Raw genomic sequence first — 72,089 nt, 5'->3', positions numbered from 1 at the left:
AGAACAAGAAAGGCATGAACTAAATGGGAAGAAGTGGGTGAAGTGAAGTGATAGGAGAACACTTATCAAATTGAAAAGTAAGAGCTAAGACTAATGCTTTTGCATAGCTCAAATGGTAGGTACCAAGGAAGAGAGAGGAGCAGATCTTGAATGCAGTGGAAATGAAAGTGTTAGATGGATGCTTGGAGTTGCAAGGATGAACCATGTTTGGAATGAACAAATTAGAGGAAGTGTGACAGAGTTACTGATGATAGAAAAGCTGAGGAAATCTAGGATTAGATGGTTTGGGAATGTGAAATAGAGACTGGAAGAATATATAGGAAACAGGGTGTTAAATTTAGAGGTAGCAGGTAAGAGAAGGACTGGAAGACCCAAAACTAAATGGACAGATGTTATACAAAAGGATTTTAGCTGTGGAGTTTGAGGAACTGCTTTGAGACCAACTGGAATGGAGAAGACTGACTTGAAGGGCTGATCCCATATAGTGGAACTAAGACTAGAAGTGACCATGTGGGAGCAGCCCTATGAGATGCTTAATTTTGAGACAATGGGATGGGTTCTCTATTCTGTTGTCCTTAATTTTACAAGAACACAATTTAAAATATTGTTTCACAAAGGTAGGCTGCCTCTTTTGAGCTCTTCTGTGCTTTACTCTAGTCTTTGTGTACTGGTCCTTTCTGTCCAGAGGCATAGTTTGCTCTATAATTCAAGCTGTCACAATCTTGTCTTGATAGGATGTTCTAATTCATTACCCTTTTCTTCCCTTTCCTTTGACATATTGGACCTGATTCCACTCCCCCTTTCACCAATTTTACACTATTGTATCTTCACCTCTGTTGAAGTTTTGCATGCTTTACATTGTAGTAACAGGGCAGGATCTGGCACATTATCTTCTACTATTTGACCACTGAAAATTGCCCTTCCATTTTATATTTTTGTTTCTACATAGCTTGGCCATTTAGCCTCCAGGGATTCAAGTTAGGTGGACACCCTTGAACATGCTGATGGAGCATCTGTATGGGGGGGAGGGGGGAGTTAGTATTTTAGGAGAGTAGTTTGACCTAAGAATCCAGAAAAGTAGTACAGGGGAGATAGGGAGCCTGCACTATTTGCATAAGCACCACATTTTCAGATAGGTGCTTTCCCTTTTTTTTTTTTTTTTTTTTTTTTTTCGGGTTGGGGGGGGGCTTTCACTGCAATCAGCCCACTGCAATCAGGTTCACTGATTGCCCAGAGGCTGAAATTTGTTTGTTCAATTAATGTTTTGGGCAATTCCGAATAGCAAGCAACCACCCCCAAACAGCAGTTTGTTCATGGGCAATTCACTGTCAAGATGAAGCACTTTATTTGTAGGATAAACTAGTCATCATTACCTGTTCAACCAGATGTAGAACTAAAACTTTATGAAGTCTCAGTTTCAGTTCTACCACCATGGCACAAGGCAACAGATACAGATGACATTTATATTCCTTATATGATACTCTGTACCTGTACTCTGCATCAACATTAAAGGTATGGACATAAGCATACTGATTCTTTACTTTTGAGTCTGACCTGAGCTGGGAGCATAGCAAAAAGAGTAATATAATAATTAAAATGGGTTGTTACAGGCACTAAATGGCATATCACCCTGAAAATGTTGATTTTTTCCATCTGAGCCAAATTCTCAAATTTGCCCCATTTGAACATAATTTTACACTTTACAGTTTCTTCCTGAACTTATTGAAGCAAATGTGAATGCTATAAACTCGAGTAGGTCTAAGATCATACCCTCAGAGCCAATAGTCGTTTACTGGAATAAATTTCAAAGTTTTGCCCAGGATCAGCTTTTCAGAAATAATTTTAATAGATGAATATTCAGTGCAAAGTGAGTGAGCAGGAGACGGAACTTCTGTGTGGACCAGTCCAGGACTGGAATGAATTCCGACCTGATAGAAGAACCACCACATACTTCACTAACACTTATGGCAAGTGCAAGGTGCGCTTCTTCAACCTTGTTTTTGCTAATATAAGCACACAGCTCACTGTACATCAAATGATAAATAAAACAACAATAAGCCCATAGAATTTCTCTTTGGAGAGAGGATGAGAGAAAGAACCACACCTGACAGATGCTACTCACATTGCTCACTGCACTTTTGGAAAATGCTCAGATACTACAATGAGGAGGATTATACGAGAACCTAAATAACAGAATGTGTGCCGCACCTACTTTGTTCTTCACTTTATGCAGTCATTTACATAAACACAAAGTGAGTGCAATGGAGAATCAGGCCAAAATATCCTTTAGGAAGGCAGGATATGAATATGAAAAGGCTGTTTCATCAACTTTCTGAAAAGACCAGCTCTCCGTGATTCCCAAGTACATGCATCAACTAAAATTTGTAAGAGTAAAATTCCTAGTAATTCCCATTGTTGATGTATTAGCATTAAGGAGATGCTAATCTGAACATTCATTAATGCTAAATTAGTTACAATGGAAAAATTATATCAACATAAATATCAGAGTTAATCATGAATAAGCATAATTTTACACTTACGATAAATATTTCTGCCTCCACATAAGCCATGTAACACATGCTTTTTATGTTAATTGATGCCAAATAACAATGAAATTCCCCTGGAAGTGAATATAACATTCAAATCACTTCCAAGTAAAAATAATTGTGTTGTGTGCTGTTAGCATGAGACCAAGTCTCTTCTTGTACTGCATCATACACAATATTTTTTTCCATTCATGCCAATTTTTCCAACAATGTAAGACTAATTGAAAACATCATAATAAAACTTCTCCAGTGTTTCATATTTACAGCCATAGGCAGGCGGGTTTTGTGCCATAGTAAGCAGGAAGAGAGCTATGGCCCCTTTGAATTGTTTCATGAGAAGAAGTGTATTTGTATATTGAGACAATCTTCTGGTCCAGGCATTGGATGGTTACACATGGGCTCCATTCATAGTTCTGTCACTATAACCCTGGTCAAAATAGGAATTAACCTCTGTACCTCAGTTCCCCTTGTATAAAATGGGGACCATACTCCCATGTCTGTCTTGTCTAGTCTGTAGTCTCCTTGAGACAAAAGCTCTGTTTATTTTTATAATACCCATCACAATGGACTTCCAATCTTGTTTGGGCCCTCAGGTTCTTACCATACACTGATAGTAAATAGCTATGTAAAATTGCACATGTACAAGGTCTAAAATTATGAAAGATTGATTTCATGTCAGTGAAGAATGGATATGCCATAAAACGTTTGTAAGTGTCTGATGTGTAGATGTTAATAAGCACTTTTTTGTTTTTGTTTTAAAAATGGTACGAATGACAAGCCATCTTGTTCTAGGCTACTTGGAATGGTGTTCAGCAAATGGAGATTCCTCGATTCCCTCACTATTCAGTTTCCTTCTTGTAGTAGAAACAGATGGAATTTGATTTTCTCAAAATTGCTATAAGCTCAAGGTTTGTTTGTTTTTTTTAAAGGCATCAAGGATCTGGAAAAGTCCAACTACAATAACAACAACAAAAACCATGCAAGCATTCTGCAACAGTCTGGATAATAGCTCATCTTAAGTGATCACTCTCCTTACAGTGTGTACGATAGCACCCATTTTTTCATGTTCTGTGTGTATATAAATCTCCTCACTGTATTTTCCACTGAATGCATCTGATGAAGTGAGCTGTAGCTCATGAAAGCTTATGCTCAAATAAATTGGTTAGTCTCTAAGGTGCCACTAGTACTCATTATCTTTTTGCGAATACAGACTAACACGGCTGCTACTCTGAAACCAGTCTGGATACTGAAATATAGAAATAATTTGCTAGGTAGAAGCGTCCAATTCTGTATATGAATTACTGCTGTTCAACAATGGATCCTGAAATGCTTTAGGTGTTAAAGGTGTGTCAGCCTTTGTAGAAAAGATACTCTTGAACACAAATCTTAGTTTTATAGCAGAATCTATCATTTCACCATCAAATTATATATGATTTTTATTTAAGCCCACATAGCTCGTTGCCATGATAGATATGACTGAAACAGTTCTTTCAATGATGAACAAGCATTTTCTATTCATCTTTCAGAGGAAGAAAAATGGAAAGTGCTAGAATACAGTTACTAAGGTTAGGATTTGTTGGAGACCCTGAGAGAGTCAGGCACCCAAATCCTATTGAAATTCAGTGGGCTCTGGTTCCTATCTCCTTAGGCTCCTTTGAAAATTCCATCTTAAACACCTAACTCAATGCCCTTTTATTTCAGTGTTCGTGGGCCCGGGCCTGAATAATGTCATTCCAGCTCAGATCAAAAGCAGTCCGACCCATTTTTGACAGAAGTCCAATTAACAGGACTTATCTAGATTTCTGGAGAGCATTAAGATTGTTTGAGAGAAATTTCATGTAAAAAAGAAAAATCCCTTGCTGAGTGTTAACAGAGAGTGTTGCACAGACTGCATTATACACACATGCACTCTTTTCCTTCAAAGTCAAGATGTCATATTTATTTTGACACTATACCTGCAATGATGGAGATCCAATCTCCCTGGGATTTTCAAGAATAAGCTGTTTAATGATTAAGTTCCCTGCTGTTTTGCTTGGGAGGAAGAATATAAAATGTCCAATGTGTGATATAAAAAGCAGTAGGAGATTAAATCTTATTCATCACAAATATGTAAAGTAAGACTGTGTCACTGCTCAATTATTTCAACCATTTGTTTGTATTCATCTTACTGAGCTGTTCCTACCCTGTATCTCATCTCACTTGGAAATAGGAAGAATAAGGGCTAAAAATAGCCTCATTAAAATAGGTCTTTCAAAAGTTGCATTGTACTGAGAATCCCCTCATTAGGAAGAGCTACATTTTTTTTTCCAGTCCATAACGAGAAGCTGTTTATCACACTTGTGTGTGACTGCAGTAAATTAACACATTATCATTTTTAGAATGAGCCTCATTGGAGGCTGCGTGCATCGGTGTATAGATGCTCTTAGTTTTGTACTGCTTTATATAATCACTCATTTAAAAATAATATTTTAATTATGCCAATTATCACTTTTCCTTCAACAGAATTCCTTACGCCCCATGATATTTTTTTTGGATTGTTTAGGCCATGGGGGATTATAAGAAATATAGTACGGGCTACATTGTCAAAGGGTTTGTGCCACTAAATTGGGCATGTGCCTCTGCATTAAGGGGCAGAAGTGGAACGTGCACCTGCTGAACATTTTGAAAGGAAAGCGCAACTAGGACACAAGCAGAGCCTGGTGTTTAATGTGACTATACAGGTATGTTAATTGCTGCATCAGTTCAGATTATTTTGAAATTGCTGCATAATTGTGCTCCTGAATCTAAGCTTTTGTTTAAAAACACCCCACTCCCCCCAGACAAACACCCAATCACTTACGGCCAGATTTAGATTTACCAGTCTGTTCCTGCTACTGGGCACCAGTCCAGAGATGCAAAACAGCCATAACCTGGGTTTAACTGGCTTCTTAAGGACAGGTTTATGATTGATTTGTGTCACTGAACCGTCATATGCCAGGAGCAGTGTATCTGGACTTTTAATGCTAAACCTTATCATGGTTTATTAAGGCTACATAGATACCTAAATGTGAAGGGAATGTGTTTACTACCTGAGGCTGTAGACAGCTTGGAACAGTAGTACTGCAAGGTGTAAACTGTCTTTCCTCTCAAGGGAGTGTTAACTCTGCAGGCTAATGATAGCAAGAATGTCAGCATTGTTAACTATTGCACTGATGATCATTTTACCAGAAACAGCAAGTGAATGTTCTATTTGCTCATTATTGGATGGCAGATATGTGGGTTGTTTGAGTCCAGCTAGTAAGGGGGTCACATGCCCAGGCCCTAAAGAGCCTGTGATTAGCCTCCAACCACTAGTCCCAGAGTGGGCCCAATATCTCCCTCTCCCTTCTTCATCAGGGGAGGAACAAAGGATGTTAATAATGGGACAAAAATAAAGTTCAGTGGTGTTATGTTAGGACCTCCACCCCTAGTCTGGAGCTTCAGCAGCCTCTGCCCCTCTTACCTTTGGCAGGGAAAGGTGATAGGGGTCCCAGGATCACCTTAGCCTCTGGTTCCCAGCCCAGAGACCTTTTGTGGGGAAGTTCAAGACAGGTCTCCTGTTTCCTCCCTGGCCTTCTCAGGCATCTTCTGTATGGTAACCTCCCTTAGATCCTTCTGCCAGGAAATTGATTTCTTTAGGTAGCTCCTCCCTGCCAGATGCTGTGGAGCTGCTCTACTGTGGCTCTCAGTCTCTCCAAGCATCCATCCTGCTCTATCTGTTGCACTTTTTCATCCCAGGCTGTTGCTAGCCACCCATTTAGTGATTACTTTCTTCATTAACTCTTTAGTGTCTGCTGCCAGTTGAGGGTCTATACAGCTCATCAGAACCCCCTTCTCAAAAGCAAAAGTCCCAATGTCCACCTGGATAATAAACCAACTGTCCCCAGCCCCTCACTGCCCACACACACATTGGTGGGTACAAAAATCCTTAACTGTTCCTTGCCCAGCTGCAACACCCATCTGCCCCTGACACCTTCTACAAGATTTCACTTAGAATATCAGGGTTGGAAAGGACCTCAGGAGGTCATCTAGTCTAACCCCCTGCTCAAAGCAGGGGCAATCCCCAATTTTTGCCCCAGATCCCTAAATGGCCCCCTCAAAGATTGAACTCACAACCCTAGATTTAGCAGGCTAATGCTCAAACCACTGACCTATCCCTCTCCCCTGAGCTATTCCTCCTAGTCAATACAAATGTCTGCAGAACATGAACCTTTTAAAGTTCAATGGCAGCATGGAATAAATTGGATTTACTATCAAAATAAACCATGTAAGAAATTCTGTATTTATTGGTCTAGGCTGGGGCAGCCAATCATGTGGTGGCTGGCAGTGATTCATAAATCCAGGCTCCAGGGCTCAAAATTGGAGTCTAATATGAGGAATGGGACATGAATCATCAAGGTGCACAATATAAGTTCTGTGACTCTTGTTCACTTCCTGGGATTCAAAAGGAATATATATAGGAAGATTGCCAATGCCCATCATGGTGTATATATTATAGAAGGGACCACTGTGGTCATCTAGTCTGACTTTGTGCATAGCGCAGCGAAGGGAAGTGCCTTGCCTGGGGTCACAGAGCAGGTCACTGCCAGAACTGGGGATAGAACTGAGGTTCCCTGACCCTGCTCTGGTGCTCAGCCCACTGGACCATACTGCCTCCCTGTTGCTTGCAGTGCGTGATCACTTAGATTTCCTTTCTTCTCTTCACAGGAGCACAAGCAACAGAACTGATACATGCAGATTCCAAAAGGAACTGCATAAGGGAACAGAACGTGTCAGCTGCACCCGCATTAAACAGGTTCTGTTGGTACCAGAGGACCCTCAACGGGTCACCTATGTCACGGACATCTGTCTAAGTAGTTCATATGAATACAGGCAACAGAAGCTGCAATAATGGCAAATGCAGCATCTGTGCTGCCATGGAAACTATGCCAATAGTCATGGCTTTGTGTTCCTGACGTGGTCTGTGAGGGAGGCCAGAAATCCACACACACAAATACATTTGTGTGTGTCATACCTAGGATAAATAGCTGGTTGCGTTCCAAATTCCATACACATTTTTTCAGGCACTGTTTAACACCAATGAGAAAGGGAAAGCAGATGGCCATGGCTCAGTTAAAATCACTTTCTCTCAATGTCTCTGAATGGCTATACCAGCCCCAGATGTTGGCCTGATTCTGTTCTAAGAATACTAAATCCTCATTTGCCTCTTTGTTCATTTGAGGAAACTGTTCAGGCCAACATGGGAAAGGTTCCCACTGTTTCCTCTCTGCCTTTTTTTGTCTCCCAGGAAAGGGGTATTGGGTGCAGGAGCACTTGGTGTTTGGGAGGGGGCCTGACTTTGTTCTGAACAAAGATTTCCAACTCCTCCTGATTTATACCCATTGCCCCACCAACACAAAATAGGTTTGCAATTCAGATAGCTTGATACTGGTTGGAGCTCCTTAGGGCTGTTGAGTCTGCTGTTACATTATAATACAGTTATGGAAGAAACCCTCTACATTTTCCCGAGACACCTTCAATAGGATAGAAATAATTCTATTGAAGGTGACGCCCAGTGTCGTCGTAAATTTTTCCTTCAGCGTACTCACAAAATTTTCAAACTCACTTAGTTTACAACTTGGGAAATGTATGATAACATTGCAAAATTCACCATTTTGACATAATTCTGAAATTTGATTTTATTTTTTTATTTTTTACAAGGTCATTGTTTCCAGTGGAAGAGATTTTCCATCCAGGAAAATTAAACGTAGGACATCCATAAAGGCATAAAAGTGAATTAGGCTTATTGACCCCTGTATGGATGCTGTAGCAATGTCCTGCATGGCAAGTTGGTGCATTGTAAATTTACATCCTGGCTGTCATGCACTAACTTTCCATGTAGATAAGCCATAAAGACATATCACACTTGAATGAAGCCCCACAGAATGGTTTAATGCACTTAAATCTTAAATGTGCACCTTCAGCTAATCTGGCTGAACTTTTTCTGAGTGTCACTGTGTAGCTATGCCCTCAGGGAGATGGGATTTCGTCTTTTATACAGATATCATGCTTTTGAAGACAGAAGAGATCATTGTGATAATCTGCTCTGACCTCCTGCATAACACAGGCCATACAATTTCACCTAATAATTCCAGCACTGAGTCCAAGTACTTCCCCCTTCACCAGTCATTAAATGGAAAGTCTCTCAGAGTTAAAGTCACCCATTTACATTAGCAGAGAATTTGGCATTCAAGGATCTACTTTATGTCTGATAACTTGCAATGTAGACATGGCCTAAATTCACTTTAGCTTAATTTATTTCAGTTTCCTGAGTGTTCCTGCGCACAAATGCTGTAGGGTGGGAGGTGGCAGGTAGGGAGCAGAGAGCAAAAAGAAATGGGGAAAGGACACTGAAACAATAAGAGAAGGGGGGGAAGGCTGAGTGGAGGGGTTAGAGACGTAAAATGAGATCAGTCCTAGGACAGCTGTCAGCCATAGAAACATAGATGAATATGTCTGGATTTTTTTTTTTACATAGATATAAAAAAATAGCTGTAGATACCTAAAATGGGACAAATGCCTTTTTAAATCTAAATCTATGGAATATCTATACAGACATGGGAGAGGGTGTGTTTTATGTAAGTATGGATTACTGTGGCCTCACTCCTTCCCCTGCGCCAAGTGGTGGTTCATGGCAGAGGGGCTGTCTCAGGGGTTGTGCGAAAGACAATCTTCACTCCAGGCACTCTCAATCTAGAGCAGCCACTGCAGCTCATGCACCTTTCCTGATCATGAGCCAATGTCCAGTATTGCTTATTCTATGCCCACCAGATCTGTATAGTGACAGTTCCATAACCAAGCTCCTCTCCAAAGCCTGCCCTTGCCTCACCGACCATAACCTGTTGTTTAATGAGCCCATGCAGCATACATTGGAAGCAGATTCCCTCTCCCAATTACCCAAATCATCTCTCATCTGTGCAATGGAACCATACCATTTCCACTGCACCTGTGACTGGAGCCTCGGGTCTACCAAAACATTTTCTGATTGCTCATTGAAATTGCTTTTTCAGCATGTGACTGTGCTCACTCACCACACTTGCGCCTTGGGGATTCGCTCCGCAATGTCAGTACGCCCTCTCCCAGTGGTGCCTCACCTGACATCACTTCTGCTCCCGGACCCACATCACCCCAAACACCGCAGTATCCTCTTCATGACACAGAGGGGTGTATCACAATCTGTGCTCCCCCATTCCAGGGACATGTGCAGCAGCCTAACTGTCCCAGTCACTTCCTCAGTGGCAATTGGGGGGGGAGGGGGAGGGAGAGATGTGTGAAAAGGGGACCTGGGCCCACCCACTACTCCAGGTTCCAGATCAGGGACCCTGTAGATGGCAGGCACGTGTTGCATTCCCTCCCACTCCTCAGTACTTTTCCACACAACCCAAATACCTTCTTCACACTTGCCTCTAGGCCTCAGCCTGCAATTCCCAGCAGCCAGGCACTCACTCTAGCTCCTCTAATCCCTGCTAATAGAACTACTCTGTCCAGAGAACTAACTCCCTTCTGCCTGCCAGGGAATAACTGACCCTGTTATGCCCTGCAACTCTTCTTATATGGGCCTGCCACGCCCTGATTGGCTGCTGCTCTCAGCCTCTCTCTAATTGGTTCCCTCCTGCGCAGCCTTCCTAGGGCTTTATTTACCCCTTAGAGGCCAGTGTGGGGCCAATGTCCCAACACAAAATAAAACAAAAGTTGCAAAAAAGTCAAAATATTTCATTTCAACATTTCAAAACAAATGTTTATTTTGAGTTTTACTTCAATTTTATTTTTTTAATTAAAAAGACTTTTTAAAACCCTCAAAAATTAAATGAAATATTTCATTTTGAAATTAACAAAAATATTAAATAATTAATAATAATAATAATATTTAAAAACCTGAAAAGATTTTTTTTGTTTAGTCATTTCTAAAAAATCCTTAATAACTCAGATTATGTGTGCAATAGATCCCTTCAATGTCTGTCACTGAATGGTACATATGAAATAAATATAGTATTGAGCTGAGTTACCTTTTCTAATTTAACCTTTGAACATTGTACTGTAGAATCTTAACATCTAGCAACAGCCATGTTAATTCTGTACCAAGTTGCTTTCAGAGCCACTGCTGTGAGGGAAGTAAAACTGCTCAATAGATGACTGATGCTACTTTATTTTCTTAGAAAGTGGAATGTTGCTAAATGCAGTTGCATTATCGGCAGCAGACAATTACATTTAACCTTGAAAGTGAAAATGATTATTTAAAATGGAAGTTGATGAGCAAGGTGTCTAAAATAAAGCTCACAAAAATTATGTTACTACAATATTTTGTAATGTTCCTATTATTGGTTACTGAAGAAAAATATTTTATTTCCCTGCCTCTGGAAAAACTGGAGAAAATTATTTGCAATTAGCAGACAGAGAGTGAGAGAGCACAAAAGAGATGTGAACAACCTTATTTTGCTCTAAGTGCTGCTCCCAAAGCAGAAAATTAATAACCTTCTTTGAATACTTGGACTATTTTATATACACAAGAACATCTTGAAGATGCACATCTCCAAGCAAAGAAAGCTTCAAAAGACAGATCAAGTCAGTTTTAAAACCTAGCATATATTATAACAAGACATCCTTAATTCATTTTACATACCCTATTCCACTTCTGTCGCTCAAGCTGGAACACTGCAAAACACATGAGTCACGCATATACCCTGGGAAATTAACAACCTAACTCCTGTTTTTATGCTTGGCAACAGTCACACTATTCTATATTCATGGCACGATGTTTTAGTACCAAACAGTTGATTTTAGCAGGTGGCCTAAATACGTGGAAGCCACTAATTGCTCCTATTGTTCAAGTCAAAAACCTCTAATCTGGGAAATGCATCATTGACTGGTGGCTGTGGGTATCATAAAGGAAACAGCTGCATTATTTTCTTGTTCTTCTGAATATGTCAGAAAATTCCTGAAAGAGCACCACCTGGCCATGGAAGCTGATCCTAAAGCCTTGATGCACATTTAAATTAATATAAAGGCACTTGGCTACCTATCTTGTTCTAGGACAAAGATGAAGCTTCTTCAGCCATTAATCCCAGAAAAGATTTTCCAGATAGGTGAAGATGAATCATTTCAATTCCTCCTCTCATTTAAGGAAAACTTTTTAATTCAGTTCCTTTCCCAGCTAATTTACAACTGGGAATTGAGTGTGGTGCTTTATACTTATTTTGGGAGGCCTATCCATGCCTCCCCCTTACTACTCTGCCCAGCTTAAGTCTGAGCAACGCTTTGGGTGAAATTTAGTCCTCTTTTAGAAAGCACTCTTTCATCTTTTCTACTCTGCGATGCACAAGTTCCATTGTTAATAATTGCCAAAGCAGTTTCAAAGATTAAAGGACTTTTTCTCCTATAAAGTAAAGCCTGCTATACCAGGCAAAGTAAAAGTGAGCAAAGGTGTTCAGATACCATGGCGAGGAAAGTGGTGGCAATAGCTAATAGCAAAACACATGGCAAAACTTGATGGTTGTCATTTTAGTATGATACATTTCTAGTTCTTAAAAAGGTTTAACACAGCAGTGACATTGGAGATGGATCCAACACATGAAGTTCAGATCTTATCCAAATTCCAACTTCCCCAAAGTTTGAGGGAGCTCAGATCCAGTGTTCTGATTTGGGCTCCTGATATACAGTGCTGATAAGCATTCAGTATCAAACTCTCATTTGAGTCAAAAAAGGCAAGGAAGCTCATTACCTCTTCAGTGTTAATCTACATTTTATGGTATTTGATATGGTGTGTGTCCCCTACTGAGAGGAGGGTTAGGCCATAGAAAAAGTCAGCAAGAATTAAATTTAATAGAAAAAAGAGAGATCTGGGTTAGGCATCACTGATTAAATTTAAATTAAACTTTTATGAACATTTACACGATGGAATGTTTTTGGTATGATTCCAAAATAAAAATTGTTACAACTTTTACAGCAGAAGAACTCAATTAACAAATTGGGGCTCCGTGAATCTTTGCCAAATTTCCCAAATACAGTATACAAGTAGAACTTAGTTTAATAAGTAAAGGTCGAACAGTAAAAATAGATATGCGGAAATAGAGAAAAGTGTTAGTCTTGTGACAAAAACGCTGATTATGGTTCCAACTCAGCAAAGCAGTTAAACACTTGCATAAGCGTAAGCATGGACTTCAGTTTATTTCTCTTCAGCAAACACTTAAGCATGTATTTAATTTCAAGCATGAGTTTAACTTCAATAGGATTTAAACATGTTAAATTCTTCCCTGAATTGGGGTCTGTAGCTGGTGATTAGTGGCAAATCCATCAGGCTCGCTGTGGTCAGCTGCTCAGGACAAATTATCCAGTGCTGTTTCTTTTATAAGCTTCTCTCCTGATGTCACTGTTTGATAAGCAAGGTTTGTTTGTTTTTTAATTATTATTAATTTGATTTTCCATGTAGTTTGCTGTAACCATATCTCATTTTGACCTTCTTAAAACCTTTAAAAGTAAAACTCAGCAGAAATCAATGAAAGAGCTGGGGTTAAAAGCACTTTCTGTAATAGCCAAAGCATCTACTGAGCACATATGGTCTTCATTGATCAAACTATATTCAGAGGTTACTAGTTTATAACCCACAATTACACACAAAAAAGCAAGAACACACACACACTTTTAGAAATACCAAACAATCTTGTACTATTGACATATGTATATTGAATCCTATCACTAACATTTGCCAGTATCAGAGAATGGAGAGGAAGGATAGTAAGGCATATAATTTAATAAGATTTAAAGAATGACATTACGTTTTTTTTAAAAAAACAGGCACCACTCTGAGACTAGACCATAACCCAGTGCCTTATGGGACAGATTTTCAAAACAGCTTAGCACCCAATGTGACCCCAGCAAGGCAAGCTCTTTTGATATTCTGGCCATAAATGTCACAACTGGAGCTGCTCAGTGCTTTTGAAAGTTGTCCCTTATTGTGGGTGCTGAATATTTGAAAATCTTGCCCCAGTGCCTGAACTCTACGGTGCTATCTAACTGTGCAACCAGGCCTTATATTTTTGCACAGTGCTGAACCCACAGACAGTACTCATGATATAGTTATATTAGCAATCATAAGAATAAAAGTAGCACCTGATATTACACTCACTAGTATACAAATTATACCAGCACTCAGTCTTCATGCATAAAGTGATCACCAGCTGGGATTGCAGAAGACATTGCTCCACAATTAGGTGCATTGTGTGAGGAGCTTGCATCTTCCTCTAAAGCATTTATGGTTGGTTATTGATCATGATAGGATGTCAGACTAGAATAACTTTTGATCTGTTCTCATGCCGTGTGGTTCCTATGAGTTGGAGACGGAGTCCTCCAGAGATGAAGTGGGAGTCACCCAGTAATTTGTAGACACCACACAACCTTTTACAATTTAGTAAATAGAATTTGTAATACAGTTTACATGATGTAAACAAAACTAAATTAAAATACAATATAACAAGCAGAGAAAGCTCATTTGGTAAACAAGATCCTTCAAAAGACTGCATTTGCAGTGCTTAAAAAGAGCATACCAATTTGAAGCAGATAAGTAAGGACTATTATCAAAGGGATAATAACCATCTCATATTTATGCATGCAGCATAATGAATGGAAAAGCACAATAAGGCAGATATGTTAGATTAGCATAATTTTATTCCACTATTCAAATGTGTAAGTTGGAAATGGATTTTGTTTCAATTACTGCTTTTCTCCATGGGTTTTAAACATTTTATTCAAAATCCAGGCTCTGTTTTATTTTGGTTTTAGTCATTATCTGCCATTACTGTTTACCTTGACTGCCTTTAACCAATGGATGCAGTTTTTTAATCTGCTCCAACATTCTTATAGACACTATTGACATTCCCTACAATTTCTCTTTCTGTATTTCTAGATGTATTTTTGCACTGAACATGTACCAAACACATACCTCTTGGTTAAATATTCAGATAGGCCTATCAGAAATACTATATCAACACTACCTAAAGCCTTTTTCAGGATATTTTATTCTTGCTGATATCCAGTATCCTTGAATATTTGACTGTAGTGGGAAAGATAATTAAAGTGAGTTTATAATATTCAGAGATTGGCAGAGTTTAAGGCCATTTAGTCATGAGATCATCCAGTCTGACCACTTGTATATCACAGGCCATGAAATTAACCCAGTTACCCCTGTTTTGAACTGAATAACTTGTGTTTGTCTAAAACATAACTTCCAGAAAGTCTTGATCTGACGACATCAAGGGATGGAGAATCCACCACTTCACGTGGTAGTTTGTTCTAATGGTTAATCACCCTCACTGTTAAAAAATTGTGCCTAATTTCTAATTTGAATTTGTTCAGCTTCAGATTAATGAGCCCTTTAGTACCCAGTATTTTCTCCCTGGGAAGGTACTTCTAGATTGTAATCAACTCACCTCTCATTTTTCTTTTTTGATTTAGCTATTTAAGTCTTTCATTGTAAGGCATTTTCTCCAGCCCTGAAATCATTTTTGTGGCTCTTCTCTGTTCCCTCTCTAATTTTTCCAATATCCTTTTTGAAATGTAGACACCTGAGCTGGACATAGTTTTCCATTACTGATCTCATCGAAGCCATATTCAGAGGTAAAGCACCTCCCTGCTCATTACTCCCTTGTTGATACATTCAGGGACGGCATTAGCCCTTTTTTGCCATAGCATTGCCCTGGGAGCTAATGTTCAGCACATCACATTCTTCATACTGAGTTAGGGTTGTATGTGCAGTACTACTTAGGTTTGGCAAACACAAAGGAGTTGCAGTATTTTCTTACAGTATTTTGCTACTTCCACTTCCAATTTTAGCTGATGAAACTGAATAGCGGTGACGTGTATACATTTTAAGCAAAGAAAAAAATTAAGAAAAGACAAATTTGGTTGAAGATTTGAGTGTGTTTGTGTTTTTGTTTCATCAGATTGGGTTTGCCTATCTCTAGTTAAGTGATGGGATGTCACCTGACATAACCTAATGCAAGTCGAGATGAAAATCGTGTGTTATCCAAGACTTCAGCATCAATGAAGAGGCAACTAAATTCCTGAATCATATAATCAATTGCTAATTGCCTGAATTATTCTTTCAACGGTCATTTCTAAAGATGAACCAACACCACAGTGTATGGATCCAAATTTGTCTGAAGTGAGGCGATGTTAGGATCTGGGAGCATTAGTTTAAATCCATTACTCCTTATTTCTACATTACACATTGAATTTTGACTCCAACATTGCATTTTTGGGTGTCTTATTTGTGGCATTTTCAAGGGCCTTGATTTTTTTTTAAGTGCTGAGCATCTGCCTCCTAAAATTAGGCCCCTTTAAAGGTGTCTCAAATTGAGTATTCAAAATTGGAGCACTCAGAATCGGTCATTCTGACAATACCAGCCCTTTCTACTGGCCAACTGTAAGAGTTGGCATTTATTCCACAAGATATACCACATAGATTTAGCCAGCATGGATGTCTGGGGAGAATGGGATATTGTGAAGCTGAAGAGGGTCAGAGGGGGGTCATTATGCATGGGCCACTTGGATGCAAATCAATATGTTGTCTTGTATATCAAGCTTGAATAGTTTTCGCTAACTTCTTTAAAAGGGAAGCCTCCTATTCTAGGAGGATATGGAAAAAATATACTGTAGTAGCAGCTGTCATCAGAGCAGCTACTGTTATGTTTCATCCAATGGGTGAAATTATGCTCTTGGTTACACTGGAGTGACTTCACTAAAACTGATGGAGTTCCTCCAGATTTGCAGTAGTTTAACCAAAAGCAGAACCTGGCCCCCATATCTTCATGTTTCACAGTAACTACCTGTCTTCTGAGTGTGCCTGTGTATCTCTATCAAGAGAGTCAGGCAGTCTGCCATGAGTCTGGAAAGTAGAAAACATTTTTATTGTGGTATATTAAAGCCATTCAACTAACTATTAAATTTAGTCTATTTGTGCTTCCATCTTCAAGATTACATTCATTCTCTCTCAAATTTCTTAGCCTGTAAAGGATTAACAAACAGCCAGTATGTCAAAGGATTGTCCCCTGCCTCCTTTAAAGAATTATACTTTTCCTTTATTCCTAGATTTTAAAAGTCTACTGGGATTTTTGGAAAAGGTCTGAAGTTTGTCTTCCAATCCCACTTTGTTAAGCTACTTTCCAAGTGGTAACAGATGGCTGCTGTTATCTGTCTCTCTCATCCACTGATTTTCACAGGCTAGTTGTTTTCACAAGCATTTGACATGAGTGGTGTAGTCTGACTTACTCCCAGTTCAGCAGGTCACAAATATTTTGATTCATTACATTCACGTGTATTATAAGTCTTCACAGAGTATGAATACTGATAAAAAAGGAGATGTGGTTATTCTTGGTCACAGTGATTGACTCTTAACATGCCAGTAGGAAACCTCACTTCTTGCTGTCTATATAGGCCCTCAATATATAGTATCTCAATGCCTCTCAACCATCTTTCTTTTTCTTCCTTGATTTGTTTATGTGTTTGCTCATTTATGTTTGCCAGTAAAAAAAAAAAAAATAGAGGGAAATCTAAATGGAAGAAGTGAGTTTTGCAATAACAAACAAAGGTAGTTCAAGGGAATAATTAATGTAAAATATTAAATAAGTCCCTGTTACCTTATAGCCAGAATACTGTCCATAAATAAGATGTTCAATCTGGCTAAACTAATTGTTTACTGAAGTAACTTACAATAATATAAAAATAACGAGGCAGCAAGGGAGTAATAAAACTATTAAAGCAATAAACCTAAAAGCAGATAAAACTATGATTATTCTGATCATACTCTTGCATATTTCCCTAGATTATCACATTACACTCCAGTCTAAATTAATGCCTTTCAAACAGCCACCTCCTAGGGTAGTAAGGGATAATCTCATCTGCACTATTTCCCAAGGCAGTCAACAAGATATGGTAATAAGAACAGAAATAGTAATGTATTTACATGCTAAATAAAATTTCCTGAGCCCAAGTTTTCCATTTCACAACAAGCAGTCACACAGCTTCTCTCATCAGGTTACTACTAGTGACTGGGAAGGCTTGATTTGGCACAGCTCGTACTCATGGCAATTTCTTATGAAAACAAAGTCATTCTTCATTGTACATATTTGCTTTTGCTCCATTTCATGACTTGATGTGCTGTCAGATGGCATTTGCTCTGTACTGTAAGTCAAGTTATTTTGTGTAACACTTACATTTTTTTTCCCTAAAAGAAAATCGGGTCCAAATATATTAGCAAATTGAAATGAAGAGAATGTATATTATTGTACAACATAGTCTCAGTTAGGCTCTCTCCAGCACTATTTGCTATAGATTTTCACTTGTCTAAAGATGCTCCTCTCTCATTGGTTAGCTTAAAAAAAGTCTGTCCAAAACTAAAATAATGTATGAAAAATAAAAGGCAATGATGACACAAATAATTCAATACAGAGGATATTAAAAGTTCAACTCATTCAAAAAACAATGAGTCTCAGAGCTACCTAGATAATAATATTAAAAGGAGAGAATGTCTGAGGTGTCAGCCAGGAAAAGGGACCCAGCAAACTCACTCTGTCTTTCTATGGTGTCACACTACAGTGTCTCAGGGATTGATCGTGAAAGGTGCGGCACTCCGATCAGATTCCATGAGAATCAAGGATGCTCAGCATTTCATAAAAACGCACCCTGAAAGTGTGAGGGAAAGGTCCTGATGATAAACGAGAGGAGGGAGCTATCTGAGGTCTCCTCACCAAAATCCCTGCTTTCCTGTAGGATGAGAAGGAGTTGCCTGGAGGGAGCAATACTTCTTTATGTAGAGCTATAGTATGACTTGACTGATATGTCTGTACAAGGGAATAATGTGAGTTAAGATATCCCCTTATATCTCTACATGGGCTACTTGGACTTTAGGTGGGTCTGAGTGCACAGCAGTAAGCAAGTGCTATGTGCTCAGTTATTCCCTCCTCAGAGCAAGTGGGCTGGATGTGGAATGGGTGGAGCCTTTGTTCTACCTCATCTACTCAAAGGTCAGAACAGCTGAGAGATTCAGGGTGGTCATGGGCTGATATAGTATTTGGAATTACTTTACATAATGTTGAATATTCCTGTATGAGTTTAGTTTATGGTTTCATTGTGATATTTCAACCCTTTGCCATTAAAATCTCACCCTTAATGTGACATTAGACAATTTGCTGAATTTAAAAAAGAAATATGCTAATATTGTACCGAGGAATGAAAGTCTTTTCCTTTTAGTAACACCAACATTCATTTTAAATCTAGTACTCATCAAAAATTGCAAAATAATAACTGTCTTAAAATTTAGCCTTTGATGTCTTTGCATGTTCTCTTGTAAAACTGATTTGTATTCGTTTTATTTAGTTTTTAAGGTCTCATACACAGCATATATTCACAACGTAATAATATGTTTACTTGCAGTATATTATTAAGTCACTAGATGTGCCTATGTACTGCATCAGAATTCCTGGCAGGCTATGATTTCTGGTAAAATCAAATATATCTGCAGAATTACTCATTCAAGTCCCAACTCAGCAAGGCACTAAAACACTTGATTAAGTTTACGCCCATGGTAATATAACCAACTGAATCAGGGCCTCAGCTGATATCTTAAGGGCCTGTTTTTTTCCAAAGTTCTGAGTGCACACAGCTCTGGTTGAAATTAATAGGAATTGTGGGTGCTCAACACCTCTGAAAACCAATCTCTTAATGCACAAGCCAAGGCTGATGTGTGTGTTTGGGAAAATACAATTTGTGGGGTTGGCTAAGGTTTACGTGTGAAAGAGACATGATTTAGAGACCTGATAGAAATCCCATTGAAGTCAATGGGAGTCAGTCTTTCCATAGAGTGAAGAAAACATTAATTGAGAGCTCATTTCTGCCACTCATACTAAGTAGTATATTGCTCTGCAAACAGTTCACTGGAAATCAATAGGACCGGTCCTGGTGTAATACATTACTGCATGTGAGAGTCAGGTCTTGAGAATACATATTCACAATGTGTCGCAAAATCAAAAATAAGATTCAACGAATATTATTTGAACAGTTCCAGGCGCTAAGTGCTTGATTCCTCTGGCTCTCTGGGGACAGTGAAAATGGGTATACAATTCACACAACACTTCTTTTGGCTATGCACATCCCTACTGTGAAGCCAATAATTGATACCAGAGGTTGTCATAGCAAAGTACAAAAATATATGTTGCCACAGAAGTAGTTATTAGGGACTTTAAGGAATTGGAGCTAGTACAAATGCCTCAACAAAGTCAGCAAAAAAAAAAATCAATTTTTTTGAGTTATTCAAGAATTTACAAATGTTTCATGAACGGGGGGAGGGATAGCTCAGTGGTTTGAGCACTGGCCTCCTAACCCCAGGGTTGTGAGTTCAATCCTTGACGGGGCCATTTAGGAATCTGGGGAAAAGAATTAGGGATTGGTCCTGCTTTGAGCAGGGGGTTGAACTACATGACCTCCTGAGGTCCCTTCCAACCCTGATATTCTATGATAAATAATAAGAACCCAGTTTCTCCAAAATTGTGCTTCCTTTCTGAAATACAAGTTTTTTCAGCTTTTTAAAATTTGTTCTTCCTTATCTAATTTTGATTTTTTTGAACACTTAGAGCTTTAGCTCTGTGGTATATTTGCCCTGTGTTGTTAAATCGGTCAAGTAATAAGATATGACAATATGAATCAGGTGGTTATGAAATAATCACTCTCAACAAAAGGGTTGAGAATGAAGTATAGCCAAGTGTCCTTCATGCTAATGAATGTAATTACTTTACAGTGACTATTCTGTTTGGAGCTTTACACCATTGTAATAAAGACCAAGTTGCATGAAAAATATATTGATATGTGTACTATCTGTAAAGACATAGGCCTATGCATAATGTGGGGGGGGGTGCGCGCACTCAGATGTCTGTGTTATAGCAGATCACCCTAGAAAGAATCGATCAGTATTTCATTATAAATCCATACGTTACGGGGTCTGTGATCAGCTGTTTAAATGTATTCCTGCAAGAACTTAAACACACAGACAGATCCTCAGCTGGTGTAAATCAACATACTTGACTTGGACAAGCTGAGGATCTGGATGACAAGATCTTAGGCCAAGAGTACTAAATTTATTTCTAGCTGGTGATGATTTAAAATGTTTATTTATCTCTCTATAACTCAAGCAGAAGTGTGATTAAAATAATGAAATGATCTAAATAGCAATATATTGATAACAATAAATACATGTCACCTACATAGTCCCTTTCATCTGAGGGTCCCAAATTGTTTTACCAACATAGACCTTGATCCTGCAAAGACTAATCATGTGTGTAACTTTACAATTTGTGAATAGCCCCACTGACTCTAAGTGGACTGCTCACAGGACAAAGCAAGCATGTGTCTAAGAGCTTGTCTACACAGGGAAATTGACCGGAACAGCTAATGTGGAATCCATTATTCCTCAATAGCTCCCCATGTAGATACTTTTATTCCAGAATAAGAGTGACTCTTCCTGATTTTTCTTAATCTGCTTTACAGATTTACAGGCATGTATTTATTCTGCAAAACAGAATAAGCTAAATTAGGAAAAGGCACTTTTATTCCAAAATGAGAATTTCCACATTGGGTGCTAGTCCAGTCAATTTCCTCTTAAAGGCAAGTCTTAAGTCTTTGTGGGATTAAGGCCTTAGCATCAGATGTTGCAATCAGCCAGACCCTTGTTCACATATAAAGCTCCACCAACTTCAGTGGGACTCCACCTGGGTGCAAGGAACTTCCTGTGATGTTCTAATTACAGAAAAGGAGCTAATGGTCCTCAACACCTCTGCAAAGAAAGTAATATAGAACAGTGACTTTCTATGTATACAGAATGCTTTGCATACAATTAATAGGGAGAACAGATAGCTCAGTGGTTTGAGCATTGGCCTATTAAACCCAGCGTTGTGAGTTCAATCCTTGAAGGTGCCATTTAGGGATCTGGGGCAAAAATTGGGGACTGGTCCTGTTTTGAGCAGGGTGTTGGACTAGATGACCTCCTGAGGTCCCTTCCAACCCTGATATTATACAATTCTAATACAAATGGCAGAGATAGTGAGGTTTAAGTTCAAAAGAAGCTTTTTTTTATGGGAGCAGTAATTACTTTTTCATATGGAAGAGCTGAGGAAAAAAAAAAAAGCACTTCAAAAAGATGAACCCTAAATATTTGATTTCAGTTTTCCTTATGTGAAGCTACAAAATTCATTTGGGACTTGGATCTTTTAGGAACCCTTTGACCAACCATTTTGTTTAAATAGCACATACAGCAAACATATGTGTTTCATAATACTAAATAGTAACAAAATTCTTTTTAATAGCCAGTGGAACAAGTCATAGTCTATTTTTCTTTTTCCAGCTAATACAGTATTTTGAAACCACTTACAAGAATCTTGTTCCTGTTCTCCCGAGATCAAATCCTCAATTATCAGGCACAGACAGAAGGTCCTCTACTTTTGGGGACTATTTTGATTCTTTATCTGAAAGAGAAATCAGAGGAATGATTATATAGTACCTATACTGTATATAATACAGCGTTGGTGTTTTTGATTTTACTGTACATGGTTACTTATTCTGTGCATTTCATAGTTGGATGCTTTGACTAAATCAACTTCCTTTGGATTGATGTGAATATCAACTTTTAATATCAACTCTACTCATCTGTTTTTATTCATATTTTAGTTTTGTGTGGGAAAGACCTTCTAAACAGATTATGTTAATGATATCATTTTTGTAGTTTGCAATCCAATTCATATTTATAAATCTGGACTTCCTTTTACTAGATCTTTCTTCTTTAAAGAAATAAAAAGTCATTTGGGAACTTAGGAGTTTTTAATTGATTTTGGTGAAAGCTGTGCTGAAACATTAGTCAAATCTTCATTATCAGAACAGTAGAAGAGAGCTGAAGGTAATTTGTGCTTATGTAATATATATGACAGATTGTTTTCCTTTCTGGAATGCTACTCTGAGATGATTTGTTCTAGTTGAGTCCCATGGTATACAGAAGTTCACCTGAACTAAAGATATATTTGTGACAATGGGTCAGATCCTGGAGACTCGCCAAACTGTACATAGCACAGGGGATGTGCACAAAGGTGACGTAAAACTCATATTTGCACTCCCTTGCTTGTGTGTGCACAGTAATCCTGCGTAAATTTGAGCAACCTGATGGCTGCATGCTAATATTTATGCTGCATGCTAAAGGCCCTAAAAGGTATATACCACAGCTGAAGGTCATCCTTGTGTTAGGATGTCTCAATCATGCCCCACGTGTAAGTAACAGGTAGGGGAGGTGGCACAAGAGTTTCTACACCAGCTTTACACAAAGAGGATCCCCCATGCAATGAAATGAATCACTTGCAGTGAGATAAACTAGCTTTATATCTATTGTTACCTCCTTTTGACCCAACCAGCTAGCCAAAAATGGGGTCTAGTAGGTTAGGAGGAGAAACTGGTGATAATCAGATATTTATTTAATGTGCTTTTGTTTATTTACAAAAGAAGTACAAAGTCCTATGTCTCTGAACACAGGAGGAATGAAATAGCAGAAAACAGCTTCTTGTGAACCCAGCACCAAGAACACTCTTTTCAGCCTGCACCCTGACCCAAAAATCTCTCCCCATTTCTTCTTCTGGAATCAGCCACTATGCTTTCAGTTGCTCCTTCAGGCTGTCTCTCTCGGTCTCTCTCTCAGACTTTAAGTTTTTGTTGTCCTGTCTTCCCCGCTACAAACATCCTACCCAAAAACAATACTCAGAAAAAGCTCCTCAGCCGGTTCACATACTCCTTTTATCTTAGGTGGGGGCTTATCCTTACAGTTATGTTAACTGAAGGGTGAGTTCACACCTTTCAATCTCCATGAGGTTTTAACTTAATCCATAACAAGTTTTCTGCCAGCGCATTACACTATTTTCCTCCCACTGGCACACAACACCAAAGGATTTGGACAAATGTGTGCAGTTGCAATGGCCACTAACTATGCCAAATGTTCAAAAGGGCCTCAATCAAACCTCTAATTTTGCTCCTGCAATTTTAAATGATGGATTATCACATAGTGGAGCAGTGGATTTGTTCTTCTCATCTCTTTTAATAAACAATATCTTATCTCTGAGTGATGGATTAACAACAATAGGCCTCATGAAAAAACTGTATTCTGTGGAGCCTTTGAAAAAGGATAAACTGGATGTGTGCTGAAAAGGGCTATGGCATTGTCAGAGATGGGTGGAGAAGTTCAACTTTTCTGTTAAGAAATGCTTTAAAAAAGCCAATTTTAAAATAGTTTGTTTCAGGTGCCTATGAAGGACCTGATCCAAGCCCTATAGATGTCAATGGGGGGGGGGGGGGATGTCCCTTTGACTTCAATGGGCTTTGGACCAGCCCCTAAGTGAAACACACTGCTCACTGATGGTCTTCAGTTTTTAGACTCATCAGCCAAGAGTGAATCTTCCCAAAGCAATTTATGAAGAATAATGAAATATCCTATTTTTTCCTCTCAAGCTGCTTCAAATTTTCCCTTTGTTTCTTTGAGGTCTCAGTGAAATTGGATCATTTATTTATCTCTAAATTCATTCCTAAACTAAATTATTTGTGTTCGTTATTACTTTTTTATGAGAAGGAATTTTCACTGTATATTGTTCCACCAACAATCTATTAAGCTTAGGGTAAACACTGAAAATGAATCAAGAGCAAATTGAGACTGCTGATGATTTACTGAATGTGTAGCTTCTTCAAATATCTCTCTTCCTAAGCAGGGCAAAGAGGCCCAGCTCTTTGCAGTTAATTATTATAACACTTTAACTTCCTATAAACTTCAAAGTGGGCAGACAATATAAATGTAGAACTGATAACTCCAAGGAACATGAAACTCACCTCATTTAAAAAAGCCTACCTCTCTCACTCCAGAAAAGGGAACTTTAATATCCTCAATCAGCCTCAGCTGTATCTATCCAGTTTACATCCTTGGCATAGATAGAGAAATATATACACACATGTGTGAGAGCAAGTGAGCACAAAATAGTGATGGGAAGTGTGACGGGTTGCCCCCACCCCTCTAGGGTGCCACCTGTGGCCTGGAGGACTACTCTCACACTTAAAACCCAGCACATTCTCAAGCACGTTGCTGAATGGGTACCATGGTTAGTATAGAGTTCATATCTGGAGCCCTCACTTTGTTAGTGCTATAGTGAATATTAAAAACATTCAAATCTAGCTGAAGGGAATGGGAAGCTGGGGTGACATTCTGAGTACAGGAGCCACTCAGAGAAGTAAAGTTACAGAGAAAAATAGCAGCACTCTGACTGGCTATCAGCCAAGTAGAATACTGGGATTCACACAGTCCAGTGACTGAGAAATAACTGCATTGTGATTATGTATATGAGATGCCCACCACTAGTCAGAACGCTGGGAACTGCGTTGCTGCGGGAGAAAAAAACCCTGTCGTTATTCAACAGTAACAGTACATCTCTGTACTCTGACTGCATGAGCCACTTCCACTGCAGTAAAGTAGGATATATATTTTATGCTCTCAATATAGATTGAAGGGATAGTGAAAGTGGGTTTAAGAATTGTTGTCTGTGATTGGGAAAATGCCACAGGAGGCTCATATTGCCTTTGTGGTGATCTGTAGGCTGAGTGGAGGGCCTTAATGTAACATTCTATTGGCATTATTTTATTTAAATTGTGTAATCTTCCTAGAACCTGGGATAGGTGCAGTGAAAAACTCTGAATAAGTGAATAAAAATAAATATGGTATAAATGTTTTATAGGAGTAGATTGCACTTCCACACCTACTTTATTTACATTAAACAAGTTATATGCTGACTTTTCCTATTCAGCCAGCACAGTATTTTCCCTAGAGAGGAGCAAAGAGCTACACATTTACCTGTTGCTGATTACATTGTTTACACACAGCAGCAGTTGACATGGCTGCAAACCAGCAACAATTAAAATGAATCCTCACATTTTATACCTTGTTTTAAATCTAGAAAATAAATCTAGATTAAAGATTACAAGATGCTTCTCTCACAAGAAAGTTCATGTGTAGCTATGAAAGATGCTCTTTAAGCATTATAATTACTATTTTTAAAACACCCACCCTGTACATTTGTACTCCCTGCTGACTCCTTCTCTATCTCATTGGCACATATTAAATGAATATATCTCATAAAAAGAAAAAGAGTGAGCTACAGGAAAATTCAATAGGTTAGACCCATAAAGGGATTTGGGTGCCGAAGTCCAAAAATTAGATACCCAAAGCTCCTGCTCAGCTACAACCTGACTCTGTAGGCACCTAAATTCCCAAGAGACCTTAGGGGTCTTTAGCGATAGAAACTAAGTGCCAAAAATTGTGTCAGTAGGCATATTAACAGCACCCAGTTCCTGACACTTATCTTATACCTACACCCTGTCTATGGTGGGATCTTCAACTAACTGTTTTACCACCTAGCTCACCTGTGGGGCCTAAGCCAGTAGGCAGCCTCTGAGAATGCCTACCGATTGGGATTCGAACAAAAACACCAGAGGATGAAAGGCTGCCTCCCTTATAACCTTTAGCACAGTGGGTAGAGCATTCATTCAGGATGCAGGAGACTCAGGTTCCAATCCCTATCTGCCTAATGTGGGATTTGAACCCACCTCCCACAGGAGTGCCCTACCCACTGGGCTATCAGATTTCTCTCACTCTAGCCCAGTGGTCCCCAACCTTTCTGTGGGAATAGCACATTCGTATTCCCAACAGACTGTGGCGGGCACCAAACACCCCGCCGCCGAAATGCCACCGAGAAGCGGCAACGGTTCTCTGCGGCATTTCGGCGGGCGGTTCTCAGGTGGCCGCGCTCAGCGGCGGCATTGCGCTCACGAGCACCGCGTTGGGGACCTCTGCTCTAGCCTATTGAAGCTGTTCCACTCCATATAAATAATTAAAGATTTACTGAGCCAAAGAGCAAGTGATAAAGATTCCATGGTCCAGTGGTTAGGGCACTTCTGTGAGAGACATGGGTTTAAATCACTGTTGTGATGACTAATTATTTATACAAAATGTAACCGCTTCAACAAGAGACACAGAGTCCTACCCCAGAATATCCTGTATCCCAGTCATTAGGGCACTCAAAACCCTTCTTTACATCATGCAGAGGGCAGATTTGAACCCAGGTCTCCCTCATCCTATGTGAGTGCTCTGACCACTGGACTACAATATAAGGGGGACACAGATACTACCTCTTTTTTTTTTTTGTAAGAAAGGCACCTAACTCCAGAAAAGGGTTTGCAACTTTGGGTATGTCTACACTACCCGCCAAATTGGCGGGCAGCGATCGATCCAGGGATCGATTTATTGCATATAAACATGATAAATCAACTCCTGAGCGCTCTCCCATTGACTCCTGTACTCCACCGCTGTGAGAGGTGCAGGCAGAGTTGACGGGGAGCGGCAGCAGTCGACTCACCGCGGTGAAGGCACCACGATAAGTTGATCTAAGTACATCGACTTCAGCTACTTTATTCACGTAGTTGAAGTTGCGTAACTTAGATTGATCCCCGCCCCGCAGTGTAGACCAGGGCTTTGAATTCTGAGTGGAGGGAGGCACTTAGGTGCCTAAGTCCTTGAGGGGGCAGAGCTTCAGCCACACTACTGTCCTCAGCATTTCCTACTGACTAGTGTAGGCAGCTCCCTGATCAGCTTGCTGGCTTTGTTGAATCCCCTTCTGAGGTGCCTAACTCTCCCCATGCATTGTATAGGGATTCCATTAGGCCTATGGATTCCTTATGTAGCAGAGCTCATAAAGTAAGGCATTGCAACATTGAGCCTAAGTCCTTTTCGTGGATCTAGCCAAACTGTTTCAAGCATGGAGCCAATGTAAATGCTGAAACCAAAAGCCCACTCCATCAAAATTTTCTTGTAATTGAGACAAACATTAACAAATGGTAGGAAAATCAGTAAAGGTCCCAGCTGACAGCCCCAGAGACTGAAGTCCAATTTATCAAATGAGGCACAGACCGTAAAGTAATGATTTAAGTACCTCATTTTTGTTCTGGATACCCAAGTCTAGAGGTTGTTTCTGTGGTGTGGATACTTGTGCCCTTGCCAACTCATTTCACCTAGTCATAACACACCATCATGTAGTATTACTGGGTTGTATGCTATGTGATGACCTGAGGATATCATCACATATGGAGTACTGCGAGAAACCTCCTCCAGGATAGATTCTGAGAAGCACTGGGGAAAGAATGAAGAAACAGGTTGTTACTCAGCTAAGCTTGAAGCATGGAGTTGAGTCCACCCTCCTTGAGCCTCAGTTTAATGGTATCTTAGAAAGGAGCTCCCCTGATGAATAGGCATAAGCCAAAAAAAAAAAAATGGGGCAAGGTAATTTTATTTTGTGAGTGTTGCCTCCAAAGAGGATCTTTGCCCAGGAGATGGGCAAGATTCTGGTGCTCAGATTTCTGATCAGGACTGAGCCAATGGATGGATGGAATATTGTGGGTGGGGATTCAATAGGTCTCAGCTCATACTCTGGAACAGTGCTTTTTGAGGTCTATCTGTGGGACTCTAATTCAAAAGCTTGCCCCCCCACCCATCAGTGAGTGTCCATTTTCACAACATCCTGGACTAGAGCTGAAATAACTCTGGGGGGGGGGGGGGAGAAGAAAAAAAATCAGCAAAATTTAAATATGAATAAAAGGAAAGACATTTTCATAACATTTTAAATTAGATATGAATTTTTAATTTATTGAACCAGAGCAGGGATTATCAACTGTCTCCCACATACTGCAGATATGTACATTAATGATCTCAAGGTCTGAAGACAAGATAAACCTTGTCAAGGTTCCTTTCCCACTCTGAACTCTAGGGTACAGATGTGGGGACCTTCATGAAAACCCCCTAAGCTTATTTTTACCAGCTTAGGTTAAAACTCCCCCAAGGTACAAACTATTTCACCTTTTGCCCTTGGACTTTATTGCTGCCACCACCAAGTGTCTAACAAATATATAACCGGGAACGAGCCTGCTTGGAAATGTCTTTCCCCCCCAAAATCCTCCCCAAACCCTACACCCCCTTTCCTGGGAAAGGCTTGATAAAAATCCTCACCAATTTGCATAGTGAACACAGACCCAAACCCTTGGATCTTAAGAACAATGAAAAAGCAATCAGGTTCTTAAAAGAAGAATTTTAATTGAAGTAAAAGAATCACCTCTGTAAAATCAGGATGGTAAATACCCTTACAGGGTAATCAGATTCAAAACATAGAGAATCCCTCTAGGCAAAACCTTAAGACACAAAAACAGGAATATACATTCCATTTAGCACAGCTTATTTTATCAGCCATTTAAACACAACAGAATCTAACCCATATCTAGCTAGATTACTTACTAAATTCTAAGACTCCATTCCTTTTCTGTTCCTGGCAAAAACATCACACAGACAGACAGAGAGCCTTTGTTTCTCCCCCCTCCAGCTTTGAAAGTATCTTGTCTCCTCATTGGTCATTTTGGTCAGGTGCCAGCGAGATTATCCTAGCTTCTTAACCCTTTACAGGTGAAAGGGTTTTTCCTCTGGCCAGAAGGGATTTTAAAGTTGTTTACCCTTCCCCTTATATTTATGACAAACCTCTAATTAAGAAATATGGATTGCTCTACATTTTTATACATGTACTGTAAATAGTTCTTCAGATAATTTGTATATATCAGACCAAACTCTTTATCCACTAGAACTCAAGTTACAGACCTACAGATACTATAATTCTCAGATTCAGGACCTGAAAAGACATAATATAGTTTTATACAACATATTTGCTTACCCAAGTGGAAATTTGTCAGCCTCTATTGGAATCCTCTGGGTCCTTCTGCTTTCTGTTGGTTTCCACTCATTTTTATCAGTTGCAATTAGAGCATCAGTAGTCCCAATCAGATTAAGATTTCTGATGTTTTATTCCAAAACCTAGTAGCCAGTAAGAACAGGCTGAAAATTTACAACTGGAATTTTCCATCTAGAGGGTTCTCCACTATCACTTGTTCTGAAGTCCATAATGCAATGGAAAAATCAGGCCATAATATCTAGCACAATTTGGGTACTTTATAAAACAAAACAGAATATTGAAAACAATAAACATAACATTAATATTACATATTTTCTGCTTAATACACAAATATGAGGGCCTAAATCTTACAAGCTGATTTGCATAGACAGACTCTTAAACCTACTGCAGTCCCACTGAGGATCTGCACCAGTACAGGGATCTGGGCAATAGATTTTCAGGAAATAAAGATAATGTAATACAAGATTTAACCATACAGGTCAAATTATTGGTCCATCCAGCCCTGTATCCAGTCTGCAGCAATGGTCAATATTTAGAACTCAGATATTGTGGTGATTGTAACTGTATTAGTAGCTAGATAATCCTGCATATAAAGGACCAAGTAGTTGTGCACATCTGTCTATGGAAGGAACTGTTCTTCATGATCCCTGCGGTGGTCATTTTTCAACCAGCAGCATGAGATTTGCCTGCCCTTATCTTTGTACGCACAACTGCAGGTGTGGGGGTTGGTTACAAAATGATCCATGACTTCGGTGCAGTTACATTATTTCACTCTCACCTCAGCAAATCCCACAGCCTGATTCCAGTCTTTGGGGAGAAGTATAGCATCTCTTTCATTTGTCCTAATACTGACTTCAGGAAGAACTCAATAAAATAAATTTCCCTTAAGCCAAACCATTCTATGCCAAGTTTAATTCCTTTGGGCCAAATTCTGCCTTTGTCTATGCATACATAGCTCCTATTGATTACAATGTGATTGACATACTTTAATTCCAAAAGAGGATTTAGCCCAGAGCCTGGGCAGGTCAACCCCTGTAACCATATGGAGGCCCAACAAAGTTGTTCTTCTGAAGCTAGTTATAGGATCTGGGCATTAGAATGGAAAAGCTTAACTAGTGCAGGGCAACTGTCCTGCTCTGATTTTTTTGCCTATTAAAATAGACAGCAAATAGCGTTGCTTTATAAAGTAGGTACATTTATTTTAAAATGCCAAAGAAACTCAATTTACAACTAAGACCAACTGCAGATGAGAGATACTTGACATATATATTGCATAGTATGAATACATGACAATTAATAAAATGATTTTCTGGCATTATCTTCATCATTCCTTTAAATCAAGTGTGGGGACTCAACAACAGGAAATAACAGAACCCTTTCAGGATAATTATGGAAAGCTCTGCCACCAAACAGAAAATAAATTATCAAAAGCTGTGTTTAGTAGATTGATAGTAAGACTGACAGCATGGAGATTTAATCAACTAAACATGTTTTAAACATTCCCTAAAAGACCTTATAAATAATCATCAAGGTTTAAACTTATTACGTGTCACAGCCAGAGCTTGTGAAGCTTGGCTGTTTCTCTTCATTACAGTGCATGTGAACTTGAGGTTTTCTTCACTTAGATTCACACACCTCGGAGTTGTGCTGAGTTTCAGGTTCAGTAGAATTAACTGCATCTGAAGCTAAAAATTGGCCCAGGTTCACCTGAGAGGAGAGATGGTCCTGAACCACAATTTTGAGATCCACAACTGAATTACCTCTAATACTGGTGTTCAGCTCCAAAGGGTTTTTCATCTTAAAGCTTTGCTAGTTTGCAAATATCTAGTTAAAAAAAATCAACCTTTAGTACATAAGAAAAAAAAACTACTTTCTGGGAAATGCTATTTAACTCAGATCTCACATCTGAATGTAAATTTTTCACCTGGAAATTAGCTTCAGCAGCTTTGTTTAAAAATTATTAATTGGAAGTGCAATATACAAAATTCTTAATTTATTTTTTTCCCATTACTTTCAGACTTCATTATAACTAATGTGCTGTACAAAGTAGTTAGAAGTATTTCTTGAATTTCCAGACCCCACTACCCTGAATAGTGTTACAAATTATACCTGATAGGACACGCACAGTTCGAATCTAGGCTGAGGCACCTGAACAAAGTCCACAACTGCAGAGTTCCCAAAAAACACTAAGTTTATTACGCTCAAGCGTGGTGCCCCCCTGCTAGTCAGGAGGGGACCCCGAATACAGATTATACAAAGGTTATATACGTTTTAGCAAAGCATGTTGCCCTCGTGCATCGGAAACCTTAGCCAATAAACAAACTCTTTTCTTATCTACCACCTATCCCTGCTACGTGCATTCCTCGTGCTCAACTAGTATGTTAATTACACAGCATGGTCCTAAAGCAATGCATCAGTAACTTTTATTATCAGGATGGGAGGCCTCACATCAAAGGCCAGGAGATAGGGAGTTAGGGACAGAAAAAGAACAGATACCGGGAGTCAAGGCAGGCTGGAGACAAGGGGGAGGATTTTCACAGGAATGCAGTATCTAAGGAACACTCCTCCTGTTGCATGATGTGCTTGCTTTTAGACAATGGTGGGCCCCAAACCAAAATGGAGTCACATGTGCTAACTTTTCCTTAACAATAGTTGGTGACAAAAATGTACAATTGTGCATAATTCTACTGATATACATTATTAAGAACAGTTATTTTAAAGACAGCAATAATGTTATAACATTTAACATTTTGTCCTCATGAAATATACTTCTCAGTTTCATAAGGACTTCAAGTAGAGAGCAGGCCGTCTTATAACATACTTCAGTATCATTCTCACAGTATAATGGAGGAGATTCAACATACGAGAGAAGACTGTCATCTAGTGGGTAAGGCACTAGAGTGGGACTCCAGAGAGCTGGCTTTTTTTCCAAGCTCTGCTACTAACCTGCTATATGATCTTGGGCAAGTCACTTCATCTTTTTGTGCCCCTATTTTCCCTCCCCCTCTCTGTCTGCCTTGTCTATTTAGATTGTAAACTCTTTGGGGCAGGGACTGTCTGCCTGTGTGTTTGTACAGTACCCAGTGATATGAGGTCCTGACCTTGAGTGAAGCCTCTAGGTGCTTCTGCAATGAAAATAATAATCAGCAATCTCAGTTTGCTTCCTTTTCACAACTGTGGCACAATTCATTGTGTGGATGAGTCCTTGTGGACTCAGCATCTAGCAGGAACAAGCTCTTAGGATCACCTAACCACAGTAATGACATATGGGAATTACTTTCTGGCTGCTAGAGCAGCTATAAGAAATTTTAGGCTATTTTTAAAAAAGTATCAATATCAGAAACTTGATGTCAGATAATGTCACGGCTAACCTGGTGGCAGAACTTTGTGACTTTGTCCTTACCTATAACTATTTTACATTTGGGGACAATGTACATCTTCAGATCAGCTGCACTGCTATGGGTACCCGCATGGCCCCACAGTATGCCAACATTTTTATGGATGACTTAGAACAACGCTTCCTTAGCTCTCGTCCCCTAACGCCCCTACTCTACTTGCGCTATATTGATGACATCTTCATCATCTGGACCCATGGAAAAGAAGCCCTTGAGGAATTCCACCATGATTTCAACAATTTCCATCCCACCATCAACCTCAGCCTGGTCCAGTCCACACAAGAGATCCACTTCCTGGACACTACAGTGCTAATAAACGATGGTCACATAAACACCACCCTATACCGGAAACCTACTGACCGCTATTCCTACCTACATGCCTCCAGCTTTCACCCTGACCACACCACACGATCCATCGTCTACAGCCAAGCTCTGTGATACAACTGCATTTGCTCCAACCCCTCAGACAGAGACAAACACCTACAAGATCTCTATCAAGCATTCTTACAAATACAATACCCACCTGCGGAAGTGAAGAAACAGATTGATAGAGCCAGAAGAGTTCCCAGAAGTCACCTACTACAGGACAGGCCTAACAAAGAAAATAACAGAACGCCACTAGCCGTCACCTTCAGCCCCCAACTAAAACCCCTCCAACGCATTATTAAGGATCTACAACCTATCCTATCTACAACCTACCCAACACTCTCACAGATCTTGGGAGACAGGCCAGTCCTTGCCTACAGACAGCCCCCCAACCTGAAGCAAATACTCACCAGCAATCACATACCACACAACAGAACCACTAACCCAGGAACCTATCCTTGCAACAAAGCCTGTTGCCAACTGTGCCCACATATCTATTCAGGGGACACCATCACAGGGCCTAATAACAACAGCCACACTATCAGAGGTTCATTCACCTGCACACCCATCAATGTGATATATGCCATCATGTGCCAGCAATGCCCCTCTGCCATGTACATTGGTCAAACTGGACAGTCTCTACGTAAAAGAATAAATGGACACAAATCAGATGCCAAGAATCATAACATTCATGAACCAGTCAGAGAACACTTCAATCTCTCTGGTCACGCGATTACAGACATGAAAGTTGCAATATTACAACAAAAAAACTTCAAATCCAGACTCCAGCGAGAAACTGTTGAATTGGAATTCATTTGCAAATTGGATACAATTAACTTAGGCTTGAATAGAGACTGGGAGTGGCTAAGCCATTATGCAAGGTAACCTATTTCCCCTTGTTTTTTCCTACCCCTCCCCCCGAGACGTTCTTGTTAAACCCTGGATTTGTGCTGGAAATGGCCCAAGTTGATTATCATACACATTGTAAGGAGAGTGATCACTTTAGATAAGCTATTACCAGCAGGAGAGGGGGGTAGGGGGAGGTATTTTTTCATGCTTTGTGTGTATAAAAAGATCTTCTACACTTTCCACAGTATGTATCCAATGAAGCGAGCTGTAGCTCACGAAAGCTTATGCTCAAATAAATTGGTTAGTATCTAAGGTGCCACAAGTACTCCTTTTCTTTTTGCGAATACAGACTAACACGGCTGTTACTCTGAAACCTGGAATGATGTCAGGTGTTACTGAATGGGGAAACACTTTCCTCACAATGTGGGTGCGGAGAAACCTGCTATAGCACACAGCATGAGCTGGCTGCTATGACCTTGTACAGTCTTGATGTCCAATGCACATTGCAGAGTTTTCTTTTGCAAGTACCCACAGAGCCCCAGCACATATGGAGCTTGGAGGAAGAAGCAGTCCAGGGTTGTGGGTTTTGTGATTGTAATTAAATAAATAATTGGCACAAGAATATGCTTCACATGTTCACAGCATTTAAACAATGTATTAATCCACTATATAGATCTGCCAGCTCTTTCTCCTACTTGCGAGAATTCTTCTCTCACCCAGGCCCCTATGGACTTCAGGCCTGGATCAACAAAGAAACTTTAGTGCCTAGAAAATCACTGGGATCCACAAAGCCCAAGTTAGGCACCCAGGCTACCTATATAACAAATAGCTTAGGTACCAGTAAGCTAAGGGGCTCCCCGCCTCAAGTAGCCAATAGCAGATGCTGAGGAGAGGGGTGTAACCTAAGTCTCACCCTTCTTTGGTTCCTAAGCACAGGCTGGAGGAAGATGCCTATCTCTGGTTGGGTTCCACAGCTGTGAACTTTCACCTGGAGTGCCAATGTAGTGGTGGTTTGTGGCATGTTTTAGACAGAACATATGGGCCCAAAGAGTCAAAGATGTTAACATGACCCTGAAATTGTCAAACATTAAACAAGGTTCAGGGTTTGGCATAAAGAGACCTCAGGTTGCTTGCCATCATGGCAAACACACCATTAAGAAAATCCTTTTAGAATTTTATTAAATATACAAAAAAAAGGAAAACCTGTTCAAGCATTTGAAATAAGAACGTAAGAATGGCTATACTGGATCAGACCAAAGGTCATCTAGCCTAGTATCCTGTCTTACGACAGTAGCCAATGCCCACGTGCCCTAGAGGGAATGAACAGAACAGGTAATCATCAAGTGATCCATCCCCCGTCACCCATTCCCAGCTTCTGGCAAGCAGAGGCTAGGAACACCATGTCTGCCCATCCTGGTCAATAGCCACTGATGGACATATCGTCCATAATTTATCTAGTTCTTTTTTGAACCCTGTTATAGTCTTGGCAAAGAGTTCCACAGGTTGACTGTGCATTGTATGGAAAAAAATACTTCCTTATGTTTGTTTTAAACCTGCTTCTTATTAATTCCTTGCCTATTAATTTCATTTCATGACCCCTAGTTCTTGTGTTGTGAGAAGGAATAAATAACACTTCCTTATTTACTTTCTCTACATCAGTCATGATTTTATAGACCTTAAATGTCTCTTTTCCAAGCTGAAGAGTCCCAGTCTTATTAATTGCTCCTCATATGGAAGCTGTTCCATACCCCTAATCACTTTTGTTGCCCTTTTCTGAACCTTTTCCAATTCCAGTATATCTTTTTTTTTAAGATGGGGCATCCATATCTGCACGCAGTATGCGATATGTGGGCGTACCATGGATTTATATAGATGCAATATGATATTTTCTGTCTTATTATCTATCCTATTCTTAATGTTTCCCAACATTCTGTTTGCTTTTTTGACAGCCGCTGCACATTGAGTGGATGTTTTCAGAGAACTCTCCACAATGACTCCAAGATCTCTTTCTTGAGTGGTAACATGCTAAGTTAGATGTTCATCTATGTGTCTGACAATTTTATTCTTTATTATAGTTTCAACAAGTTTGCCCAGTACTGAAGTCAGGCTTACTGGCCTGTAATTGCCAGTATCGCCTCTGGAGCCCTTTTTCAAAATTGGCATCACATTAGCTATCCTCCAGTCATTTGGTACAGAAGATGATTTAAATGATAGGTTACAGACTACAGTTAGTAGTTCTGCAATTTCACATTTAGGTTCCTTCTGAACTCTGGGTGAATACCATCTGGCCCCGGTGACTTATTACTGTTGAGTTTATCAATTTGTTCCAAAACCTCCTCTAATGACACCTCAATCTGGGACAGTTCCTCAGATTTGTCACCTAAACAAAAAGGCTCAGGTGTGGGAATCTCCCCCAAAGCCTCAGCCATGAAGACCAATGCAAATAATTCATTTAGTTTCTCCAAATGGGCCTTATCGTCCTTGAGTGCTCCTTTAGCATCTCAATCATCCAGTGGCCTCACTGGTTGTTCAGCATGCTTCCTGCTTCTGATATGCTTAACATTTTTTTTATATTACTTTTTGAGTCTTTGGCTAGCTGTTCTTCAAATTCTTTTTTGGCCTTCCTAATTATATTTTTACACTTCATTTGCAGGAATTTATGCTCCTGTCTATTTTCTTCCTGAGGATTTAACTTCCACTTTTTAAAGGTTGCCTTTTTGCCTCTCACTGCTTCTTTTACATTTGAAATGTAAAATATTAAGGCTTTAATTTTAACATACCTTGTTCTGTTTCCCTTTAGCTGGAGAGAGTGTCTTTGGTGTTGACCTTCACTTGTAACCTTACTTCTGGGAAAACAGAAACAACACACTCTGAGACCTGGTAAACTTGTACCAACAGTGTGGTGTTTAGGGCATTACTTTTAGTTGCCTCTCTGATGACAGGCTCAGATCAGTGCTGCAAAATAAGCAATTGTGGCTGGCTAAGCCAGACTCTTATTAACAGAAGGCAAAAGGAGAGAGATATGAAAGAAAAGAAATTAGGCAGGGAAGGAAAAAGGACACAATAGGGTTGAGGAAGTCTGAACCCTAGTCTACACTACAGGGTTAGGTCGAATTTAGCCTCGTTAGGTCGATTTTATAATGAATGCATCTGCACAAGCAACCCCATTCCATCGACCTAAAGGGCTCTTAAAATCGACTTTTGTACTTCTCCCCCGCAAGGGGAGTAGCACTAAAATCAACCTTGCTGGGTCAAATTTGGGGTAGTGTGGACAAAAATCGACATTATTGGCCTCCAGGAGCTATCCCAGAGTGCTCCAATGTGACCGCTCTGGACAGAACTTTCAACTCCAATGCACTAGCCAGGTACACAGGAAAAGCCCAGGGAAATTTTGAATTTCATTTCCTGCAGTCCTCCCAGAATTGCAAACGAGCTCCAGCATGGAGCGAACGGGAGACACTGGATCTGATTGCTGTATGGGGAGAAGAATCTGGGCAGGTAGAACTCTGATCAAAAAGAAGAAATGCTAATATATATGTCAAAATCACACAGGGCATGATGGACAGAGGCTACAACAAGGACACACAGGAATGTCACGTGAAAATCAAGGAGCCTACTCAAGCCAACCAAAAGACAAAGGAGGCGAATGGTCACTCTGGGTCAGAGCCCCATACATGCTGCTTCTATGATCAGCTGCATGGCATTCTGGGAGGGGAGGACACTACTACTACCCCACTACTGTCCATGGACACTGACAAGGGGGGAGTCTCATGCAACATGGAGGAGGATTTTGTGGTGAGGAAGAGGAGGAGAATGTACAGCAGGCAAGCGGTGAATCCATTCTCCCTGGCAGCCAGGACCTTTTCATCACCCTGGAGCCAATACCCTCCCAAGATGGGATCCCCAACCCTGAAGGCGGAGAAGGCACCTCTGGTGAGTGCACATTTGTAACTACAGTACAGGTTTTTAAAGCAATAGTGTTTAATGTTTCATTCGCCCTGAAACTTGGGATGCATTCACGGCCAGTACAGCTACTGGAAAAGTCTGTTAACGTGTCTGGGGATGGAGTGGGAATCCTCCAGGGACATCTCTGGAGCTCTCCTGGAGGTACTCTGAAAGCCTTTGCAGAAGGTTTCTGGGGAGGGCTGCCTTATTTCGTCCTCCATAGTAGGACACTTTACCACGCCAAGTCAGTGGCAAGTAGTCTGGAATCATTGCAGCACAAAGCATGGTCCTGGGTTTTGGTCACATTCAAGCAACATTTGATCTTTATATTTCTGTGTTAGCCTCAGGAGAGTGATATCATTCATGGTCACCTGGTTGAAATAGGGGAATTTTCGTAACGGAACAGTAAAAGGACCCTGTTCATGCTGTGCTATTTGCAGTTGACTGAAAGGGATCATCCCATAGCCACACAGTGGGGGGAGGGGTGAAAGGGATCATCCCAAATAGCCACATGGAGGGGTGGGGGGAGATGTGTACTGCACATCCACCTGAAAACTGCAGCCCCTTCTTTTCAATGGCAAACCCAACTGGCATTGCTTGCTATGTGAAAGGAGGACGCTGCAGTTTGAAAACATTCCCACATGTTATGAAGGCATTAGAAGCCAAACCCATGTACCCTTTGGCTTACCATGGCTGCCTGGAAACCTAATTCTTTTGCCCAGATGTGTGTGATGTGTCACCATACCGGCAGGCACTCAATATAAGAGGCAAAATGAGACCTTGTACCTAAAGCACATGTGCTGTCTACTGTCAATTGTCTGATTCACTGTGAAAGACTCTCCCTTTTGTTCTCAGAAATGCATCATCTTAAATTTTACTCTCCCTTTTTATCTCCCTGCAGGTGCAAATGTTTCTATTCTCCCCCATCATAACCGTCCCTGAAGTTATCGCAGATTAGAAGGCGAAAAAAACCACACTCGCAATGACATGTTTTCCAAGCTCATGCAGTCGTCTTGCACTGATAGGGCACAGCTGAATGCACGGAGGCATTCAGTGGCAGAGTCCAGGTAAGCATTAAGTGAGCACAATGAGAAGAGGCAGGATGCAATGCTGAGGCTAATGGGGGACAAACGGACATGCTCAGGCATCTGGTGGAGCTGCAGGAAAGCTAACAAGAGCACAGATCACCACTGTACAACCGCCTGCCCTCCTCCCCAAATTCCATATCCTCCTCACCCAGACACCCAAGAACGCCATGGGGAGGCTCTGGGCACCCAGCCACTCCACTCCAGAGGATGGCCCAAGCAACAGAAGGCTGTCATTCAAACAGTTTTTTGAGTCATAGTATGGCTGCAATAAGCAATGTGCTCTTGTCCTTCCCTCCTCCCCTCCTCCCTCATCCCACCCAGGCTACCTTATCAGTTATCTCCCCCTTTTTTTAATTAATAAAGAAAGAATGCATGGTTTCAAAATAATAGTGACTTTATTTCCTTTGCCAGCTGGGATCGAAGGGGGGAGGGTGGTTGGCTTACAGGGAATTAAAATCAACAAAGACGGTGGGTTTGCATCAAGCAGAAACAAACAGAACTGTCACACCGTAGCCTGGCCAGTCATGAAACTGGTTTTCAAAGCCTCTCTGATGTGCAGCATGCCTACCTGTGGTCTTCTAATCACCCTGGTGTCTGGCTGTTCAAAACTGGCAGCCATGCGATTTGCCTCAACCTTCCACCCGCCATAAACATCTCCCCCTTACTCTCACAGATATTATGGAGCACACAGCAAGCAGCAATAACAATGGGAATATTGGTTGTGCTGAGGTCTAACCTAGTCAACAAACAGCGCCAGTGAGCTTTTAAACATCCAAAGGCACATTCTACCACCATTCTACACTTGCTCAGCCTATAGTTGAACTGATCCTTACTACTGTCCTGGCTGCCTGTGCACAGCTTCTTGAGCCATGGGAGCAATGGTTAGGCTGGGTCTCCAAGGATAACAATTGGCATTTCAACATCCCCAACAGATTTTTTTTTGTCTGGGAAGTAAGTCCCTTCTTGTAGCTGCTCAAACAGCCCAGAGTTCCTAAAGATGCCAGCGTCATGCACCTTTCCCGGCCATCCCACTTTGATGTCGGTGAAACGTCCCATGTGATCCACCAGATCTTGCTGCACCACTGAGAAGTACCCCTTGCGGTTTATGTGCTGGTTGGCAAGGTGGTCCGGTGCCAAGATAGGGATATGCATTCCGTCTATTGCCCCACCACAGTTAGGGAAACCCACTGCAGCAAAGCCACCCACTATGACTTGCACATTTCCCAGAGTCACTACCCTTGATAGCAGAACATCAGTGATTGCACTGGCTACTTGAATCACAGCAGTCCCCACAGTAGACTTGCCCACTCCAAATTGATTCCCGACTGACCGGTAGCAGTCAGGCGTTGCAAGCTTCCACAGGGCTATCGCCACTCACTTCTCAACTGTCAGGGCAGCTCTCATCTTGGTATTCCTGTGCTTCAGAGCGCAAGAAAGCAACTCACAGAGTTCCAGGAAGGTGGTCTTATGCATGCAAAAGTTTCGCAGCCACTGTGAATCATCCCATACCTGCAAGACTATTTGGTCCCACCAGCCTGTGCTTGTTTGCCGGGCCCAGAGTAAGTGTTCCACTATATCAACCAGCCCCACTGCCACCAGGATGTCCCAATTGCCACATCCCATGCTTTCAGGAATGTCTGTGTCCATGTCCTTCTCACAATCGTCCTCGTGCTGCTGACTCTTCTGCACATATTCCAGGATAATGTGCAAGGTGTTTACAATGCTCGCAACAGCAGCGGTGAGCTGAGTGGGCTCCATGCTTGCCATGCTATGGTGTCTGTATGGGTAACCCAGGAGAAAAGGTGTGAAATGATTGTCTGCAGTTGCTTTCACGGAGGGATGGAGGGGAGACTGATGACATGTACCCAAAACCACCCGCAACAATGTTTTTGCCCCATCAGGCATTGGGAGCTTAATCCAGAATTCCAATGGGCAGCAGAGACTGCGGGAACTGTGGGATAGTTTCCCACAGTGCACCGCTCTGTGAGTTGATTCTAGACACGGTAGTGAGGGTACACTCTGCCGACTTAATGCTCTTTGTGGGGACAGACACAATTGACTGTATAACATTGATTTCTAAAAATTGACTTCTATAAAATCTACCTAATTTCATAATGTAGACACACTAAGTTTTGCTTCCCAGATGGTCAGGATTTAGCCAGAGCCAGTGGAGGCGGCAATGCAATCTGGGTCCCTCTCTGGCCTGGTCTAGTCAGGACATCTCTCAGGATTAGGACAAAGAAGGTGGGGATGGCAGCCTTGATGATAAAGCTTGCTGCAGCAACTGCTGGCAGACAGATACTTCTTTTGCTATTTTTTCCCTAAAGCCTTTTCTTTTTTAAGAACTCCCAAAGGGAGTGTTGAGCAGAATAGTCATTTTGTCCACCAATTGCCCTAATTTCCAACACATCAATTTTGGTTCATTGATTTCTGGTCCTCTACACCTCTTGTTTACCAGTCATAATCTTCACACAGTCTCTCAGTGGTAACAGTAAAACCCTTGCTGTTTAAATTAATTCAGACTGTCTCCTCCTTGCATCTTTTCTAAAAGAATTGTAAGTAACACGTCATTGTGATGCTGTATGAACTTTCACTCAGTTTTTTCAGTTGCGCTGACTGTTAACATGAATTTGTAGGCTCAATTATCAAAACAGGCCTCCCTTATAACTTTTTAGCCCCATGATTAGAGCTCTCACCCAGAAAGCAGGAAAGTATAATGGCAGCACCACCACCACCACCAAGTCTCCCCCCAGATTTTGGATGGGTCCTAATCCATTGGGCATGTTCTGCTATTTTGCCCAGGGAGTCCAATGCTCAGAGGCAATATCTATTTTCATCTGGACGAGGATCGCACTGGAGCTTAGACATGAGAGTGATGCATTATGTGCATGTCCAGAAGCAGAAATTTAGGTGCTTATGGGAAAAAAAGTTAGGTGCCGAAGGATATTTGGTCCCTATTGGGTTAGGCAGCAGCCAAGCAGGGGTTTGGAGGATCTCAGTGACACCAAAATTTTGGACTTAACTGCCTAAAGTGGGGAGTTAATTCCCTAAGTTCTTTTGTGGATATGGGCCTCAATGTACTATACCGCTACTCAGCTTGCATGCTAGTTCAGTGCTCTGCCCTATGGGTCAAATTCAGTCTTATGCAGACAGGCCTACTTACCACTTAAGGCCATTTCACAAGGCCTACATACCACTTAAATCCCACTTAATTTCTTTGGGTGAAATTCTAGTCCCATTGGTTAATGGCAAAACTCCCATTGAATTCTATTGGGCCAGGATTTCACCCTCAAAATATAGCATAAGTGACACATATACCTTGTGCTGGCCCTGTACAGAAAGAAGACTTTCACCTTAAGAGAATAAATCAAGCCAACCTAGAAGCAAAGAAAAACTCTTTGGTCCTTGCTGGCAGGTTGGTTCTTAGTTTTTGTTCAAATAATCAACAATAAAAGGAGGATCTTCCTAACAGAGTCAATAGACAAGCTGGCATGTTTCAATCTTGCTAAAAAAAGGAAGCATGGTGAATGTCAGAGACTGTGCCTTAATCCTCACTGTGAAAGCTGGCTCTGTGGGCTTTTTATTTTGGGTTTGTATAGTAGGCATGGTTTTTATTTTTCCAGGATAAAATACATGCTTATATCAAAGACTATGTAGAGAAGCATACACCTAATAGTGAAGTCAGGCCAAAGAAGTGTCCGAGTAGATATAAAAAGGAAATATTTTTGGCAGCATAGAAAGCTCTGATTGTCGCTGTCTGAACTGTACTTGGCATGTCTAGACAAATAAAGAACACTGTTGCCAGTCTGTCAGTCTTCATATGTATATGATATAGTCACAACTACACTAAACAAAAGAAGACAGCTTTATTGTAATATACCAGATTTCCTAAACAAATTAAATATTTACTAAGAGGCATTTAAAGTAGCATAACATTTAAGAAAATTAGCCCATTCACAAGTGAAATACGCAGCTGGAATCTTTATCTTACATGGGACAAAATGGCTCCAACATAATTAACTGGCCCATACATCCAACTACATATACCAAAAGCATATACCTTTTTTTTCTCCAAAGGTGACTGAAAATTAATCAGGCACTTTAAGCTGTAAATTCTACATGCTGAGATCTCATTAGCAGATTTGCAAGTTCAGTTGATACATAGTATCATATCACTAAGTTTAAACAGCTGAAATGTTATTAAATGTTCGCTTCTTCTGTGAAGCCTCCAAGCCCCAATCCAAGTCATCAAAAACACTGTGATGTTTTAAAACACTGTGATGTTCATTGTATTAAAGAGAGAATGGGACACAAAAGAGAATAACACCTTAAGTCAGAACTTGGAGAGACTCAGAGAAAGCTGAAATAACTAAGTCAGTTTAAAAATAATGATATACGATATTGATTCAGATACAGTCCAAGGAGATCACTGCCTGGTTTCCATCACTACAGGAGAATGGAGTAAGCCACTGGGGCCCCTTTTTCTCAAGAACCACAATTACAGGAAAATGCAGCAGGCTGTTATTTGTCTCCCTACAGGGCAGTTGAAAATGGCAGGGGGCCATTGCTGACTTCCACAAAGAGGGATGGGCTATCCAATAATAGATCTGTGGAGGGACATATCTGCAATCACTTAATGCCCAATCCAGCAAAGCACTTAGACCTGTCCTTAACTTTAGGCTTGTGAGTACTCCCACTGAAGTAATGTGCTAAAATGCTTTGCTGGTCTGGATTCTAAATCACTTAAAGGTATGGGCATGACATTTTAAAAAGAAAGTAAAGAGTAAAAGTTAAAAGGTATATTTTCAATAGTTAAACGGTACTGGAGAAAATCTTGAGCCCAATAATGCCCCCCAATTTGATTCTCTCTCTATCCATCCTTTATCAGCTTCTCCCTGGCTATTAACCTAACCCTGGTGGTTCTTACCTTGCTGAAAGAGGGCCAATATGGAAGGCTTTATCACTTGATGAGAAATATCTTGGAATTTTGTCACTTGAAATACAACACCTGATTGGCTGACAATAGTCCTTAACAAGTAGATAAAGGAAAACTTCCATTGTAAACAGAAAATAAATAAATCTTTACATTTTGGTTTCTCTTCATGGCTCCCTCAGCTAAGCTCAGCAGCACTTTCTGTTCCCAAGACCCCATGAAACAGTCATAAGGGGACACAGAACATGTGGTTAAACTGTCAAACTCATTGCCACAAGAAGTCATTGAGGACAAGTATTTAACAAAACGCAGAAAGGATTAGATATCAAGAATATCCAGAATTGTTATAATTAATTATAACAAAAATTGTGCAGGGACATTAAACTTCAGGGTTTAAGCCAATCTCTAACTATTAGAGATTAGAATGAGACCTATGTGGAGGCAGATATGGGTTAATCTGCCCTACTGTGGGCTTCTTGCATCTTCCTCTGAGGCATCTGGTACTGCCCCCTGCTGCAGAAAGGGTCCTAGACTAGATCAACCTTGAGTCTATGGCAGTCTTATAACACAATGCCCTGGAGCGCATTAAAGCTGTCAAAGCACTTGGAATTCTAAAATATAATAGAAAACAAAACAAAAAAACCCCTAAAATAAGTAGTAAACTAGTATTTATAGTAATAGTCTTTGTCAGTCAAGTAAAGATATTTGTTATCAGTCCCTATCAGGTAAGTAATATAACAAAGATCTTCATTTGAACATTTTATCATATTTTCACCATAAATTGCAATGTAAAAGCATAAGCACCGCATGTCTGCGGCTCATGAATTGTTTGCTGTTTGTCTGAAACTATGGCACTTAACCTAATTGTTGACAGATTGTGAGATTTTTAGTTTACTGGAGTTTGTCTACTATTGGCATTTTAATTAGCTTTTGCCATAAGTGCTGGAAAAAATTAAAACCAAGGCAGCACTATATAATGTCACCAAGATTCATTTGTATATGTATACTTTCTATGTGTGGAGTGGGCTGAGAATGAGCCCATTTGTTTCTGCATTTTGCCACTACTGCCTCTATGGTAGCTAAATTCAGGCTTGGTAAAGGGACCCAGTGAAGATTTATTTCTTTTAATATTTAAAATATATTCCTTACTTGTGTAACTAGCTGCATCTTCTGAGCTCATAAGCCTTTAAGACACAAGTTTCCTTCTGGGGCAGTGAGACTCAGATCCTTTCTGTTTTGTCCCAGCAGAGATTCTCTCTGATGAACCCCGGGACTATCTGAGCAGCCTCCATGGTACAAGATCTATTTCTCTCATGCTTCCCTCACGCACAACCCTGTGGCTCCTTACAAAGGCCCAATCAGCATGCCTTCCACCCATATCTTCACACAATTAATTGTGCTGATGCTAGGGTACCCTGATAGACAGCAGTTGCAAAATTTACCAAATAGATCAAAGTGCAGATTGTACATGAAGATCATAAGTGAAAATCTCCTGGACTTGATGCTAGGTGTTTGGGTTCTATTCGACAGGATTTATACACAGGCTTCAGTTTTGTGGGTATCTTGTAAGGCTGCTTGGATTTTATATCCAACTTAAATATTCAGTTGGTCCACAAAAGCATTTTGATCAATTTGTGTGTGCAGCACACTTTCTGTGGCTAGATGGAAATGACTAACAGTGTAATACTTCTCCCCACACTGCAGTAGAACTTACTCACTGAAGAAGAAGGGAGGAGAAAAACAAACAAACAAAAATAAACAACCCCAAACCACTTGACTGGCTTATCTAGTTTTGTTTTGTTTTCAGTTTCTATAAGGGCTGCCAAGCAATTAAAAAATATTGATTGCACTGTTAAACAATAATAGAATACCATTTATTTAAATATTTTGGATGTTTTCTACTTTTTCAAATATATTGATTTCAATTTCAACACAGAATACAAAGTGTATAGTGCTCACTTTATATTTATTTTTTATTACAAATATTTGCACTGTAAAAACAAATAGTATTTTTCAATTCACAAGTACTGTAGTGAAATCCCTTTATCATGAACTAACAAATGTAGAATTAGGTACCAAAAAATAACTGCTGCATTCAAAAATAAAACAATATAAAACTTTAGAGCCTACAAGTCCATTCAGTCCAACTTCTTGTTCAGCCAATCGCTCAGAAAAACAAGTTTGTTTACATGTGCAGGAGATAATGCTGCTTATTTCTTCTTTACAATGTGAACTGAAAGCGAGAACAGGCATTCGCATGGCACTGTTGTAACTGGCATCACAAGATATTCACGTGCTAAATACGCTAAAGATTCATATGTCCCTTCATGCTTCAACCACCATTCCAGAGGACATGTGTCCATGCTAATGATAAGTTCTGCTCGATAACAATCCAAAGCAGTGCAGACCCATGCATGTTCATGTTCATCATCTGAGTCAGATGCCACCAGCAGAAAGCTGATTTTCTTTTTTGGTGATTCGGATTCTGTAGTTTCCACATTGGAGTGTTGCTCTTTTAAGACTTCTGAAAGCATGCTCCACACCTCATTCCTCTCAGATTTTAGAACACACTTCAGATTCTTAATCCTTGGGTCGAGTGCTGTAGCTATCTTTAGAAATCTCACATTGGTAACTTCTTTGCATTTTGTCAAATCTGCAGTGAAAGTTTTCTCAAAATGAACAACATGTACTTGGTCATTATCTGAGACAGCTATAACACAAAATATATGGTAGAATATGGGTAAAACACAGAATAGGAGACATACAATTCTCCCCCAAGGAGTTCAGTCACAAATTTAATCAATGCATTATTTTTTTAAATGGGCGTCGTCAGCATGGAAGCATGTCCTCTGGAATGGTGGCCAAAGCATGAAGGGGCATACAAATGTTTAGCATAACTGGCACGTAAACACCTTGCAATGCCAGCTACAAAAGTGCCATGTGAATTCCAGTTCTCACTTTCAGGTAACTTTGCAAATAAGAAATGGGCAGCATTATCTCCTGTATATGCAAACAAACTGGTTTGTCTTAGCAATTGGCTGAACAAGTAGGACTGAGTGGACTTGTAGGCGCTAAAGTTTTACATTGTTTTATTTTTGAATGCAGTTATTTTTTGGTACATAATTCTACATTTGTTAGTTCAACATTCATGATAAAAATGTTGTACTACAGTACTTGTATGAGATTAACTGAAAAATACTATTTCTTTTGTTTATAATTTTTACAGTGCAAATATTTTTAATACAAAATAATATAAAGTGAATCCTGTACACTTTGTATTCTATGCCCTGGTCTACACTAGGACTTTAGGTCAAATTTAGCAGCGTTAAATCGATGTAAACCTGCACCCATCCACACAATGAAGCCCTCTATTTCGACTTAAAGGGCTCTTAAAATCGATTTCCTTACTCCACCCCTGACAAGTGGATTAGCGCTTAAATCGACCTTGCCGGCTCGAATTTGGGGTACTGTGGACACAATTCGATGGTATTGGCCTCCGGGAGCTATCCCAGAGTGCTCCATTGTGACTGCTCTGGACAGCACTCTCAACTCAGATGCACTGGCCAGGTAGACAGGAAAAGAACCGCGAACTTTTAAATCTCATTTCCTGTTTGGCCAGCGTGGCAAGCTACAGATGACCATGCAGAGCTCATCAGCACAGGTGACCATGATGGAGTCCCAGAAACGCAAAAGAGCTCCAGCATGGACCGAACGGGAGGTACAGGATCTGATTGCTGTTTGGGGAGAGGAATCCGTGCTATCAGAACTCCGTTCCAGTTTTCGAAATGCCAAAACCTTTGTCAAAATCTCCCAGGGCATGAAGGACAGAGGCCATAACAGGGACCTGAAGCAGTGCTGCGTGAAACTGAAGGAGCTGAGGCAAGCCTACCAGAAAACCAGAGAGGTGAACGGCCGCTCCGGGTCAGAGCCCCAAACATGCCGCTTCTATGATGAGCTGCATGCCATTTTAGGGGGTTCAGCCACCACTACCCCAGCCGTGTTGTTTGACTCCTTCAATGGAGATGGAGGCAATACGGAAGCAGGTTTTGGGGACGAAGAAGATGATGATGATGAGGTTGTAGATAGCTCACAGTAAGCAAGCAGAGAAACCGGTTTTCCCGACAGCCAGGAACTGTTTCTCAACCTGGACCTGGAGCCAGTACCCCCCCGAACGCACCCAAGGCTGCCTTCTGGACCCAGCAGGCGGAGAAGGGACCTCTGGTGAGTGTACCTTTTAAAATACTATACATGGTTTAAAAGCAAGCATGTGAAAGGATTACTTTGCCCTGGCATTCGCGGTTCTCCTAGATGTACTCCTAAAGCCTTTGCAAAAGGTTTCTGGGGAGGGCAGCCTTATTGTGTCCTTCATGGTAGGACACTTTACCACTCCAGGCCAGTAACACGTACTCGGGAATCATTGTAGAACAAAGCATTGCAGTGTATGTTTGCTGGCATTCAAACAACATCCGTTCTTTATCTCTCTGTGTTATCCTCAGGAGAGTGAGATATAATTCATGGTCACCTGGTTGAAATAGAGTGTTTCTCTTCAGGGGACACTCAGAGGAGCCCATTCCTGCTGGGCTGTTTGCCTGTGGCTAAACAGAAATGTTCCTCGCTGTTAGCCACAGGGAGGGTGGAGGGTTGAGGGGGTAGCCACGCGGTGGGGGGAGGCAAAATGCGACCTTTTAACGAAAGCACATGTGCTATGTATGTAATGTTAACAGCAAGGTTTACCCTGAAAGAGTGTAGCCACTGTTTTATAAAATGTGTCTTTTTAAATACCGCTGTCCCTTTTTTTTTCTCCACCAGCTGCATGTGTTTCAATGATCACAGGATCTTCTCCTTCCCAGAGGCTAGTGAAGCTTAGAAAGAAAAAAAACGCACTCAAGAGGAAATGTTCTCCAAGCTCATGCTGTCCTCCCACACTGACAGAGCACAGACAAATGCGTGGAGGCAAATAATGTCAGAGTGCAGGAAAGCACAAAATGACCGGGAGGAGAGGTGGCAGGCTGAAGAGAGTAAGTGGCGGGCTGAAGAGAGGGCTGAAGCTCAAATGTGGCGGCAGCGTGATGAGAGGAGGCAGGATTCAATGCTGAGGCTGCTGGAGGACCAAACCAGTATGCTCCAGCGTATGGTTGAGCTGCAGCAAAGGCAGCTGGAGCACAGACTGCCACTGCAGCCCCTCTGTAACCAACCACCCTCCTCCCCAAGTTCGATAGCCTTCACATCCAGACGCCCAAGAACGCGGTGGGGGGGCCTCCGGCCAACCAGCCACTCCACTACAGAGGATTGCCCCCCCCAAAAAAAGGCTGTCATTCAATAAATTTTAAAGTTGTAAACTTTTAAAGTGCTGTGTGGCATTTTCCTTCCCTCCTCCACCACCTCTCCTGGGCTACCTTGGTAGTCATCCCCCTATTTGTGTGATGAATGAATAAAGAATGCATGAATGTGAAGCAACAATGACTTTATTGCCTCTGCAAGCAGTGATTGAAGGGAGGAGGGGCGGGTGGTTAGCTTACAGGGAAGTCGAGTGAACCAAGGGGTGGGGGGTTTCATCAAGGAGAAACAGAACTTTCACACCGTAGCCTGGCCAGTCATGAAACTGGTTTTCAAAGCTTCTCTGATGCGTACCGCGCCCTCCTATGCTCTTCTAACCACCCTGGTGTCTGGCTGCGCGTAACCAGCAGCCAGGCGATTTGCCTCAACCTCCCACCCCGCCATAAACGTCTCCCCCTTACTCTCACAGATATTGTGGAGCACACAGCAAGCAGTAATAACAGTGGGAATATTGGTTTCGCTGAGGTCTAAGCGAGTCAGTAAACTGCGCCAGCGCGCCTTTAAACGTCCAAATGCATATTCTACCACCATTCTGCACTTGCTCAGCCTGTAGTTGAACAGCTCCTGACTACTGTCCAGGCTGCCTGTGTACGGCTTCATGAGCCATGGCATTAAGGGGTAGGCTGGGTCCCCAAGAATACATATAGGCATTTCAACATCCCCAAAAGTTATTTTCTGGTCTGGGAATAAAGTCCCTTCCTGCAGCTTTTGAAACAGACCAGAGTTCCTGAAGATGCGAGCGTCATGTACCTTTCCCGGCCATCCCACGTTGATGTTGGTGAAACGTCCCTTGTGATCCACCAGAGCTTGCAGCACTACTGAAAAGTACCCCTTGCGGTTTATGTACTCGGCGGCTTGGTGCTCCGGTGCCAAGATAGGGATATGGGTTCCGTCTATGGCCCCACCACAGTTAGGGAATCCCATTGCAGCAAAGCCATCCACTATGACCTGCACATTTCCCAGGGTCACTACCCTTGATATCAGCAGATCTTTGATTGCGTGGGCTACTTGCATCACAGCAGCCCCCACAGTAGATTTGCCCACTCCAAATTGATTCCCAACTGACCGGTAGCTGTCTGGCGTTGCAAGCTTCCACAGGGCTATCGCTATTCTCAACTGTGAGGGCTGCTCTCATCTTGGTATTCATGTGCCTCAGGGCAGGGGAAAGCAAGTCACAAAGTTCCATGAAAATGCCCTTACGCATGCGAAAGTTTCGCAGCCACTGGGAATCGTCCCAGACCTGCAAAACTATGCGGTCCCACCAGTCTGTGCTTGTTTCCCGAGCCCAGAATCGGTGTTCCACAGCATGAACCTGCCCCATTAGCACCATGATGCATGCATTGGCAGGGCCCATGCTTTCAGAGAAATCTGTGTCCATGTCCTGAACACTCACGTGACCGCGCTGACGTCGCCTCCTCGCCCGGTATCGCTTTGCCAGGTTCTGGTGCTGCATATACTGCTGGATAATGCGTATGGTGTTTAATGTGCTCCTAATTGCCAAAGTGAGCTGAGCGGCCTCCATGCTTGCCTTGGTATGGCGTCCGCACAGAAAAAAGGCGCGGAACGATTGTCTGCTGTTGCTCTGACAGAGGGAGGGGTGACTGACGACACGGCTTACAGGGTTGGCTTCAGGGAGCTAAAATAAACAAAGGGGGTGTCTTTACATCAAGGAGTATTTCAGGCAGGACTTCACGGAGGGTTCCAATAAGAAATGGTGCACCTAAGTTATCGTTCTTATTGGAACAAGAAGGTTAGCCTGGCCTCTGATTGATACATGGCTAGATTTACCTCGCTGCACCTTCTCTGTGAGTGACTGCAGTGTGACCTAGAGGAATGAGTCCCCTAGACAGGGGAGGGGGGGAAGCAAATGAGTACAAAAGAAATCTGGTCTATTTCTTGTTTTGATCCACTCCATCTATCTTTTAGATCTTTGGCTGGCAGCAGATGGTGCAGAAGGACTGCATGCCATCCACATCCCATGGCTGCTCGGCAGAAGATGATACAGTACGACTGCTAGCCATCCTCATCTCTTGCCTGCCTGGCAGAAGATGGTACAATACGACTGCTAGCCATCCTCATCTCTTGCCTGCCTGGCAGAAGATGGTACAGTACGACTGCTAGCAATCCGTATCGCCTGCCTGCTCACCATAAGACGGTTCAATAGGACTGAGTGCAGGACTAAAGAGAATGACCTGGTCAAGTCACTCTAAATTAAGTCCCTGCACCCATGTCTGTCCAGGTGCTTCCAGCCGACGTGGCCAGGAGCACCTTGGACATGACGATGATGGCTACCAGTCATACTGTACCATCTGCTGCCACAAGGCAAGGGGTTGCTGCTACTGTGTAGCAAAGCCGTACCGCTTCTGCCAGCACCCAGGAGTCATAGGGTGATGGTTACCTGAGCGGGCTCCATGCTTGCCGTGGTATGGCGTCTGCACAGGTAACTCAGGAAAAAAGGCGCGAAACGATTGTCTGCCCTTGCTTTCACGGAGGGAGGGAGGGAACGGGGGCTTGACGATATGTACCCCAGAACCACCCGCGACAATGTTTTAGCCCCATCAGGCATTGGGATCTCAACCCAGAATTCCAATGGGCAGCAGAAACTGCAGGAACTGTGGGATAGCTACCCACAGTGCAACGCTCCAGAAGTTGACTCTAGCCTCGGTACTGTGGAAGCACTCCGCCGAGTTAATGCACTTAATGCACTTAGAGCATTTTCTGTGGGGACACACACACTCGAATATATAAAACCGATTTCTAAAAAAACTGACTTCTATAAATTCAACCTTATTCCGTAGTGTAGACATACCCTATGTTGTAATTGAAATCAATATATTTGAAAATGTAGAAAAACATCCAAAATATTTATAATAAATTTCAATTGGTATTCTATTATTGTTTAACAGTGTGATTAAAACTGCATTTAATCACAATTAATTTTTAAATTGTGATTAATGTTTTGAGTTACTCGCATGTGTTAACTGTGATTAATCGACAGACATCGTTTCTAAGTTAAATAAAGTTTGAACCAAAGAGTAGTTTGCATATCACTTTAACCATAGGTGTGGGAGTTCTGCCTGTATGGTTATAGTATATCCTGTACTTGGATGGGAATCTAATCTCTAATTTGGTGCAGATGCCAGTTCTCTGGCATCTTTAGGCTGTCCATCTGTTATGATGACAATCTGCCCACTCACAAGGTGGTATGCAATAACCAGAGAGGGACAGCATGCAAACACAAAAGCTGACATTCTCTATACATAATAATCTGCCCACATGACATTCTCATAAGCAAACTAAGAAATATGATCTAGATAATAATCTCAGACCGAATCAGTACTCATTGCTATGGAGAGGTTCTGTGGCACCATGTAGATAACATATTGAAGGTATTTTCTGAATTTTGTTACAAAAAGGATTTCTGTCCCTGATATGTTTCAGAGTAGCAGCCGTGTTAGTCTGTATTCACAAAAAGAAAAGGAGTACTTGTGGCACCTTAGAGACTAACACATTTATTAGAGCATAAGTGTTTGTGGGCTACAGACCATTTCATCAGATGCATAGAATGGAACATATAGTAAGAAGATATATATATATATATATATATATACACATACAGATAAGTTGGAAGTTACCATACAAACTGTGAGAGGCTAATTAGTTAAGATGAGCTATTATCAGCAGGAGAAAAAAAACTTTTGTAGTGATAATCAAGATGGCCCATTTAGACAGTTGACAAGAAGGTGTGAGGGATACTTAACTTAGGGAAATAGATCCAATATGTGTAATGACCCAACCACTCCCAGTCTCTATTCAAACCCAAGTTAATGGTATCTAGTTTGCATATTAATTTAAGCTCAGCAGTTTCTAGTCGGAGTCTGTTTTTGAAGCTTTTTCTGTTGCAAAATTGCCACTCTTAAAAAATCTTTTACTGAGTAAAGATCATTTAAGAAAACATATATAAAATTATATTAACCTCAAAAATTATATTGTTTTATATAAAGGAAGCTTGAAAAGCAATAACTGAATATTTTATTGAAAGCATCTGAATACATAATCTGTAATACCCTCCACCAAATCAGCAGAGGACTAGACCATATTTCCCTAGTTTGCCTATGAGACTGTCATGTGGGACAGAGTCAAAAGCTTTACTAAAACCAAGTCTACTGTTTCTCCCCATCCCCTAGGCCAGTAACTCTGTAAAAGAAAGGTTTCAGAGTAACAGCCGTGTTAGTCTGTATTTGCAAAAAGAAAAGGAGTACTTGTGGCACCTTAGAGTTTGCATATCACAAACATCCGATGAAGTGAGCTGTAGCTCACGAAAGCTTATGCTCAGATAAATTGGTTAGTCTCCAAGGTGCCACAAGTACTCCTTTTCTTTCTGTCAAAGAAGAAAATTAGGTTGATTTGTTCTTGACAAATCCACATTAGCTATTATTTATCACCCTATTATCCTCTAGGTGCTTACAAACTGATTGTTTAATCATTTGTTCCAGTATCTTTCAAGGTGTTGAAGTTAGGCTGACTAGTCTATAATTCCCCAGCTTCTCTTTGTTTCCCTTCTTAAAGATAGGTAGCATGTGTGCCCTTCTCCAGTTCTTTGGAATCTCACTTGTTCTCCGTAAGTTCTCTAAGAGAACCACTAATGGTTCCAAGATTGCTTCAGCTAGTCCCTTAAATACTGTAGGGTGAATTTAATCAGGATCTGATGACTTGAATATTTTTAATTATCTAAATGTTATTTAACCTGTTCTTTCCATAGTTTGGCTTGTGTTCCTTCCCTCTGATTGTTAATTTTAATCGTGTTAAGCATCTGCTCACAATGAACCTTTTCAGTGAAGACTGAAGCAAAATAGGTGTTAAACACCTCAGCCTTCTTGATGTCATCTCTTATTAGCTCTTCTTCCCTGCTAAAGTAGTGGAACTACACTTTCCTTCATCTTTGCTCCTAATGTGTTTATAGGACATCATCTTATTGCCTTTTATGTCGCTTACTAGGTGTAACTCATTTTGTACCCTTTCTGATTTCTTCCTACAGTTGGTGAAGGAGCTTTATGTTGTAACACTCAGGATGGATGCTAAAAACTTGCTAAATTTTATTTTCAGCCAAGAGAGAATAGAATCCAGATTGGTGTTACCTGTGTTAGCTCTACAGAGAATGGAAAAATCAGCAAAAGCATATTGCATCAGTATTACTGATTATTCTCAATAAATCAAGGCAGCAAAAAAGGTGCTTTTTCCTCCCAGTACCACTTTGAGACTAGAACCACATTTTAAATTCTACATTCAGTACCAGGACCTGAATGACATTCTTATGATTTTTACCACTGCAATTAGAGAGCAATGAAACTGTCCAGCATGTCTGTTTCACATATTTCATTTCAGATACCGCAGAGATCCTGAAAAAAAAATTGTGACTTCCTGGTTGAAGAGAAATTTTGGTAAATTTGTTTTTATTTAAAATCAGAAGGAAACCAACTTCCTATATACCAAACCTTTTCACAAACCAAAAATCTTGAGTTTTGGCCAACTCTAGCAAGAAGTGATAATAGCACTACAAACATATACTAAAGTCCCGATCCCAAAATGAACTCTGGGCAGACAGACCCCTACTGCCACACAGAGCCCTAATGAGGTGCTACGGGTGTTCTTATACAAAGCTCATTTCAGGACTGGATGCTAAGATGGCTGTTGAAATAAATTATTATTGCATGAATCTTAGCCTAACATTATGGGTTACCATTTTAAAAATACACTAGAACCTCAGAATGACAAACACCTTGGGAATGGAGTTTGTTCGTAACTCTGAAATGTTCGTTACTCACAACAAAATGTTATGGTTGTTCTTTAAAAGTTTACAGCTGAACACTGACTTAATACAGCTTTGAAACTTTACTATGCAAAAGAAAAATGCTGCTTTCCCTTTGTTTATGTTTATGTTCAGCATAGTACTGTACTGTATTTTTTTCCCCCTTGCTTTCTGCTGCTTCCTGATTGTGTACTTCTGGGTCAAAACGAGGTATGTGGTTTACTGGTCAGTTCATAACTTCAATGTTTATAACCCTGAAGTTCTACTGTACAACCACCAAATTAACCTGATTAGATAATGAGAGTGTCTTACCTTGATTTCTAGTAGATTTCAGTTTAAATCAAAGCATTAACACATTACAAATTGTTGTTAGCCTTTCTTCCAAAAATCCAAGGCAGAATATCTGTAGAGATTAAAACACTATTACTTCCCCATAGAAGGTGGTCTCTCAAGGCTGTAGGTTAGCTGTGTGGGCTGGGTAATACCAATTTGTACTTGCTGCAAGAGTCAGGTGAAATGTATTAGTGGAGTAGTAGCATAAAAGAAGGCAGTACATTTTAGCCTGACAGCTTCCAGTCAACAGAATAAAGCACTTCACCCTCCAACATTCTCATTCTACTCCCCTTTGAGATCACTTAATGTGTGTAATATACTTATTTACTTTTGAAGTTCATAATAGTGAACAATAAGGTTGGCCTTAAATAATAAATTGTCAAATTCTACATTTAGTATAACCAGGTTGCTAAGTATCAGCATCTTCTGAATACAGAGTAGTAGTCTCTTAATGTTGGACTACTGTAAAGCTTGTTGCATTTGGCTGTGTTAAGGTACAATAAAGGTATTTCGGGATAGAGACAAATACTTGTACATTAGGAAGCAGAAAACATAACCTGCTTGTAATGAGCATGCAATAGTTTCAAATTAGTTCTCACCAAAGTGATCTTACCTCACAGTTTTAGGATAATCAATTTCTTAGGCTCAGGAGATCCAGAATATTAATATGTAGCATAGGAGGGTCTATGTACTACTTCCAAGGGCAGTAAAAAAGGAAAATGTGAAGCTGAAACATCTGTTGTGTACTATTTAACCATACTAAAGTTTACTCTCTAGGGACTCATTTGTGCCATTTAGGCAAAGCCCTGCCTTGGGGGCAATCTGGAGTCATAGGGGATACTTCCTGGAGCTTCTGGGCACCTGCTAATAGAAGGCCTCATCTCTGGTCTCATCTCTCCTCCTCCACTGCCATAGCCAGCAGACTCCACTGGCTCTCAAGTAGGAGGGGCAGAGATACGGCCCTCTCTCTTCCCTGACCATCTCTGCTGATTTAGCAGCACCTGGCATGCCCAGGAAGATATGAACAGATCAGCCCTTGTGCTCCTTAACTTACAGGGGCTGTCCATTATTTGGCCCATGCAAGCTGGAAAAAAAGACTCCCTATACCCTCCCCCCCAACCCATTGCATAACTGTTTAAGGACATGCTAGCATCAAGCTGTATTTTAAAGAAGCCTTATTGTCAGCGCAGGAACAAACCGTCTCGATGAGCCGAAAGAATAGCAAATATGATAGGCGACCAGCTTGGCTTAACAGAGAAATCTTTGGTGAGCTTGAACAAAAAAAGGAAGTTTACAAGAAGTGGAAACTTGAACAGATGACTAGGGAGGAGTATAAAAATATTGCTCGAGCATGCAGGGGTGTAATCAGGAAGGCCAAAGCACAATTGAAGTTGCACCTAGCAAGGGATGTGAAGTGTAACAAGAAGGGTTTCTACAGGTATGTTAGCAACAAGAAGGTGGTCAGGGAAAGTGTGCAACACTTACTGAATGGGGGAAGCAACCTAGTAGTAGATGATGTGGAAAAATCTGAAGTACTTGAGGTCTTCACAGGCAAGGTCAGCTCCCAGACTGCTGCACTGGGCAGCACAGTATGGGGAGGAGGTGAGCAGCCCTCAGTGATGAAAGAACAGATTAAGAACTATTTAGAAAAGCTGGACATGCACAAGTCTATGGGGCCACATCTAATGCATCCGAGGGTGCTGAGGGAGTTGGCTGATGTGATTGCAGAGCCATTGGCCATTATCTCTGAAAATTCGTGGCGATCAGGGGAGGTCCCAGATGATTAGAAAAAGGCAAGTATAGTGCCCATATTTTAAAAAGGGAAGAAAGAAAACCTGGGGAACTACAGACCAGTCAGCCTCACTTCAGTCCCCGGCAAAATCATGGAGCAGGTCATCAAGGAATCCATTTTGAAGCACTTGGAGGAGAGAAAGGTGATCAGGAACAGTCAACATGGATTCACCAAGGGCAAGTCATGCCTGACCAACCTGATTGCCTTTTATGATGAGATAACTGGCTCTGTAGATATGGGGAAAGTGGTGGACATGATACATCTTGACTTTAGCAAAGCTTTTGATATGGTCTCCCACAGTATTCTTGCCAGCAAGTTAAAGCAGTATGGATTGGATGAATGGAATATAAGGTGGATAAAGAGCTGGCTAGATTGTCGGGCTCAACGGGTAGTGATCAATGGCTTGATGTCTAGTTGGCTGCCAGTTTCAAGCAAAGTGCCCCAGGCATCAGTCCTGGGGCTGGTTTTGTTCAACATCTTCATTAATGATCTGGGTGATGGGATGGATTTCACCCTCAGCAAGTTTGTGGATGACACTAAGCTGGGTGGAGAGGTAGATAGGCTGGAGGGTAGGGATAGGGTCCAGAGTGGCCTAGACAAATTGGAGGATTGGGCCAAAAGAAATTTGATGAGGTTCAACAAGAACAAGTGCACAGTCCTGCACTTAGGACGGAAGAATCCCATACACTGCTACAGGCTGGGGACTGACAGGCTAAGCAGCAGCTCCGCAGAAAAGGACCTGGGGATTACAGTGGATGAGAAGCTGGATATGAGTCAACAGTGTTCCCTTGTTGCCAAGAAGGCTAACGGCATATTAGGCTGCATTAGTAGGAGCCCTGCCAGCAGATCGAGGGAAGTGATTATTTCCATCTATTAGGCACTGGTGAGGCCACATCTGGAGTACTGTGTCCAGTTTTGGGCCCCCTACTATAGAAAGGATGTGGAGAAATTGGAGAGAGTCCAGTGGAGGGCAACGAAAATGATTAAGGGGCTAGGGCACATGACTTATGAGGAGAGGCTGAGGGAACTGGGCTTATTTAGTCTGCAGAAAAGAAGAGTGAGGGAAGATTTGATCGCAGCCTTCAACTACCTGAAGGTGGGGTTCCACAGAGATTGGAGCTAGGCTGTTCTCAGTGGTGACAGATGACAGAACAAGGAGCAATGGTCTCAAGTTGGAGTGGGGGAGGTCTAAGTTGGATATTAGGAAAAACTATTTCACTAGGAGGGTGGTGAAGCACTGGAATGGGTTACCTAGGGAGGTGGTGGAATCTCCATCCTTAGAGGTTTTCACAGCCCAGCTTGACAAATGCCTGGCTGGGATGATTTAGTTGGGGTTGGTCCTGTTTTGAGCAGGGGGTTGGATGGACTAGATGACCTCCTGAGATTTCTTCCAACTCTAATCTTTTATGATTCTATGATAAATTCTGGAGTAAGTTTACAGAATAATGAGAAGAGGATCTGATTTTTAACCTGTTGCCAGTAATGGAAATACTAAGGGCCATGTTTCTAACAGGTATTTAGGCACCTAGTGGGATTTTCAAAAGCATCTTGGCACCCAACGTCCATTGAAGTCTATGGGTGTTAGGCTCCTAGATGCTTTTGAAAATCCCACAAGGTGCCTAAATTCTTTTTTAAAAAAATCTGGTCCTGGATATTTCACTCCCTATTTTTTTTATTGTGCTGAAAAAATATTCCTAATTAAGAACTATGAATTGAATGATACAGACTTATACCTGAGGGCTAAATTCTGCTCTCACTTCCACTGCTGTAATTCTAGAGTAACTTCATTGAAGAGAAAAGAATTACTCTCTGAGTTTATACCTGTTTAAATGAGATGTGAGCCTTGCACAGTTCTCCTACTTTATTTCTACTATGAATTTTTATTTGCTATTATTATGATTTATGTAGTGGGAGGAGAAGGGATATGTTGAGTGTGTTTTTCCCTGCTGTGAAGAGGTAATGACAAGCAAAGGCCCTGATTCTGCTCTAGAAACTGCTCCTTGAACCCTTGTATTTATACATAAAATTTTACTCCACAGAAACAGAGGGTGTGTGCTAGCAGATTTCAATGCAACGACCCAATCCTTCAACTCTTAGTTTCTGGAGTATTTCTTATGTAAGTACCCACCATTGACTTCAGTGAGAGTATTCAGATGAGGAAGGATTAATCACATGAAAGACTGCAATTTTGATCCCTGAGGGAATAGACCTCCTATAGAAGTCAACATCATATAACCACAGGTGGAGAAAAACAGTAGATAAGGTAAGGAAAAGGATTGCAACAATTTATAGTATCTTTTTAACGTACACATTCTTGATTACTTTTATTTAACTAAATTGATTTTGTTATTTGGATCTTTGGCCTTGGATTTTTTTCATATATATGAAGCTAGAACAGATAATAGCAGTTATGAGGAATTGTTTTCCATAGCTTATTATCTGAAAAAAAGGATTAAACAGTTAAGAACTATTGTTGCATGATGTTAAAAGCCATCACCTTCCTGTGAAAATAGAGGATTTTAATTTTTTTTTCACTTGTGCTCTTAGAGAAAGAGGGAACCATTTTTAGACATCCAACACCATTATTTTACAAGGCACAGATACTTGGTTTATCGTGAGGGAAACAGAAATACAAACAAATTTACTCAATCACTTTAGAGCTTTTCATTATAACTCTCAAAAGATCCTCATCTCAGTGCATGCTATCATTATCCTTTTCATTTACCTAATGTTTACTTTACTACATGCAATTTCGGTTCCATGGACAATTCTGGGTGATCCTACCAAAATTTTAGGCTTTTTACATGAGGCCTACATCTCTCAAGACTTTAAAATGTCAAAGAGGCTAGTGTGAAGAGCAAACTTGGGAAGGAAGAGAGCACTAAGCTGCTTTCAAGCCTTTCATATTAGTAGCTAAGGATCATGAAATAGCTGTGTTGAGAGTAAACATGACTTTTTATTAAATGAAAAAATAAAATCAAACTTCCTTAAGGCACTCCAGGAACCCTTGTAACCTTTCAGATTTTATATTTGCTGCTACCCTTTTTTGTTATTACATGTCACAAATAAATGTATATATATAAAAACTCAAACCACATTGAATCCACAAAAGGATGTCACATACACGTTTACTATATGTCTGTACAAAGCCTGGCACAATGAGGCCAACCTGGCTGGTGTCTAGGTGCTTCCACAATATAAACATTAAATAACAACAACAAATAAGACTCCAAAAATAGCAACTGTTAAGAGCGGATTTTAAAGCATCTAAAGTATCAATTATCATTTTTATTAATTTTTGCCTTTGAATGCAAATATCTAAAAAAATGAAAATTCTAAACTTAAATTTACCACGGCAATATACAACATAACATTAACATACATACACAAAAATAATTTTAACCACCTTTAATATTAAATATAAAACCAAATCAATGTTTTAAAAAACACTTTACAATTAATAGGGGGACAACACAGACAATACAGGGAGGAGAAGCATGAAAGCAGGGAGAATCATAGAATCTCAGAACTGGAAGGGACTTCGAGAGGTCATCTAGTCCAGTCCCCTGCACTCAGTTCAGAACTAAGTATTATCTAGACAATCCCTGACAGGTGTTTGTCCAACCTGCTCTTAAAAATCCCCAATGATGAAGATTCCACAACCTCCCTAGGCAAATTATTCCAGTGCTTAAACACTCTGATAGTTAGGAAGTTTTTCCTAATGTCCAACCTAAACTACCCTTCTTGCAATTTAAGCCCATTGCTTCTTGTCTTATCCTCACAGGTTAAGAAGAACTATTTTTCTCCCTCCTCCTTGTAACAACCTTTTATGTACTTGAAAACTGTTAACATGGCCCCTCTCAGTCTTCTCTTTTCCAGACTAAACAAATCCAAATTTTTCAATCTTCCCTCATAGGTCATGTTTTCTAGACCTTTAATCACTTTTGTTACTCTTCTCTGGACTTTCTCCAATTTGTCCACATCTTTCCTGAAATGTGGCACCCAGAACTGGACACAATACTCAAGTTGAGGCCTAATCAGCATGGAGTAGAGCAGAAGAATTACTTTTTCTGTCTTGCTTACAATACTCCTGCTAATACATCCCAGAATGATGTTTGCTTTTCTTGTAACAGTGTTACACTGTTGACTCCTATTTAGCTTGTGATCCACTATGACCCCCAGATCCTTTTCCGCAGTACTCCTTCCTAGGTAGTCACTTCCCATTTTGTATGTGTGCAACTGATTGTTCCTTCCTAAGTGGAGTACTTTGCATTTGTCCTTATTGAATTTCATCCTGTTTACTTCAGACCATTTCTCCAGTTTGTCCAGATCATTTTGAATTTTAATCCTATCCTCCAAAGTACTTGCAACCCCTCTGAGCTTGGTATTGTTCGCACTTTATAAGTGTACTCTCTATGCCATTTTCTAAATCATTGATGAAAATATTGAATAGAACCAGACCCAGAACCGATCCCCAAGGGACCCCGCTCATTATGCCCTTCCAGCATGACTGTGAATCACTGATAACTACTCTCTGGGAATGATTTTCCAACCACTTATGCACCAACCTTATAGTGGCGCCATCTAGGTTGTATTTCCCTAGTTTGTTTATTAGAAGGTCATGTGAGACTGTAACAAAAGCCTTACTAAAGTCAAGATATACCACATCTACCACTTCCCCCCATCCACAAGCCTTGTTACCCCATCAAAGAAAGCTATCAGGTTGGTTTGACACAATTTGTTCTTGACAAATCCATGCTGACTGTTCCTTATCACCTCATTACCTTCTAGGTCTTTGCAAATTGATTGCTTAATTATTTGATACATTAGCTTTCCTGGTAAAAGTGGAATTAGGGAGAGATTCGAAGGAGAAGAAAAAGGGGGAAGTCCATCTGGATCAGCCATTGGGTTTCCTTAGTGAAATGTTTCTAAAAGTGGAGCCCAGATTGCTTCCAAAACCTGTAGTTGATCCCTGCAGTGGGAGATGATCCATTCTTGGACTACTTGGTCAGAATACTATTATTCTGTGCATTGATTTACTTTTCCACCTCTGTACAATTATTTGCTTTGTGATCATGGCTGCTATCTGGAACCATGAACTTTTTACTGGTGAGAGGTAAATATCCTGATATCTAGTTCTTGCCAATGTCTGAGTGCTAAATCCCCCAATCATTTTAATTAGAGTGGCAACTTCTCTCCTCAGATGTTTAACCAGAGGACATTGCCACAATCTGTTCATAAGCATGTCCTTATCTTTACCACATTCCAACATGTATTTGAAGGAAGAACTTCAATCTTATGTCGTTTTTATGGTGTCCAATACAGTCTCCTTTTTTGTTGTTGAATAAATATAAACACATATTTTGCATTGCGTAATACAATTGACCACCACGGAGCTTTTAAAGGATACCCCAGCTCTTGATCTGAGGTTCTAGTAACATCACCAAGATTCAAAAAGTCCTTTTTCATTAAAAGGCCTACATGTATGATGACTTGGGACAGGGGAGTTTGTGGAACATCTTCTATCTGCTGTACTGGAGATGGGTCTCAGGCAATCCCAGGCATCTGGGCCAAAGTGACAGGTTAGTAAGTGTTTCAGTTCTATATGTTGCCATATTGCTGTGGCTGGGAGGTTATAATGATGCTATGGGACCTGGAGTGGAACTATGACCATCTCATAATCAACCAATTCAAATAGGCATATAATGTCCTCTTTCTCTAAACTCTTCATATGATTGGTTGCAATTGCAAAACTGTAAGTCGGAATTACCCCAGATGGTGGCTTGTACGGTATCAGGAAGAAATGGAATTTATTGGCAAAAATTCTCCATATTTTCCTTGTGGCCACTACCGAGGGTACTCTGTTTTTATCTATAGGGTAGGATGAGGATCCCAAGAGCCTGAAAAGGGGACTAAGTGTCATTAATTCTCTTTACATCTCCACCCATCATGAAGTTATTATTGCTAGAACCAGTGAGAAGCCATGGACATGACAGAGGCAATATAATAGCTTGGAAGACCTGGGAGTCTGATACCCACCCCATCAATGGGGAGCTGAAGTTTCCTCTAAGATAGACAGGGATATTGTCCGAGACCCCATTTAAAGATATTGATGATCTTATCAAGACTATTAAAATAGGGTGGTGGGATGAAGAAAGGTAGCCCACTTAAAATGAACAATAATCTAGGTAAGTTCATCTTAACTGTGTTAATTTTCCCACAAAGGCTCAGAGAAAACACTTGCCTCCAATTGGTATCTTTTATGAGCAGTAAAGGGCATGTTCTAAATTCATTTCTGCAAGTGTTTCAAGATTCCTTGGTATTTTTAGCCCCAAGTATTGAATTGCCTCTACCTATGAAATTTCCACTGGGGAGGGTAAATAGCATGTATTCCTATTTCACTTGATCAAAGGCCTTTTCCATATCTAAGAAAGTCTTGGGAGTCACATGACAACACTATTTTATCTATTAACTGGCTTAAATTATTGAAGCCATAGTAGCCTTTAATACACCTCATCTGTTTTGGATGTGTGATATTGCGCACAACTTACTCCAGCATAGCTGCCAAAATTCTGGCCAATATTTTCACATCACTAACGATAAGGAACATTGGTCTATATTTCAAGCATGAAAAGAGTGCCCAGTCTGATTTAGGAATAAATGAAATCCAGGCCTCCTTCAAGGTGGGGAGTGGGTGAAAGAATATCTTCTTCAAGGGCCTTATTGAACAGGGCAAGCATTTTGCCTGTGAGGGGTTCAGCACATATTTATAAAAATCAATAGGGAAAACATCTGGGTCACAAGCCTTACACAATTTCATGGATTTCAGGCATCAATAACCTCTGATGAGAATGGGGCATCTAAGCTCTCCTGCTGGACCAGAGAGAGTTGGGGCATTTATGTTTTAGCAAAGAAAGGTTCCCACACCCTTGTGTGAAGGGCAGAATTGGAATTGTATGGACTGCAACTTTCACAAAATAATTGTTTGTTTGTTTGTATCTCAGGACACGGTGCATAATGTATTACTTTTATCTCAGTAGTAGATCCCCTGACCATTCTTTGCTTAAGTCTGCCTGCCTTTTCTCCTGACTCTCAGAAGTCTTGTCTTAACTGAAAAAATGCAGACTGAGGCTATGTCTTCACTAGCACTTTTGTCAGTAAAAACTTTGTCAGTCTGGGGTGTGAAAAAACATCCCCCTGACCAATATAAGTTTCACCGACCAAAGTGCCAGTGTGGACAGCATCATGTCTCCTGCTGACATAGGGGATAGTTTAATCACCATGTCTCCTGCTGCTCGTTGGGGATAGTTTAATCAAGCTGACAAGCGAGATCTCTCCTGTTGGCACAGAGTGGCTACACAGGAGACCTTACAGCAGTGCAGCTGCAGCAGTTCAGCTGTGCTGCTCTAAGGGCTCTAGTATAGACATAACCTAATCCTGGTCTGTGTAACCTATTGAGCTCAGACCTGTTGCTTCTTCGGCTGCAAAGGACTTTGGGGGAAAGATTTATAGTCCATTCCTGGTCCTTCTCCTTGACTTTCCCTTCAAAGAGCATTATGTTTCCCCTTTACTTCCTCTTTTTTTTTTAAGCCACAACAAAGCTAAATTCTGCCTCAAAAGTTTCCTCAAAAGAGATTGCTAGAGGAAGTTGAAGGTTTCTAACTATCCAGGAACAGGTCAATTTCCTTCTTTATAAGCATCTCAAATTGGAGGTCTAAAAGTAATGAGGTATTAACCATAGATCTATTTTGTCTCCTGCCCAATGTATCAGGAATAAATTATAAGGAAAAGGGTGTATGATCAGAGATCACCATTGTGAAAACTGGGGAGTTGAATACAGATTGGACTAGTTCCCATGAGATGATAAAGAAGTCAATCCATGAAAATGTATTCTGGACAGAAGAGAAAAATGCATCATCTCCTTCTGTTGGATGCATGAGCCTCCACGCATCACATAGCCCCAAATCATTTATCCTGGATTTCGAGCTTGGTTACCTTACAGTTAGCAGATGGGACGGGCGGGGGGACAATCTATTAGTGGTTGTAGAATCTCATTAGAGAGCTGCCTGCTGTCATGATGGGAACATGTGTATCTCTGTACATCTCGGCAAAGAATCTATGAAGTCTCAGGCTCATTTATATTGAGTTCATAGAGATTAGTCAGGACTACTTTGGACCCATTTAAAGTGGCTGTGTATGAGAAACCTATTCTGAGTATCGAAAGTAATGTCAAAAACTTTTGCTGTCCATTTTCTGTGAAACAGCTCGGAGACCCTTCTACAGTTAAATGAGTCTCATGTAAAAATGCTATGTCAACCTTGGCCTTTTTCAACAAGGCATAAACTTTCTGACATTTAATGTGGGGGGTGTTAAATCACCTAAGGTTGCAAGAAATTAGATTATGGTTTAGAGCCTCAGCAGTAGTTTAGACATTGATGTCTTAGAAGGGGTTTTAAAGAGATGTTAAGGTATACATCTGTTACCCGATGTACTACATCCTTTGCAGAAACTCCCAGGCTGGGTGGAGGTGGGGTGGGGGAGAGAACAGGGACTGTGTCCCAGATATTAGTGTAGCTAGTTTTATCACACAAGCAGCCAGACCTCCAAAGAGCACTCTGTGTGTGCGTGTGTGTGTGTGTGTAAAAAGGTGAGATAAGGCACTGGCATGAATGCACCCCTACCTCACCTTTTGGAATGAGTTAGTGGTGTTGGGACCAACACACTCATCAGGTTAGGAAGATCTGGAGAGAGGAATGAGGGTGGTGGAGGCTGAGGCATTGGGAAGTGGAGCCTAGTTGGAGCCACACATTCGTTAAGACAAACAGTGCCAGGGGTTGGAGTCATCAGGAAGAAAGCACACAAAAGATAGATAGTTATTGGTTATTTATGAAGCTCTCAGCTTCATGGAACGAATGAGTCTCTTCTCCAGCTATTAGGTGAAATAGTGCAGGAAAGCTCATGTAATACTTTAGCTCCTTTTGTTTTGCCAGTGTCCTGCCTATCAACAGCCATCCTCTGTTCCACAATCTCCCTTATCAAGTCTGGAAGAAGCTTTATTTCAGAGTGGGGACTGCCCAGAGAAGCTTGTTTTTCCCTTGCCTTCAGTACCATGGTTACTTTGGTTGTGAATCTCAGGAATTTCACTACCAGGGCTTTGGATTTAGCCCCAGGGCAGGCCTCAAGCCCTGGGACCAGTGGACTTTTTCTATATCAAATGGAAAGTCCTCAGGTAGAAAAAGTATTTCCATTAAAATTCTGGGGATAAATTAGAGGTTTTCTTGTTCTGCTTCTCTAAAGGACTCTTACAATTCTAACATTTTATTCTGTGTGATCTGCCTTCTAGATCAGCCAATTTACTTTTAATTAAATTTTAGATCCTTGAAGCGTTTCTCAGTTTGGGCAGCTACATCCTGCCTTTGATCCTCTACTGAGGAAATATTAACCTCTGCTTCTGACATAGTGCCTGATAGCAGCCACAAGGAGGATTCAGGAGCAGACGCTGTTGGAGAGTGGTGATTAGCTTTAATTGTGTGTGTGGCTGCAGCTAGTTTTTTGAGCAGTCAGCCCCTCACTATTCTCAGCAACAGCCATCTTGCACGGGAGGGTATCGGTGGGGGATTCCCTGCACTGCCCTTAGGCCGGTAGCACCTGAACCCTACAGGTGCAAAGTGTGTGAGTGAGAGTGTGTAGTTCTGGTGGGGAAGAATAGAAACCCCAAGCAGGACTCTACTCTGTCCACCAGAATCATAGCCTTCCCTGTATTTTGGGTCTGCGGGGATCAGTTGCCCTGAGGCAGTAAAGGGAGCCCTCTGTCTCTCTGCTGTCTTGGCCTCACTCACTCATTCCTGTGACAGTGGAGCTACAGAGGGCTCTCTGTGCTGCTCCAGGAGCCATTTGGCAGCAAGGTAGCATCCCCTGAGGCTGGGAGTTCATCCTCCTCCTTCTCCTCACAGTCCTGGCAGCTGGCCTCTGCTATATTATCCAAACTTCCACCTTATCCACATCTCTTCCTTGTCCCGCAGTATGAGATACATGCTGCAGAGGGCATGTATTGCATGTTTGTCATGTCGGGAAAGGAAAGGATTTGGATAAGGTTTGGCTAATAGGGTTTTGTGTAAACTGCAGTATACTGGATTTCAATTTGGTAAGACTGTCCACAGTTACGATAAGTTGCATTCAAGATACTGACACAAATAAATGCAAGTTACCATTTCAAAAAAAATTAAACGTTTCCTTTCTGATAGCCTCAGAATTTGCTTATTGGAAAATCTGTATCTCTGAATCTTATACAAAACAGTGTATAAAAATGGCAACTGTTCTGCTTATATATTATACAGTCCAGATGAAATTAAGTGAGATTTTAGCTTCTGAGGAGATGCAGGCAGAAATCTGTTTAGCTTTCAAATCCACTAAGAATATTCAGCTGTTTGTTCCATGGGTTTAAAGTAAAATTAGAAAAAGAAAAGAAAAAATGCAGATGTCAGTGGATTGATAAACTCCAGAGGTTGTACAATTCAAGCTTGTCACTGCAATATTCTAGTTACTGCCATGATCAAATTAACCAAATTTATGAAGGGTTTTTTTTTTTTTTATACCACTGTATGGAAACACAGTTAACACTTTTTGCTTCATTATCAAGTCAAAGGAGAAAGAATTATAAGAACTGAGACACCATATTAAATTAATTCAGCATTTCTAGCCTGGAATGTATATAGAAAAAGAGATGTTTGTAAGTGGTTAACATGGTCTTGGAAAGCAGTAAGTATTGTGAGACTGATTCTCAGCTAGTGCAAAATGGATGATCACCGCCTTTCAGATCATGCTAGCTGGATGTTGTGTATCTGAGAATAGCTTCAAATATTAAAGACCACCCACAATAAGCTATAATTACAATGCACTTCAATTCACTGCCATCTGCCCATCCAATCATAATTCACACAAACTCCATAATGCCACTTCAACAAATAACTCTGTCCAACCCTCATCCTGTCTCTCCCTGTCACCATAACTGGCACAGAAAAAAGGGGAGCTTCACTGTGTGTTTGGAAGGTTACTAAATCTGTTCTGTGGCAGACCAAAAGGGCAAGGCAATGCTTTCCAGAGCTGAAGGGCCCTGACGAAGAATGCAGTGCTCTCAGCTTCCTGTCATCTATTTTGCAGACACTCCAGCAAAAAATGGCATGAGGAGAAAGGACAACTCTAAAGTAAGTTGTTTGGGTCCAGAATAGGACTCTGAGAGTCAAAAACATTTCTCCCTTTGTCATGCTCATCAGCATAGCCCAGATTTAGTAACTTTCACTTCATATGACCTAGAGAGGTCAGTTTAGGAAGAGATCATCATATCAGATTCCTGAAGCATTAAGGCTGCTAGAGCGCCCACTTCTCTTGCATCCCTGATCCATAGGAGAATGAACTAGAATTCCTCCATCCTCCCTCCACCTGGGTCTCCAAATCCTCCTCTTGCACCACTACAGAGAAGCTTCCTAGAGCTGACATTCATAGCTTGTAGGGAGTGCACACCTAATGCTGGCAGCAAGTAGCCTGGCCCCAGCGGTGAAAGTAAGTCCAGTGACTTACCAGTACTCTGGGGCCAGCTCTGCCCTGGGAAGGGGCGGGGTTGACGGGATTAGAGCTAGCCCCAGCATGCCCTGTAAGGTAAGTGCCCCCCCCCACTGGGGTAGCAGCAGCAGCCCCGGGGGCTATTTAAAGGGCCCAGGGCTCCCCTCTTCTACCACCCCAGTCCTTTAAATAGCCACCAGAGCCCTGGGGAAGCGGTGGGGCTCCAGCGGCTATTTAAAGGACCGGGGCGGCAGAGGCAGCTGGAGCCCCGACCCTTAAATAGTCCCTGGAGCCCCCGCTACCCCAGGGCTCCGGGGGCTATTTAAAGGGCCCGCGGCTCCCCTACTTCTACTGCCCGGGCCCTTTAAATAGCCGCCGGAGCCCTGGAGTAGCGTCGGCGGGGCTCTAGCAGCTATTTAAAGGGCCCGGGCGGTAGAAGCAGGGGAGCCCTAGGCCATTTAAATAGCTGCCGGAGCCCTGCAGCCGCTACCCCAGGGCTCCAGCAGCGGGGCTCTGGAGGCAATTTAAAGGGCCCAGGGCTCCAGCCACTACTGGGAGCCCCAGGCCCTTTAAATTGCCCCCTGGGGAAGCCGGGCTGCCCCAGTACGGTGCACCGGCTGTTACAGGTACGCCGTACTGGGGCGTACCGGCTTATTTTCACCTCTGCCTGGCCCCCATCCAGTCTTGGTGATACCATGAGCATGACCTTATAAGGGGCAGGATAAGATTTCTCTCTTTTAGACTTGAAGGCACCTGTCAACCAAAGTCTGATTAGTGTCTGTTAGAATTGCTAGCTAAGTACATAAATACATACTTATGTAGTGCATGTAGGGCCAGATTCATTTCCCAGCAAAGTCAATGGGCATCTTCCCATTGACTTCAGTGCAAGGTAGATCAGATCCATAACCCTTTTGAAGTGCATATAAATTAGGGTGGTCTCAGGTCTTGTTGATTTTAAATACTCATACATTTAAAGCTGCTAAACCAATTTCCTTCAAACTTGGCTGAAGTTTCTTTTTAGTTTCTCTACATCACAGTGAGCTGTACAATATAAGCTTTATTTGAAGAAAATCACTTCCATCATTTTAAAGTTATGCATGCCCACCACACGTGTGTTTTAGTGAATGCCAATAGACTTTGACTACAATTTTTGTTATTGGGTGCCTAAAGGCATCTAAATTAAATTGACCTCATTTTTCCAGAGGTGCAGAGCATTCATTTCCATTAGAATCAGTGGGAACTGTGAATGGCCATCACCTTAAAAAAAAATCAGCACATTAATTATGTAGGTGTCTCAATATAGATTAGACGCCTAACATTAGGTAACCACGTCTGAAAATTTTGCTCTTAATGAACTTTTCTTCTGTGCTTTGTCATTCCATTCAGAACTTAACACACAGTTTTTTCTCCCTGACAAAACTCAAATGTCTGAAAGATTTTGCTCCAATTAAAAAAAAATCTTGCTTGGTTTCTTGCTTCTAGGTACAGGGTCAGTTAATTTAGTGAACAGGTACAAACTATTAGTAATCTGCTTTAGTGAATTCAAGCCCTCTGGGACTTAATCATTAAAATATTACATTTGAGAGTACAATTAAAGAGTGATATTGCCTCCAAGTTGTAGTAGTTCTTATTTTGAAAAGATAGCACAGACCTTAACGCAATTCTTGAAATGAACCCAAACCACATCTAGGTTTTAAAAAAATGTTTGGACATACCTTCTCTCTGATCCTCGTATCTATGTTTTTTATGGCACAACCCTGGTTCTCTGATTCTGTGGCAAGGTCTGCAAGTAATCATCTCTAAATCTTATGGGATAGATTGCTTCTGAAGCCTAGGTCCCTCCCATTAGGAGCTCGTTCCAAGGTGCCACAGGTCTCTGAACCTGCTAGAGACATGGTCTTCTCTCCTTGAGCTCCAGCCAGTGACTGGACTTGCTCTACCCTGCAGCTCTTATTATTTGGGTCTCCTCACAGCCCCTCTCCTATTGGCTGCTCCCTGCATAGCCTCCCTAGGTTGCTTTTAACCCCTTCTCTGCCAGTGTGGGGTGGATGCCCCAACACAGATGTAAGCAAGTTTATTCCTCATCATATGAGGCTTATATCTTACCTACAAGACATTCATAGGCTATGCCTATACTTAGAGCTAGGGGTGAGATTCTCAGTCCTTGGAATGATTTACAAGTACGGCCACTTGCTGCTGCTCACACGACCATGTGTGCAGCATGCTAGCTCAATCTGTACACGAGCTGGGAATCACACCCCTAGCTCCAAGTGAAGACATAGTGAGGGACTGAAGACTGATATTCAACAATGCTTTCCCTTGAATAGTTGGTTATATATTTGGACCATTTATATCTTTTCTGACCCCCTCTCTCTATCCTCTTTCCCCTTGAATTAATGCATCTTTAAGTATGAGCACTCAGAAGTCACAAAATTCCAGATGTTATTGGATGTAGTTACTGGAAATGCACCAGGACTGGGGGAATGATAGGGGTCAGGTTACTGCACAGGATCAAGCAATCCCTCAGCTGCACTACACATTGTATACACTTAATGGTTAGCATCAGTAACAGGGATCCTTCAAATGAGATCTTAACTTGGAATATAGAGCCTTTTAAGAAAGGCCATTTTAAACCGTGTCTATTCTTGGTTTAGAGCTGTGAATTAACACTGATGAATTCCCACATTAACCTGCAGTACCTGTTTGCTCCATCCTTGGTCTAACAGATGCACAAATACAATGCTAATCATGCTAAATTGCATCAGATAATGTGGGTCAAGAGAGTATTGTATACGCCAGATTAGCTTTTCAGGTCTCCATAGGATAAAGCTTTGTGTGTTAACTCACTGTGCTATCCAATCCCACCACTCTGTGAGGCAGGGGCTTTGGGAAAGCTAATCTGACAGGGGGGACTGGCCTGACCTGGCCTGAAGGACATATGGAACGCAAGGACTCATAGGTTCAGATGGTGAAAAGCTGATGGAGCTCCATCTAGCCTTTTTCAAACAGTCCTGGCTCCATTCCCCTCACTGTCCCACAAGCTAGTTTACACAGCTTCCTCACTGCCATTCCTTTTCCTACTGAAGGTACACAATGCATCATGCGCTCCTCAGTGAAAAGGTTGGTTAAGCTGCAAGCCATGATGCGGAGCTAATCTTCCAACACACATCACTAACACCCCACCCTGGCACCCCAACTCCATATTTCCTTGGAGATTAACTTTAATGATGTTGGTGCAGATGA

This window comes from Eretmochelys imbricata, chromosome 8 (assembly GCF_965152235.1).
Source record: "Eretmochelys imbricata isolate rEreImb1 chromosome 8, rEreImb1.hap1, whole genome shotgun sequence".
Taxonomy (NCBI): Eukaryota; Metazoa; Chordata; order Testudines; family Cheloniidae; genus Eretmochelys; species Eretmochelys imbricata.
Note: the sequence above shows the minus strand (reverse complement) of the source record.